We start from the raw sequence: 60,948 nt of genomic DNA, 5'->3' as shown, positions 1-60,948 counted from the left end.
ATCTATGGGAGTAGTTCTTACAGCATCTTATTAACCTGAACATTTCAGAAAGGTGCTTGTTATTGATACGTTATTATTATAAACTTATCTTTTAAAACATTATTAAATGATTAAAGATACATCTGTGGTTATGAACTACTGTAGAATACAGATGCTTTTGTTTTCTCAAAGTAACATCTATAAATATAACAAAGATTTCATGACTCAAAATAAGATAATCACATACGTAGCTTTAATCAAAACCAATGTTTATATCACCAGAAATTTGGAGGGTGACTATGTAACCATTGACGTTTAGCACATTATCTAGCAAGAATATAGAAAACATGTTAGAGAATATGGAAGGCTGTAGAAAATATAGAAGGATTGAGCAAACCACATTATAAGTTGCTCTCCATATCAGATATTTTAAGTATTTAGTGTTATAATATGCCTAGTAAAGCTAACAGATTAAAATGTAATAATAGAAAATTAAAAGATAATAATCAAGGAATCTAGATGAGTATATTGAGAGCATCAGTGACACTAAGTGAGATAACACTTTAGTAGGAAAGAAAACACAGGAGAGAGGGAATAGCATGTCATAAATGCAACTTGCTCATTTCACCAGGTCACTACAGAGTTTTTAGAACCTTAGGGCAATTACTGTAGCATCAGCATAAATCAATGGAAAGCCTGAAGATATACAGGGCTATATTTCCTTCAATGTCCATATATTTTTTCAAAACTTGAAAATTCTTTTGGTGACTCATAAATGCTGCCTTTCCTATGATCCTCAATTTGAATATCGTAACTCTAGAAGTATGATCACTTCTAATGCTTTACTACTCCTGATCCTTCCTTTATAAATTTTAGTGCTTAAATTATATTCATTGTTATATTAGCGCTATTTCAAAAAAAACACAGGTCCTCAGAACGATGGAACTGTGAAAGACAGATGTTTTTCTACAACAATGTAGAATACTTTTCTGTCTAATCATAAACTTAATTCAAATTCTGGCACTTAGATCGACTTCAAAACCCAACTCATCACTAACAAGCTGTGTAACCTCTAACAAGTTCCTTAACTTACATATGCCTCAGTTTCCTTATGTAAAATATGGGGCTACCTGTTTTACAATTCATAGTGGTATTTGAAGATTGAAATTAATATATTTGAATCTTTTAGCACAATGCCTGCCACATGGTAAATGTTATAAAAATTTACTATCATCATTAATATTTTTATTATCATTATTTCAGATATTCTTCAACAACAATCATGTTGTTAGCTGAAGGAAATCAGAGTACTGGAGCCACGTTAACCCTCTTGGGCTTCTCAGAATATCCAGACGTTCAGATGCCCTGTTCCTGGCATTCTTGACCACCTACACAGTCACTTTGGTGGGGAACCTCAGCATGAACATGATCATCAGGATCAGTCCTAAACTCAACATCCCCATATATTTTTTTCTCAGCCACTTGTCCTTTGTTGATTTCTGTTATTCCATTATAGTTACACTCAAACTGTTAGAGAAGTTGGTTATGGAAGACAGAACCATTTCTTTCATAGGATGCATCATGCAATTCTTCTTGGCTTGTATATCTGCAGTGGCAGAAACATTCATCTTGGCAGTGATGGCCTGTGACCACTTTGTGGCCATCTGTAATCCTCTGCTTTATACAGTGGCCATGTCACAGAGGCTCTGTGCCCTCCTGGTGGCTGGGTCGTACCTCTGGGGTATGGCTGGCCCCTTGGTACTCCTTTGCTATGCTCTTCGGTTAAACTTTTCTGGACATAACATAATCAACCACTTTTTCTGTGAATATACTGCTCTCATTGCTATCTCAATCTCCAATATACAAATTCCCCACCTACTGCTCTTTGGTTTTGCCACCTTCAATGAGGTGAGTATACTATGCGTCATCCTTGCTAGATACGTATTTATTTTTAAGACTGTACTTAACATCTGTTCTGCTAGCGGGCATTGTGAGCCTTCTCCACCTGTGCCTCCTACCTTATCGCCATCACCATCTTTCACGGGACCATCGTTTCCTTCTACTCTGTGCCCAACTCCAAAAACTCTTGGCAAATTGTCAAAGTGGCCTCTGGATTTTACACAATGGTCAACCTCATGTTGAACGCTCCGATCTATAGCTTGAGGAATAAAGATGAGAAGGATGCCTTCCAGAAATTAATTGACACAAAAGTCCTGTTTTCTGAACCAATCTCAAAAGATGTTTTTAATCTTAAAAGCAGTGGAAACAGAGTCTTCTAAAACCTACAGCACATATTCGCATGAGGTTTTTTTGGTGACTGATGTCACCATATTTTGAATCGGTAAACTGAATTCCCTTGAAGTTATTTGTGTTGTATGTCACTGAAGCATTGTGTATTTTTTGGGAGATACAGATGGATACGCTATGTGATAAAAGGGGGGATGATACTCTTCTGATACTTTCATTCCTTGGGTTCTGCAAATTCTATGAATCCACAATCTTGGGCTTTCTAACAATCAGCTTATGCTGAGAAGTAGATTGGGCAAGGACAGTTACATCTATTGTGTAGATGATGACACAGAGATTCAAGAAACTAGCCTAGAATTGACTGAAATGATTAATTTAAGACAGGAACTCAACTCTGTTAACTCTAAATCTAGTGTCCTTTCACTCTAGTACCTTGGAGACTATTAAAGTCATCAAGTGAAAAGTTGGTGGGAAATGCTTAAAGGAAGTAATCAACCTGACACTGCCTGAATCCACAGATCAGACTTAGCAGCACTGAAAGTGGACAACTAGTTAACACGTATGTCACAATTTGATGCAACTGGCAATAGTCACAACCACCTATGAAGAATTCTTGCCTAAAGGAAACTAAAAGAGTGAATCTAAACTAATAAAGCTTCTTGATGTACCAGTTTAAAGGAATTGGTGCAGGAACAAGTCAAATGATGACAAATAAAGCAATAAGAAAAATACAGATGGTCCAATTTTTCCAAAAAATTACCTGAACGCACATACATGTACATGAACACACACTCAAAACTGTTACACACTACACAGAACATAATGCTACAGAATACATGGAACCGTCACATAATAAAAAAATTTAGTTATAACAACCAAATTTGTTTGATTCTTGATTCAAACTAACTGTACAAATATATCTTTGAGACAACTGGGGAAATTTAAAGTGAGTTTGGTATTAAATTATATAACAATATGTTATTTTGTTAGATGCAATTTTGGCATGAGTGTTTATTCTAATGCTTATTTTATCGATGGTTACATTTTTTATAAACTCCTGTTAATGACTTAGTACTGTTAGCAAGTGGATGGGAAGTCAGGGACTCACTGTCCCTAAAATGTCTTTACTTTTCAGGACAAAGAACACTACACATAGTCTTGCTTTCCAGGCTGCACACAGGACTTTTGGCCAAAAATGCATTTGGGACAGGAAAGAGAAGCAGTGTAGCAATGTAGTTCTTATAGTTGATTGTTTTGACGCTTGTACCATTGGTGGAAGTACTTTTTATTTCCTTGAATGTCTTTAAAAGACTTAAAGTTTTAAAACTACATTGATAAACCTCTTTTGGTTTTATCATCCCAGATTATTTCAGTAGAGCTGAAATTATTTAAGGGCAATTTCTTAAAGAAAATGTACTACAAAAGTACTCAACTAGTGCCATCTCATATTTTGTTGTTGTTCTAAAAAGTACCAACACAGTGGCACAAATACAGCTTTAAAGGACCACCAATTGATATACCCAGATAAGCTTCCTTTTTTCTTTCTGCCATAAATAATATCATGCTGAAATATCCAAGTTACATTTGTTGCAAAAGGGGTTTAGAAAACATAGGACACTACTGCAAACTGCAGAATTATTGAGATGCATGAAAAAAGCTGACTGTCGATTTGAAAATCAATTGTATTTGCTATTCCCTTTGTCTCAAATTCAACGCTCTTCCCTCAGTTATTTGCATAATTTGCTTTCTCACTTGGAAATGGTCCACACTCAAATACCACCTCACTATAGTCTTGGCTGACCTCCCTATTTAAAATGAAACCTTCAATTATATATTTTTTTGCATTTATAATTACTGGAAAATCATTGCATATTTATTTTTTATTCCCCATTAAATTAAATTTGTTGAAAAATGGACATTCTTGCTCTTCTTCTCCAATACCTAAGATAGCACCTAGCTTAGGGTAAACCTCTAATAAACATTTATTGAAAGAATGAATGAATGAGTAATTACATATCCTCATTATGTACTCAACCTTATTTCCCTGGTTTCTGACTAGAGATAGAAAATTCAGCAAAGTGGACACTTGTTTTGGTTTGTCTTATTTTGTTTTATTTTGACCGCCAAGTTTCAATAATCACTTCTAAAACATCCTTATTGTTCTTTGTGAACTATCTCCTGTCTGATCTTAAATTCCTCATAGTTCTGGAAAGTTTGGCTCTATTCCAAGTTCCTTGGAAGGTCATGTTTATTATTCAGTAAGATTCTTGGTACACTTACTTTATGTTAATCAATTGATGTAGGAGTTTAGAATATATAAGTGAACACATTCTCTGCTTTTCTTTTTCTCTGGAACTTTTATTCTAGCAGGGAGAAACAAACAATATATAATAACTGCAATAAATAAAGATTAAAAATATATTTGAAGCTTGTTAAGTACTTTAAACATTAAATTGGATAGTGGAGTAGCCCCTGCAGTACAATAGTATGTTCACGGAAGTTTCCACTGAAAGGTCCATTTGAACAAAAACTTAAGGGGCAGCATTCCAAGGAAGGGGGAAAAAAACTGGCAGAAAAGACCATAAGTAAGGAATGTACAATATTTTCTAGAAACAGAAGGCAAGGAACAGAAGGAAAGAGGTCAGACTAGCTGGGGCAAGAGTAATAGAACAGAACAAAGATTTAAAAGGGACTGGATAATTTTCCCAACTTAATATTAAATTTGTAAATATTTCTGTTTTAACTCTGAAGGCATCAAGATGACCTAGAAGATCTCCAATATGGTGAGAGTGGATGATATGGAAGCAGACAGTTATGCTTGCCATATAGTAGTCACTCAGTTAATACTTGATAATGATGACTTTTATAATTACATAATTTTGGTAGTTGTATGAGGTATGGGACTAATTAGGGGCCTGGGGGAAGTGACCTTATAAATTTTCATGTGAAATACCCCTTATGCTGCTCCAGGTTTTCTAGCATACAAGAATTATGTTAGAGAAAGGTGATTAATTTTAATTGTTTATTTAATGACCTCAAGAGAATGGGGCAATGGGTGGTCTCTAGGGTTCATGTCCCAAAGGTAGTGACTGTAGCTATAAGAACACATGCATCACTCCCAATCTGCAGAGGTCCTCCCTTTGCCTCCAGCAGGTTTGTTTTAAGATTCTAGAGACAGATTGATGCTAATTTCAATGTAGGGTATGTAGAAAACAACATGATGGGGGAACTTATCCTTTAGATCTAGACAGCTCTTGAAAAATATTTAGCCCCTGCAAAAGTTACACATGTGAACATGCAAAGAAGAAGATACATTTATTTATTTATTCTCAAGAGCTTTGTGTCAGAGGGCCTGGCTTGGCTGAACTCCTCGCTAACAGCCCATGAAGAACTGGTACTGGGGCTGGGAGGAGCCGAGGTACAGGAGTTGTGGGGAGAGAAGAACTCTGAGAATTTGAGGGAATGTGCATTATCTTGATTCTACAAATTTTTGGAAAGGGATCCAGGTAGAACAGACAAATATTTAAATAAATTGAAACAAGCAGAGATTGAATAGATCCTCTATTGAAAAACAATTAAAAGTGATCAGCTTTAATTAAGATTATAAAGCAGGATACACATGTCCCTTGTGGGCAAAAAGTTACAAAAAAATTGGGAAAAGAGGGGCTGGCCCCGTGGCCGAGTGGTTAAGTTCGTGCGCTCCGCTGCAGGCGGCCCAGTGTTTCGTTGGTTTGAATCCTGGGCGCTGACATGGCACTGCTCATCAGACCACGCTGAGGCAGCGTCCCACATGCCACAACTAGAAGGACCCACAACGAAATATACAACTATGTACCGGGGGGCTTTGGGGAGAAAAAGGAGAAAAATAAAATCTTTAAAAAAAAAAATTGGGAAAAGAATTACACGGAAGAAGATTTCAGCTGTTATATTTCCTATATAGTTTTCAGGACACAGGAGCCATTATATTAAATATAATATTAGTTTAAAATGAATTTTTAAATGCTTTAGCTAAATTAAATATTGTATTATGAAAAAAGTTTGATAATTAGAACATCTGACTTTGTGATGGATTGTCTTTTGAGGTTGTCGTTAATACTCAAATTTATGAATATAGGGACAGAGGGCTCTTGAGTGTCTCAGTTTTGCATATGATCTGACATTTTTATTGATGAGCCATCTGAAATCCATTTCTTGGGTTGTGGGACCAGAGGTAATCTTACCAGAAATGATAGAGAAAGAGTTTTCCAGAATGGTAAGATCTTAAAAGTGTTGGCAACCATTTAGAGAAATATAATTCTTTTGTATTACTATTTTCTCATGAAAAGTCTTTATAATGCAGTACTACCTCCAATTTAGAATCTCTCTCCCTCACAGGTAATATAGGACAGAAGGAATATCCTATATGTCTTGAAGGGAGAGTAGAAAGAGAGAAAGAGAGAGAGAGAGAGACCTTTGAAAGAGAAGTTTCTAAGTCAGAGTCTTTACTATACTTAGTTATTACTGGGAGAGAAAATGTCCCTAAATCCCCTTCTCATTTCATCTCGATGTTCCTTTCTAGTATAACTCTGTGGCGTGTATGCTGTCATTGGGCTATTTCTCATAGGTTTAGAGTCTCTAGTTTGTCAATTAAAAGTATGATGATTAGGGGTCAGCCTGGTTGCATAGTGGTTAAGTTCATGCACTCCACTTCGGCAGCCCGGGGTTCACAGGTTCGGATCCCCAGAGAAAACCCAGCACAGCTCATCAAGCTATGCTGTGGTAACATCCCACATAAAAATAGAGGAAGACCGGCACAGACATTAGCTCAGTGATAGTCTTCCTCAAGCAAAAAGAGGAAGATTGGCAACAGATCTTAGCCCAGAGCCAATCTTCCTCACATACACAGAAAAGGTATGATAATTCATAAAGGAAATATGTTAGTAGCTAGACAAGAATACGGATCAGGGTCTGGTGTAATAAAATGGATCTGGGGCTGGGAGTCTGGAGATGTAGGATCTGGTCACAGACATGTAGATTGGTACTTACTTGCATTTCGTTGGGAAAGCCAAGATTCTCCAGTTTCCCTTATGTCACCTCCAGAACAAGGAGGTAGACTAGATTACCTTTATCATCTGTTCCAATTCTATTATTCCTCAAGCAATGAGGAAGGATTGACATTTGGGATTCCCCGAGCTGAGGAGCACACTCTTTGAGAAAAATCAATTAAGCTTAACTTTGATAACAGATTTACTGAGTCAGAGTGAAAAGCAAAGATTAAAGTGCTATAAGGAATTAACAATAAAGGCACAAATGTAAAGTATTAGAGGTTTTCATTCTTAATGTCAAAGTATGAATATATGATGCAAAAATTAATTTGTTTAGAAATTTCTCATTTTTGTTACTGATTATAGTACTGACATAATCAGTCATTGCAGTATGCTAGGTTTATCTTTTATGAACTTATAATTTTCAAGGAGAGCTGAAAGTGTTATGGGAGGATTTGCTTTAAAATAACCATAAATCTCTTGATTTCATACTTTTTTGTAAATATTAAAAATTATAATTGAGTACAAACATAATGCAATAACTGTATTGTTTTTACATAAGGAAACATTTTAAATGGTCGTTATGTTTTACAATTTTATACATTTAGTGTATCTTGCATAGAAAATACAAAAAGAAATCCTGAAAGGCATATTTTGCTTCATTTTGCAGTCTTGGGAAGGGCAGTTAACCAAGCTTCTTATATCCTCACTCTCCTTAATATTTTTATTTTCAGGACTGATTCAGATTCTAACAAACAGAAACCATGTTACTGTCAGAGAGAAATAAAACTGGGGCCACGTTCACTCTCTTGGGCTTCTCAGATTTCCCAGAACTGCAAATCCCTCTCGTCTTGATTTTTCTGGCTATTTACACTGTCACTGTTGTAGGGAATATTGGGATGATTGTAATAATCAAAATTAACCCCAAGCTACACACCCCTATGTACTTTTTCCTCAGCCACCTCTCATTTGTGGATTTCTGCTATTCCTCCGTCATTACTCCCAAGACCCTGGTGAACCTAGTTGTGGAAGACAGAACCATTTCATTTATAGGATGTGTAGTACAATTCTTTTTCTCTTGTACCTTTGCGGTAACTGAATTCTTTTTATTAGCTGTGATGGCCTATGACCGTTTTGTGGCCATTTGTAACCCTCTGCTCTACACATTTGCCATGTCCCAGAAACTCTGTGCCGTGCTAGTGGTCGGATCATATGCATGGGGAGTAGCTTGTTCCTTGATATTCACATGTTCTGTTATCAAATTATCATTTCGAGGTTTCAACACAATTAATCATTTCTTCTGTGAATTCTCCTCGTTGCTGTCCCTCTCTTGCTCTGATACTTATGTCAACCAGTTGCTACTTTTCATTTTTGCCACCTTTAATGCGGTTAGCACACTACTCATCATTCTCATGTCTTATGGATTTATCATTGTCGCTATCCTCAAGATGCATTCAGCCAGTGGGCGCTGCAAAGCCTTCTCCACCTGTGCCTCACACCTGACAACCGTTACTATCTTCTATGGCACCATCCTCTTCCTCTACTGTGTGCCCAACTCCAAAAACTCCAGGCACACAGTCAAAGTGGCCTCTGTGTTTTACACAGTGGTGATCCCCATGTTGAATCCTCTGATCTACAGTTTGAGAAATAAGGATGTCAAGGATATTGTCAGCAAAATAATTCTTCTTAAGCATTCTTATTAACCATATTATTATTATTAAGCATATTCTTATTAAGCATATTATTTTAACAGAGTTTGTCCCTGATATGTAAATAAAGTGTGTCCATAAATGTTGATTTTAAATTAATTAATTTAAAATTATGAAGAGTTAATGTTGTACAATAGAAAAGTCATGGATTTTAGTTCAAAGAGACTAAACTTGGCTCTATCTCTTACTGGAAAATAAAATAGCCATCTCTCTCATCTTTAATTTTTAATCTATAAAATTGAGATAATGTAAACTAGCTCTTAATCTGATTGTGAAGAATAAAAAGACTATATTTTAAAAAGACTGTATAAATATCATATGTAAAACCTTGTGTAATCTCAATAAGCAGTTTTATCCCCTTCTTATAACATACCTGAAGTGCACTAGGCTCTCAATAAACATGTGAATTTCTCTTGTAAAAGTACAAATAGCAGTTAAAGTAAGACTAGTCTTCATCCTTCAAGGAATGTAAAATCTAGTGTTGACAGTAGGGCAGTGAAAAAAGTAGTCACTGTATAAGGTAGAAAATAATAAGTTATCATTGAGAATTTGAGAGAAAGGAAAGTTCAAATCCATTTAGGGACATTAGAGAGATGTCTTCATAAAACAGGTATTGTTTGAATTTGTCCTTGAATAACAGAATGGTCAGAATTTTAGGAGACACATTTCAACAAGGAGTTTTCTTTGGAAGATGGAAGCATGGCAAAGTCAAAATGCAATACTGAGTCAATGATGAACCGAATTTTTTATTGAGTGAATACTTTATGACATGCACGTGTGTGTGTATATTATTGTGTATACAGGTTACTTGACATGAATGGAAAGTTGATAAGACACGGCCTTTATTCTGAATGTGTTTCAAAGGAGCTCAAGTATGGTAGGATGATAAGCTGTGATAGACTCCACCAGAGGCATAGAAATAGTAGATTGGCTCTCAAGAAATCTTATAGGCAAAAAGTAAGCAGGGTATCAACCCAATCTGTACTTCATACTTTCATTCTGCCTATAAACACATCAAAACCATGATCAATTCCTTGATTCTTTTTCCTGAACATGAGGGTAATTTCTGAATCCTTCTCAATTGAACTCCCATCTTAAAAAAAAAAAAAAGTGTCTGGAGTCACCTCAAGTGTTGGAAACAAATCACCTATATAACTTTATTCAAAATAAAATGAAAAGCAGGCATTCATTACTATTAAGACCTATTTGATCTGGTAAATTAAAAATTCTAGATTTCTTTAACATTAATAACTCACTTTTGCTTGAATAAATTATACGTCCTTCTCCTTCTCTTTAATCAATATGTCTAGATAAAATTCCAAACTAATCATCAATATAATGGAAGAAATAAATTTCCAGGTATTTTAGTAAGGAAGAAAATCTAACGTGGGTAACAATTTTATATGGATTCAATAAAGTTATTTGGAATGTTCATGTTATTTTAACCTTATGTTCATTATTGAAATGTTCCATTCATATACATTATATAATAAGGAATCAATTAAATAACCATTCTATATGGAAAAATAAAATAGCGTTTTAGATATTGGATGTCTGATGAGGGAATGCTTTTCTCTTCTATTGACTTCTGTTTCTCTAGCTATTTACTAATTTATCTTTGTTATACATTTAGCAATTATGCAATTTCTAATTTTCTTTGAAATTAAGAAATTATTTATATTAATCTTAAACTGAATCCGTAATGGTTAATGCCTTTTTTTAGAGAAGTTTATTTTACTTCTGTCCTGCATGCACCAAGGATGACCACATTTTTTGATAGAATTACCACAAACCATTTGCCTTTACTTTGAAGAAACCAAGGCCTATGATGCTTAAGTGACCTCGCCAACATTGTAAAAGCAATTGTTGATAGAATTCATGAAATCATTCAAGACTCCAGACATATCAGAAGCACACTTTCCATTAAACACTGGCATACAATATGTTTTCCATTATCAGGTTGTGACAGTTCAGATTCTTTATAGTAGATTCTGTTGCTTCTATATACAACATGACTCAGTAGTCTTCACATCTTTTGGTCATATGCTTCTCAATTAGTTTTGAAAAGGTATATATTTGAAGAATTTAATTTTACATATACAATATTTCATCATAAACTTAAATAACAAAAACTGTAATTTCCATTGCATATCCATTTAGAATACATAAATAAATGACATCCAAAACAGTCATATTTGTGCCTTTCCTTCTCCTGAACTTACATTCAATCCTACTCCTCCCATTGATCACTACAATGTTATTAATCAGATTCATACTTTTTATTTCATGATGCTTTTAGCAAAATCAAAAGTTTTTCTTTCTGTATTAAGTTAACCTTGTAATAATTCAATAATAATTATACCACTAATTAAAATATAATTGCATTGCAAATTTGGATAAAATATAATCAATCAAAATTGAAAAAATATTTTTGGAAATATTTTATTTTGCTGAGGAAGAATAAGCCTGAGCTAACATCTGTGCCAATCTTCCTCCATTTTTTTTGTATGTGGGTTACCTCCACTGTGTGGTTGGGGACTGGAGTACATTTGCGCCCAGGATTTGGGCTGTGAACCTGGGCCGCTGAAGTGGAGTGCGCAGGACTTTAACCACTCAGCCATGGGGCTGAGCCCTGGAAATATTCTTTGTGTGAGAAATATTATGAATATATGTTTGGATTATTTATTCCAATTAATTAATGTATCCTTGGAAAGATATCACAATGTTAGAAAGCAAGAGGGTTCAGCATCATTTCTATTTCCACTTTTTAATAGATGAAAATACGGAGACTGCTTGGTCATATTAAATGGAAATGGGACTAGAAACTGTCAGAGATTGTGCTAAAATAGGAATATCACTCAACTCTTTCAACTCCATCCAAGTTACATGCCAATTTCTCACAATAATCTTTAGTTGTTGATTTTAATTAATATGTTTTGGAGTGGTTTGTTCTGCAATCATTAGAAACACTCACTTTCTTAATTTCTGAAAAGGTTACCAAAAGACCTTCCACATCTTATCATATAACAATTAAGTATATCTGTTATTCCACTTGGAGACACCCTGATTAAAACAATGGAATTAGGGGCAAGCTCAGCGGTGCAGCAGTTAAGTTCCCACATTCTGCTTTGCCAGCCATGGGTTCGACAGTTCGGATCCCGGGTGTGGACATGGCACCACTTGGCAAGCCACGCTGTGGTAGGCGTCCCACATATAAAGTAAAGGAAGATGGGCGCGGATGTTGGTTCAGGGCCGGTCTTCCTCAGCAAATAAAGGAGGATTGGCAGCAGTTAGCTCAGGATTAATCTTCCAAAAAAAAGATGGAATTAAAAAGTTTAGAAAATTTAACATACTGCTGATTGCATTGAACCTTGCCAATACAATATTTTACTAAAACAGCACTATCGTATGTGTTTTGAATACATTTCATCAAAACTCAGAGCTTCATATTGATGTTATTCAATTTAGGGATAATGACCATGAAATCAAATTCAATAAAATATTTATTTTTAAATTAGTTTTTAAAAAAACCTGCCATGTTTTTAAATCTAAGACAAATAGGTAAGCAAAGCAGCTCTCCTGTGAGTGGGTGGCCCAGATGACATGAAACTTCACTGACAATGGTACTCTTTATAGATAGTTTTTTAGTTTTTATGTCATGAGACTCTCTCCTTCAGGAAGATAGGTTTTGTGACAGTAGTTTCAGGATGCACTAAGAACAAAAAGAAGAGATGTTAAAAAATATTGTCATCAATCTACTAAATATCTGATTTCAAAACATCACTGTGTTGGCTAAAACACATGCCTAATGCCATCATTTTCTGTGGAAAGAAATATGTACTATATGCCAGAATTATGACAAGAAGTCATACCATGGGATTGAAGTGTCTTGATTAAAGAAAACTTCAAGATTCATGAAAAACAGTATTTCAAATTGTTCTTATGTTTTAGAAGTTTGCTTTTGTTTTCCTCATTGGGGTAATTCACATAGTAAATGAGAACGAATAAGAGGAATCATCACTTTTGAAAAATGAGAGAAATAGAAACATGAGAGTGCTAGGTGGAAAGAAGACCCAGAAACATTCTTCAAATTCAGAAAATTAACAGATGGATCAATTTTAGGAAAACATATATAGGTTGCTGAGAATTTGGAAACTGATTACCTGTAACTAAATACATCCATGGAATTCTTGAAATGTTTGGTATATCAAAGAGCACAAATCACAGACAGTGATTTGAACACTGTTGGTTTAGGGAGACAATACATGGTCAGAAAAGGGGCAGACCTGGGAGAGATCCCTGAGGCAATCCCTTTTAATAATCTCTGGCATTGAGTAAGGACTATGCCATCCCAGCATCATTCAGTAGCTCTGCTCTTCTTCACAGGGTCGTATGTGTGTCAGAACCCAAGAAGCAGCATGTAGTCTGATTCTGTCAGTGATTCTGTGTGTGACTTTTAGGAAGTTGGACCTGACTGTGCTTCAGTCACCTCATTCATAAAGTTATATAATTGTATCAATCTCACATATTTTTATAAAGATGAAATGTGTTTAATAGTTGTATTCATAACAGTAGCTAGCATATCAGAAGTGGCCAATAAATGTGAGGAATTATTATTATTTTCAGTTACAAAGTTCATTATCCCCACCTCTTTCAGATATTTGGTAGAACTCTGGTGTGGCTTCAGACCTTATGCCCTCCAGGAAGGAGCTTTTGAGTATAAGACAGGCAAAGTTTATAAGACCTATTTATATATTTCACAGTGGTGATAGGGGGGCGGGGGTGGACTGTCATGTGCATCATAGTGTTGAGCAGCATCCCTAGTCTCTACCCACTAGATGTCAGTAGCACTCCTCCGTATTGCGACAATGAAAAATGACTCCAGGCATTGCCAAATGTCTCATGAGGATCAAAACAACTCCTGGTTAAGAACCACTGCTCTATAAGTAATCAACAGCCTGATTTTTCATCCTTAGACTTGAAAACAGGAAAAGGTTTGAATTCAGAATAAGGCAACTCAGTTTTACTGGCTGTTGAAGAGAGAAACCATATCATCAGAATAATTATTTGTTTTCAAACTGAGATTTCTTAATTTCTTTTCTTTTGGTGAGGATAATTAGCCCTGAGCTAACATCTTTTACCAATCTTCCTCTTTTTGCTTGAGGAAGATTGTCCTTGAGCTAACATCTGTGCCAATATTCCTCTATTTTGTATGTGGGACACAACTGCAGCATGGCTTGATAAGCAGTGCCTAGGCCCCTGTCCAGGATCTGAACCTGAGAATCCCAGGTCGCTGAAGCAAAGCACATGAACTAAATTACTACACCACTGGGCTGGCCCCCAAACTGGCATTTCTTTATGCACATATCCTTCACCTCTTTGAAATAATTTGAAGAATGAGGAAAATACCTGGCTCTGTTGAGTTCTAGTCCAGATTCTCTTTCCTCCAGGAATAACCAACTAGTGCAACTACAGTCACGTATATGTCTACCAAGGGTCAGAGAATAAGTGAGAGTGGTCTCACCCTCTATTGGTATTTTCTATTTGTCAAAGGCCTTGAATGTATCTTTCTCTCATTAAAAAATAACAACCTTCCCTTTTTAAAACACATTGGAACAAATTAACACTTGTGGGTTAACAATTTTAAATAAACATATTTCTCCTCATTTCAGTGGAAAACAGAAAAGGGTACTATGTATTATAAAAAATTATTTCTTGGGATCCCAGTATCTCCAGTATTGATTAAAGAGAAAAAGAAATTTGAACTTCGTAAAATAATATGGCTAATTAAAGAATATGTGCTGTCCTTCTAACGATTCACTTTCAAGCTCTAAATTGTATAGGACTACTTTAAGGAATCATATAAACTCTTATGGATGGGAATGCTTTTGTGTGATCTGTGAGTGTGAGCTCTATGCCTTTGTAGGCCACAATGTCTGGACTTTTCCTAAACTTCCCAAAAGCAATGTCCTAAAACTGTTGGTGAAATTAGAACAATTTCCTCTGTAACAAATATTGATATGCATGAAATACAGAATAAACAAAATGATACTGTATGTGTCTCTCTCTCCTTCTCTTTCTGCCATTTTCCACACTGATTTTTGTCAAGGAATATAGAATTTATGACTGTAGAGGAGCTCCCTAATTGTCACCCTAATTCTGAGAGTTGAATTAATACGCCTCTGAGCTGGTTATGGGGAATCAGGCCACGTGGACCATCTCTGCTCAGTAGAGGAGGTGAATTCTTTGGGATTTGTTTTGGGTTTACCATCAATTAGTTTCTTATTGTCAGCCTGGAATATTAAGAAGAAAATTTTCCAAGTTGACTTTTCTGTTTTAACTTTGAAGTAGGCAAATGACAAATAACTCAGTTTTTTTTCTTTTTTTGGGGGGGGGTAATGAAAAAACCATGACTTTGGGAAACTGATGTTTCCACTTTAAAATTAGCTCAAGATGTGGAGAAAATATCAGATTATGTTTTCAGTCTGAAATCTCTTCTCTCAGTTTCATCGTATATGTGTATTTGAAGGCATGGGTGTATTCCTCCTGCTGTCTATGAAGGAGGGAAGAGAATAAAATTCCTCAACTTCCGTTTGCGTTTTCTTTCTTTTTTTGTTAATGTAAGCCAGCTACTTGACTTTTCTTTTCTTTTTCTTTTAAAGATCGGCACGTGAGCTAAGAACTGTTGCCAATCTGTTTTTTTTTCCTTCTTCTTCTCCCCAAAGTCCCCCAGTACATAGATGCATATTTTAGTTGTAGATCCTTCTGGTTGTGCTATGTGGGACAGCACCTCAACATGGCCTAATGAGTAGAGCTGGGCTGGCCCCTTTCCTTTTCTTTAGACAGACGTAAATGGTAGTTTCCACCTATGTGGAATGTACAGCATAACTACTTCCCCAACCAGCAATGTGAGAGAACTTGGGAAAGTTTTCACTTCCTTCCTTTTTAATGTGGATACAGGATTTATCTTTCTAGGATTGTAGCCAAATAAAAGTGATAATACATAATATATCCATCATACTTATTCATACCTCTCCATATGCATCTTCATTTACATCCACATGTATATACCAAGGGTACTATTCAATATCCTTTAAAAAAATTAGCCATCTCAAAAATGTAATTTCAGATAGCATAATAATTTGCTACTCTAGATATAATCCACTATGTTTTAAAAATTGCTCTAATTTAACAATTTTTCCCATTGTTAATATTACAAACAATGCTGAAATGTAGCTCTGGATACAGTTTTTCACAATTTTATCAATGTAATTAAATATTTATTGTAATCGCTTACCAAGAAGAAAATCTCAGGGCCAGCCCCGTGGCACAGTGTTTAAGCTCACTCACTCCATTTCAGTGGCCCAGGGTTTCGCTGATTCTGATGCTGGGCATGGATGTGGCACAGCTCATCAAGCCATGCTGATGTGGCGTCCCACAGAGCACAGCCAGAGCGACTTACAACTAGAATATACAACTATGTGCTGAGGGGCTATGGGGAGAAGAAGAAGGAGGAGGAGAAGAAGAAGAAAGAGAAGAAGAAGAGGAGGAGGAAAAGGGGGGGAGAAAAGAGATATTGGCAACAGATGTTATCTCAGGTGCCAATCTTTAAAAAAATAAAAAATAATAAAAAAAACTTAAGCTTAAATTCTGATTTAAAAAAAAGAAGAAAACCTCTCATAAAAAATATCATATAGCTTTTACTGTCGTCAGGGTTAAGATTTTGGACATACGTTGCCTAATGGCTTTCCAGAAAAGTGTATACAACAGTTACATCTTTCTGAGTCATTATTGACATAGATTATTATCATTATAATCAACTAAATTACTTTGCTAATTTGATAAGTAAAAATGATGATGGCTTTTAGAATATATTTTAATTCTCTATTTTTCATTCTGCATAATTCTAGAGTTCAAGAATCATTGTGAGCCACTAAGCTCAAAAAAATTGGTCACAGTCCCTGCATGGAAATTGTACAGGACCTCCTCACCCCCTGCAAAATTTATGCTACTGATAAACTAATCTAAAAAAATAGTGTACACTATTTAGGATCACAATAGCTGTCACCCTACATGGACAGAAATTGCTACATTTTTCAAAGAACAGTAGTTTATCTCCATGAGGCTGTAAAATCATTGAATCTGTTTCAGATTCCAACAAAACACCTAATTTAATTCATCAACCCAATTTATCATAGCAGATAACAGTTGGGAATCATATAGGTTTCTGCTGATACTTAAAGTTATTTTGCTCAGTGAGATCCACTGAGACATTGAAAATTTTGAATTATTTGACAATTGTATCTTAAATCACTGTCAATGCTATATTTTTCCAAAGTTAATATAAATGTGTTGTTTTCTCTCTTGTTCTCGTTTTAGAAGAAACGCAAAACATCGTTTGGTTTCCCATCCTGACATATGGTGGAAATGAGTGAGGAGAACGGTACCACCGTGACACAGTTCGTTCTTCCTGGAGTATCAGATGCCCCTGAGCTGAGAGTCTCTCTCTCCCTCTGTTCCTTCTCGTATATGGAGTCACAGTTTGGGCCAACCTGGGCATGATTGCACTGAATCAGGTCAGCTCTGGACTTCACACTTACAAGTACTTTTTCCTCACCCACTTGTCCTTTGTGGATTTTTGCAGTTCCATGATCATCGTGCCAAAGATGCTGTCCAATATCTTAAACAAGGAAAAATCAGTTTCCTTCCTGGGATGCATGGTGCAATTCTACTTGCTTTGCATGTGTGCAGTCACTGAGGTCTTCCTGCTGACTGTGATGGCTTGTGACTGCTTTTTGCCCATCTGTAGTTCACTGCTGTACATGCTCTCCATGTCCCAGAAATTTTGTATGGTCCTGGTCTCTAGCTTCTACATCTGTGGAACTGTGTGTTCTTTGGTTTACTTGTGTTTAGCCTTTGAAATCCCATCCTGTAGGTCAAATGTAGTCAACCACTTCTTTTGTGATTTACCCCCTCTCTTTACTCTTGCTTGCTATGTCATGTCCATTATTAATTGGGGCCACTTTCAGTGAAATTGTCACCATCGTGATCATCCTCACTTCCTACTGGTTTATTCTCATCGCCATCCTGAGTGTACGCTCTGCAAAGGGAAGGTGCGAAGGCTTTTCTACCTGTGCCTCCCACCACACAGTGATTGCTGTCTTGCAGGGAATCATACTTTTCATTTATTGCAGGCCCAGTTTTTGCAACAGTGTGGATACTGACAAAGCAGCCATGGTGTTTTACACTGCAGTGATTCCCAGGCTGAATCCCTTGATCTATGGCCTGAAGGACAAGGATGTGAAAGAAGCTCTCAAGAAAGTGTTGGGATCCAAATTGCCTTTTGAAAAGCTATTTTCTTAGCTAGACTCAGGGTTTCGTTAGAGATCTTTAGTGAGGGGCTTGTTTTGGGTGGCTGTGAATGAAAAGTAAAATAAGGAAGTATTATTTGAGCTAAAGGACAATGCATGCTTTTTTGTTTTCCAGTTGCCTATCTTATTTAGACAAATCTTATCCCTTTTATTGGAGAGTTCAAGTGCATCTGCTACCTTTGCTGCTCTTCTCCAATCTTTAATTGCCTTGAATGGGTTTTTAGAGTGATATTGTTAGACTCAATTTCCTGGTCTGAGATAACATCAATAGATTTCTAACAAAGTGCACATGAAAAGATATGTCTTCTCATCATCCTTAAAGTGTGCAACCATTCTTATTAAATTGACTTCATTTTTTTTACGTGGTATGAGTATACTTTTCTCTCATATTCTGTTTTTTTCATGAAAATTTGAACTAAATTTCCTATTTGTATTTCTGAGTATTTTTTAGTTTTTTTGTTTTTCTCTTTCTTATTAATTTTTTGATTGCAAGGTAATAATTTTAGAACTTTTAAAATCTTCTATTCCGCAAAATAGTGATGATAATACTCTACTTTTCTAACATTTTCATGAACATTAAATACTATATCTTAAGTTCTTTGCACTACATATGGTATATTATAACTGATCAATAAGTTATCTGCTGTTGTTGCTATTGTTTGTAATTTTATCTTTTGTTCTCTGTTTTGCTTTGTCTTGGTTAAATAAGTGGATCATATATTTGATGCTGTACCTTTTTAAGCTTTCGTGCTCTTGTTAACATTTTTTTCCTCTGCCTGGTATTATTCTAAGCATTCACTATATTTTCTAAATCTATTATATTCTAAACCTATTATAAATTAGATTCCCACAGCTTCTGAAAAATAATTAGCACACATCCTGTGGCTTAAAACAATAGACGTTTATTCTCTTACAATTCTGGAGATCATAAATTTGAAATCCACGTAACTGGGCCAAATTCAAGGTGTCAACAGGACCATACTCCCTCAAGAGGTTGTAGGGGACAATCTTTTCCTTATCTCTTCCAGCTTCTGGTGGCTGAAGGTATTCCTTGTCTTGTGGTTATATCACTTCTGTCTTCAAGGCTAGCATCTTCAAACCTCTCTCCTCTCCATCTTTTCTACATTTTCGTGTGTGTGTGTGTGTGTGTGTGTTTCAAATAATCTTCTGTCTCTCTCTTATAAGGACACTTAATGTGGTTTAGAGTACACCCTGATCATCCAGGATAATCTGCTCATCTGAAAATCATTAACCTAATCACAACTTCAAGCGATACTTTTCCAAATAAGATGACATTTATAGGTTCCACGGATTAGAGCCTGATACACATAAGGTCCATTTTCAAGCATAACACACCCATCTTTTAAAAGCCAAATCATAATTTAGCTTTCCCATGTTCTTACAATGCTGACACTTCATTTTTTTCTTTCTTTCTTAAGATTTAATTTCATATTTGTTATTTTCTATTTTTTTTGTTTAAAGATTTTATTTTTATTTTTTCTCCCCAAAGCCCCCGGTACATAGTTGTATATTCTTAGTTGTGGGTCCTTCCAGTTGTGGCATGTGGGACACCGCCTCAGAGTGGCTCTATGAACAGTGCCATGTTCGTGCCCAGGATTTGAACCGACGAAACACTGGGCCGCCTGCAGTGGAGCGCGCGAACTTAACCACTCGGCCACGGGGCCGGCCCCTATTTTCTATATTTTTGCTGAATTCACTAATGCAACTTAGGTCCTTGTTGCTTTAATGAAGTAGAAAGAACTCTGGACTCGAGATTACACACCTCACCCCAGGTTCATATCCAGATGAGTTATTTTGAGGAAGACACAAACTTGCTTAATCTCAAGTTTCTGAAATATAAACTGGGGATAAGCTGCTAGCCTTAGAGAGTTATCATTGGACTTAAACATAATGACAAAACTTCAAGGACCAGTCCCATAAAAAGTACCATTATTAATGTTTTTTAAAAAGGAATCTTTGAGGGTAAGGATAATTTGGAAATATTCCAGTATCCCTTGGTGAAGACAGCTACTCATTATTTCTTTAAATAGATAAATAAGCAATGACTAAATGAATGGAATTATATTGTGCTTATGATGAAACTATGGCTCTATATTGGTTTTCCAATGTTTAAGTGGGGTGAGATTTACCATACCACCCATGATACTTTGTATTTTAGGGTGAAGTTAAGAGAAACGTCTTTCACCTTTGGTCCTTCAACTAGAACAGGATTTCTCAACCTTAGCACTGTGGACATTTTGAGCCAGACAATTTAGTGCTGTGGATGTCTTTCCTGTGTACTATGGGATGTTTAGTAGCATTCCTGACCTTTACCCATTAGATATCAGGACCACCCCTCCCCACATTTGTGAGAAGCAAAAACGTCTCCAGACACTGTCAAAATTCTTATAGAAAGCAAACTCACCTGAGTGTGGAGTCACTGGACTAGAAAGCATCAATATACTGGAGCTCTAGTCTCCTCAGAGGAGCCTTCAGTATTAAATTTTCCTGTGTTTAAGAAGCATTTTCAGCTATCCAGGTGCTCACATTTTAGTCAGTTATCAGTTTGATCTCTCTCTAGAATCTACAATGTCCCTTTCACAGACCTTGGGTCTGAGGGCTTCAGCGACGCAAAATTCCCCCCACTTTAGCATGGATAACTAGGAGTACCCATGTTCTGCTGAGAGATAGACACACTTTTCATATCTAAAGACTGATTGTTTTGTTTTATTAGCATAAAGGATGGATGCTTTCCATTCAGCTTCACAAAAAACTTGACATAGCAGATCTGTCTTTCCCTCCAAATGTCACTTCATAGGTAATACCTCTAGTTGTCTGGGAGGAATCAAGGTGCACTGGGTGCTCCTCAAAGCAGGTCTGAAATCAGCCGCATAAAAGTTTCTTTGTGTTTCTTTAAGTGGTTTTGTTTTACGCATATAATCTGGTCACTCCCTTACTTTTAAAATATAGGGGTTGATATGTTTATCTCATTCTCTTACTATTAGCATCTCAATTTTCGGGTGAGGACCATGCCTTTCCTATACTTGATGGGTCTCTTTCTTTGCACTTAATGGGATTTGGGGAAGTGTTCATGGCCAGTCATCAAAAGACCCACTGATTGGTTTCTAGGTGGACAGTAGTGAGCTAGTGACTTAACTAGGGGATTTTGCTGGAATTATTGGAAAAGAAGTTTCTTTCTGCTGAGATTTATCCTATGGACAGATGGAATCTCAAAACTCCTCATATCTCTCTTTGCCAAGATAAATATATGTAAATATAAACACACACTCATATATATACATAACTGGAAATGCATATTTTTGTATAATATGTTTATATTTCCAGTATTACCTTTCTTCATTAGTCAACACATTCTCTATAAATCTCATTTCTGAGTCTCCAATCATACCAGGGACTTTCCAGTCTCCATGTAATTGCTTATTTTTTTTCCTCTACCATCTTTCGTTTACTGTTCTATACTTGATAAAATTCCTAATGTCGAGTTCAACTTATCTTCCTTTTCTCTGTTTTGTACTTAGAACACTGCCTAGCACAACATATTTACAGAGTAAATGCATTTAGTGAATGAAGATTCTCTGATCCATTTATGAACAGAATTCCATTTGAACATAAATGCACATGTAACACATACCAGAGTCATTAACTTCACTCATAATTGGTTTTCCATTTACATGTTGACTTTCAAGATCTTCTAATCCTCAATACCTAGATAAATACATTTTTTCTTCTTTCCAGTTTATTCCACCATTCTATCACATAGAATATCCTGATAGTTTGATAAATTGCTTTGAGTTGGTTAAATCTAACTAGATAGCAAATATCATAATCCAATTTTATATACAATAATCTAGTATGTTGAAAGCCCAAACATATTTTTCTTTGAGACATCCTGAGGAGGTAGAAAAATACATTATGTCATTTCATTTTTTGTTTAACTAACTCCTCAGTAGAACTGTTTAATTGCTCACATACATTTTCCCCCTGGGATTTGGACGTTAGTGTGTGTGTTCCTGGGATCTGATGTGAGATTGGAGAGCTGATCTCAAAAGACTCAAAGCAAAATATAAAAGATCTTGCATTATTCTAAGGAATGACGGCCTTTCTAAGGGAGGCACAAATTTATTCTATGAACACAAAAGGGCTGCCCAAATGGATTATAGAAAAGGTAGCAATGGGTCAATTTTTTAATCTTTAACTGTCAAAATAGATTTTTGCAGTGAACAATGAACCGATGCTGAGAACAGTGTAGTAAGAAGGTGAATGAAAGAAAGTGATCTGGTAAGTGTTCTTAACATAATCCTAGTATATTAGAGCTGGATAGGATTTTAAGTGTTCATCGTCTTATAGTCAATTATTTTACACATAAGAAACTGATGTTTTGAGAATAAACATGCCTAGAATGACACTTTTTGTCCTCAAGGTATTTTCAACAAAAACAAGAGCAACAAGATGGGCCTGGGCCCGTGGCACAGTGGTTAAGTGTGCATGTTCCACTTTGGCAGCCCAGGGTTAGCCAGTTCGGATCCCGGGTGCGGACATGGCACCGCTTGGCAAGCCATGCTGTTGTAGGCATCCCACATATAAACTAGAGGAAGATGGGCATGGATGTTAGCTCAGGGCCAGGCTTCCTCAGCAAAAAGAGGAGGATTGGCAGCAGATGTTAGCTCAGGGCTAATCTTCCTCAAAAAACAAAAACAAAAACAAGAGCAACAACAAAAAAAAAGCACATTTAACACATGATCTTCTTAAGACAATCCTCAGTATTATTGGATTCTGATTTGGAATCTAAACACAAACACAATTCTCATTATCTACTATTTCTTTTCAAAAGTTGGGTAGGTTTAAATATAAATTAAAGCTGACCCAATTTGTATATCATAATATTTATTTTATCTTATGGTAATGTTTTGGAGTGAACAGTTATCAACACAAATAGAAAGACTAGGGTGCGACTAGGGGGTTGGCTTTAAGGGAATAGAAAACAAGTTTCAAAAGCAGTGACTAGGGCTCAATATAGAGAACTTACTGCAGAAATATGTAAATTTGCTGAACTCTTTCAGAAATTTTCATTCTCACCTGAAAATTGCATAGAAGAACAGATTCTTTGGCTCCTCTTTGGACTCCACTTAATTTTTTGTTTCTTCTATTCTTTTCCCCTTCCATTGTTCCATTTGGCTTTCATATTTCATTTTTGAATCCTGAAGGTTTCTTTCAGTCTTGAAGTGTGTAACATCCTTGAAAGATTCTTACAGGTAAATATTCTTCATATAATTTGATTTCTTTATTACCTTTAATTCTGTGATTGGAAATAAGGGGTTTAGCAGAAAACAGCTTGCACAAAGAAGTGATTGTTCCCTAGGACTCAGATCCCAAGCTTATTTAAGCATAGTCCCTAAGATAAGATTTTCTTTGATGCCTACTTTTTAATAGTTATCTTCATAATTATCAAAAGAGATGATGGCACAGTAATCACTGGATATAATTTTATCTTTCCCTCACCTTCGCAGCAGTGGCCATTGCTCCACTCCCAGATCAACTGACAATCTTATGTCTCATATTTGTAGACATGTATAGGTGAACGGTCACTCAATGACAATTGATAGTTTCGAAGGAGGAAGCCACATATATTTCAGCAAAAGAGAACTCCAAAAGAGTTGGAGTAGCTCAATGATGCTTTCTTTTTTTAATTAACCCTTTTTTAGAGCAAAAAGGAAAACCTGGTTGATAATAAAATAATAAATACTAATGTCTAAGGAAGCTCAAACTTTTCTCAATGGTTGAATAATAATACTTAATATTTATTGAATGTTTGCTATGTGAAGAGCACTCTTCAAAATATTTTATGTGTAATTGCTCATTTAATCCTCATAATTACCTGCAGGCAATGTTCCTATAAAATGTAATTTACATATCAGAAAATGAAACCATAGAACTACTGAAATTTTGCTACAGTGCTACAAATATTAAGTGATAGATCCAAATTTAAACTCAGGCAGTCTGACTCTAGGGTCCATGCTTTTAATCATCACAACATACTGTCTCTATTACTGTGTCAAAAGAAGTAAACCTGCCTGTTCTAACTCATGCACTAAATGAAAATTGAAGTTAGTTTTAAACTGATATCCTTATATCAAATCTGGCACGTTGAGATTTTGGAAAATAATGATATTATTTACTCCAATCTTCTTCCTAAGTTTCACCATCTCTGACACATTTCCATCTCTTAGAAGGAATTTTTTATTGAAGAGTGCTCTAGCCCAGTGATGCAGAATTTCCAATCTCTGGCCCTCGCTCTTTGATTGCCGAGCTATGCAACCCTGGACTGGCTAAATGGCCTGAAATAATCAAGTTCTTTTCAATATAATTGAGAGATAGTGAATTATTAACATATTTGAAAAGGCTATGAGAATTAAATTAGATATGAAAGTCCATTGAAAATTACAAGATGAAAATATGCTAGTGCCAGATATTCACATTTACCCAGAATTCAGTTAATTTACCTAGAAACAGAAGGAAGGTAGAAAATAAACTTTGAGTAATAATGCAGAATCCACAATTTCTATGGTATTTATATTTCATTCTCTGTGTCTCTAAATGTATGCAAAGTTTTAGTAAAGACATTTCGTTTTATTGAAAACCTGGAACAAATTGAGGAAAGAGCAGGAGGGTAAGACTCTTGTAATGTTGTTAGATCAGGTTCTGAGATGGAGGATATGGATAGAAAATGGAAATACATGTCAAATCTGAAGGTATTTAAAAGCTGAGCTTGTACAGGACATGGAATCATTTAAGAGTTTAAGCAAGAAGGAAACAAAATACAAAATCTATTTTATATATATAACTCTTGCAGTGGTTTATGGATAGATTTTTTAGCATGTTTGAAAGTAGAGTGAGGATTGACTGGAGGGAAGGAGGCCAATTATGAGGTTCAACTGAGGAAAAAGAGGGATGAAATTAAGTAACGGAATGGCAGTGATGAAAAAGAGTAAACCTTGGATATCAGCCACATTTCCATATAGAATAAAATAGGTGACTGCATTGACTCACAACTGTTATATTTCCAACATCAGAACAGTGAAATAACAAGATGGCGATGATATTGAGGCTGTAAGAAAAAAGTCATTTAACAATTATAATTTGACGAGTAAGGTACTACATTATCCTATCATAGATGGTGAAAGTGAAACTCAGTGATTAATTAGCCTGCCCAAGGTTTCACAACTACTGAGTGACAGAGTTATGATTCAGTCACTTACATAACTAAATCAGAATCGTTCTTCTTTCTATTTTATTAGTGGATTTCAAAAAACTCTAAGGACTTCCTTTGTTCCTCAGAGGCAAAGCCACATTTCAAGATAAGAAATTCAGAACTTCTGCTCCTCTGTCTATACAAGGCTTCACTTGGAAGAGCAATGGTTTTATTTGTTTTGGAAATAGACGAAAACAACACAAATGGGAAAAAAGGCCATTTATTAAGACTTTGCTCTGTAGTAGTATGGTTGACCACCATCACTTGACATTGGTGGAAGATGAGAGAGTTGAAGAAAGTAAGAGTGAAACCCAGGCCTAGAATTCAGCAACTGGTTTGATGGTGGTACCATTTGATGTGAAAACAATAGCTTTAAGGCACAGACATAGCAAATTATCAAATTAACAAAATAAAAGTGAAACCTACGCATTATATTACTCTAACTCTGGATATGTCTAGGTGCTATCAGGATGCCCAAGTGGGTTTAGAATTACTGTTCTATTTATTTCGATCATTTTATTTTTATTTTTTGTTAATATTGAGATGATTATTAACATTGCCATGATTACTCTGCCACAATTTCAAAGTCTAGGAGTGCCACAGAGAATGGAGGTGGAGAACTACACAGCGAAGACTGAGTTCTTTCTCTTGGGATTTAGTGACCATCCAGAACTTCAGAGTGTTCTTTTTGCTGTGTTTTTCTTCATCTACTCTGTTACCCTCATGTGGAACCTTGGGATGATTTTATTAATCACAATCAGTTCCTACTTGCACGTCCCTATGTACTTTTTCCTCTGCATATTGTCCTTCATAGATGCATGTTCCTCCTCCGTCATTGCTCCCAAATTACTTGTGGACTTGCTTTCTGATAAGAAGACCACTTCTTACAATGGCTGTGCCGCACAGTTTTATTTTTGCTGCTCTTTCATTGACATGGAGTCTTTCCTCTTGGCTGCCATGGCTTATGACCACTACATAACAATCTGCTTTATACTGTTATTATGTCCAAGAGGATTTGCTGCCAGCTTGCAATTGGAGCATTTTTAGGGGGCACCATGAGCTCAATTATTCACACCACTAACACCTTCCATCTGTCTTTCTGCTCCAAAGAAATTAACCATTTCTTTTGTGATATCTCCCCACTCTTATCTCTGTCCTGCACTGACACTTACATACATGACATTGTTCTGGTGGTCTTTGCTAGTTTGGTGGAGACCATCTGCCTTCTAATGGTTCTTCTCTCTTATGTCTGCATCATAGCAGCTATTCTTAAAACAGGTTCTGCTGAGGGAAGAAGAAAGGGGTTCTCCACTTGTGCTTCCCACCTGACCGTGGTCACTATTTACCATGGTACCCTGATCTTCATTCATTTATTTGCGGCCTAGCACTGGTCATTCACTGGAAATGGACAAAGTGACCTCTGTGTTCTATACATTGATTATACCTATGCTGAACCCCCTAATTTACAGTCTAAGGAACAAAGATGTCAAAAATGCCTTTAGGAAATTGATTAGCCAACAATTGCTTTCTTAAAGTATGAAACGAAGCTTGACAACTTTACAACCTTTCTGTTCCTTGGCATTTGGTTCTAACTGATGAAAAAAACGAGTTTAATGTGAATGCTCCCCAATTCTGTGAGTAATGAGGTCTCAACCACAGATTAGGGTCAGAATCTAATGTTTGGACCAGGCCTGCTCACATCATCTGTATTATGTTTAATTCTTCATCATTTTAAAGTTGAAATTTTTATAACACACCTTCATTGTTGGTAGAAGTGTAAATTATTGTTGTCTATAGAGGATAACTTCTAACATTTTCTATGAGGATAATTTTTCTAACACATGAAAATTAAATATCTGTGCGCCATTTAAACTAGAGATTCTCTTCTAGGAATTTAATCTATAAAAATTCACTACTTTCAAAAGTATTTGTTACATCACAGTTTGCAGCAGCAAATTATTTCAAACAATCTAAACGTTTATTAATAGGGAACTGATTAAAAAATAAAGTTGATTTTTTAAATATTTATTCCATAAGTAGATTTACCGTGCACATAATGTTCTATATTTCAGATTCTTACTCCTTCTCTCTCCCTAGCCTAAATTTTACCACAATTACTCCCAATATTGACTAGACCATTGATATATCACAACTGTCTTTTTGTGAAAGGAAATAAATACAATTCACTGAGACTCATTTTCCATTAATTGTTTCCATGTGAACACATGCACACTGTACCTTAGCTGTTCAAACTCTACTCACTCTAAAAACCCTTCCTTAAATATCAACTCCTATGTGATTTTTTTCCTGACAGCTGATTCAATTATAGACAACATCTCAAATTATAAACCTCACTAGAATCTCTTGTGCTTCTTTTAAGACTCTCAGCATTTTCTGTCTAATCATGCAGTTAGTTGTGTCTGTTCTATTCCTTTACTATGCTTGCTATTTAACTATTATTCTTGATTTGATTCCTTGCCTCTTTATCATACTATCTTCCCCAGTGTAGATACTGAGTAAATTTTTATGAAATAAACATGAGTATGTTTACTATGGTTTGTGTATAATTTAGATTATATGCCAGTAATAGACAGGAACTATATTTTTCTCTTTTAGTATTTTTGGATCATCTCCAAAGGGGTACTATATATATACATGACTATTACAAGATATCTTCAATTATAGTGACTTTTTCAAAAACAATTTTCAGGGGCCAGCCTCATTGCATAGTAGTTAAGTTTGGCATGCTGTGCTTCCGGGGCCTGAGTTCATGGATTTGGATGCCGGGCACAAACCTACACCACTCATCAGCCAAGCTGTGTTGGCGACCCACACACAAAATAGAGGAAGATTGGCACAGATGTTAGCCTAGGGCCTTCCTCAAACAAAAAGAGGAAGATTGGCACAGATGTTAGCCTAGGGCCTTCCTCAAACAAAAAGAGGAAGATTGGCAATGGATGTTAGCCCAGAGTGAATCTTCCTCAACAACAACAACAAAAAACAATTTGCAAATATCAACTATATAAAAGTATAGCTCTTAGGATATTTTCTCAAGAATATATTCAGTCTGAAATCTCTTTATTTAGGCAAACAACTAAAATTTCAGAGGGAGGCTATCCTCTGAGAGGCAGAGATGGGAACTGAAACCAACAAATGGTGAAATGATAGTTTGGTCAGCTTCTAGGACATGACCCATAGAGAGGGTATGGCTGGAAAGTCTGAAGTTAAAGTCCTAACACAAAAAGGTGAGTTTGAGTAGTGAGAAAAAGAATGAACTAGAGATTAAAACCCTCTGGCAATAATAAGATATGCTGGGTTCTAACTCTAGGCCACAGTTCCATTTACCACAGTGGAACCAACTTGACCAGAAGAGTTTTGTCCATCCAGATCAGTGGTGAACTAAGGCTCTGGTGAGTGTGAGTTTTCAATAGGGAAGAACAGAATGGCAGCTTGAGGGTGATGAGAACCAAATACTTCTTCCTAAGTACTGAGCAGAAAATATTCTCTGAAGTAAACGGGATCATCACAATAGGAGGGCATTTGTTCCTTTGCAGCTAAGTGTACCATTTCAGCCATGGCCCTTGAGATAGGACCATACAGAATAACATAAAATGAATAACTCTGGGGTTGACTTTATAAGCTCATTTCATGGCAATGTGGGGTCCTAACCTTAGATCAGAACAGCATCTGGTCTGGAAGTTGGAATGGTGTGGCCAACATGGGTAACTGTGAAGAAACATGCTCAATTGTAACCAAGAGTGAAGGCATGGTCAGGAAAAAGAAATCCTAAAGTAAATTGGCTGAGAGCTCCAAACATGACTAGAGGCTAGGATCTGCACCTGGACTCTGACAGATCAGGTGAGCAGGCTCTAAAGTGGACAAAGATGGATCCTGGAGACTTCAGTTCATGACATGATGCCATGAATGATTCCTTCTTTTCTTTTAGCATCAGAGATTTTGTCCCTGATAGGGAATTAGTTGGCTATGGTCCCAGAGCTAACAGGTAAATGATATTATATAGATTTGAACTCAGGACTGTCTCACTTCAAAGTCTGGCTCCTACTGTAGACTCTTTCCCATCTTTATCATTTTCCTAAAATGAATAAAAAACAAAAACAAAACACTCTGCTTTCCTAACCATCTGTAAAGGCTATTAAGTCAAAGTTTTTAAGGGAAAAGGTAAAGGAAAAGAAGAATATATTTTCCTTACACATTTATGTGAAAGATGGCCAATGAGGTTAATTTTACATAAAATATGCTTAATTTTTATAGATATGAATATATTTAATGTATTTTTAATAAAGTACATTGAGTTGGAAAGAGGTTTGGACAGTGATTGATAGGTCCTGGTGTGTGACATATTCTATGAAAAACAAATAAATCATTTAAGGTTATAAAAGAAAATGTTTATGAGAAAACGAAATATTTTTGTCTAAAACTGTTCAATTTGTAATATAAGACAAATTACTTGCTAAAAATTGCATGTTCTAACATGTGTTTTTATTCCTATTATGTTTTGACTGCATAACACTCAGCACATTTTATACTCTAAAGAGATATATAAATTAGGGAAGATGACCTGAATGAAAAACCTGTATAACCCATTGATCTTTCCTCCCAGGAACCGGAAAGAGTGTTCCCATGTTCCTTTCATGACGACAACCTAAAATAAGGTGAATACTCTTGAGAAGCTAAAATTGTGTTATGTTTTTCACAACTGGATTAATTACCACTTGATTACAGCGTGAACAACATATTCAATTAACTTAATGAAGATTTTGGAATAGATTGCAGGATTACCAAGCATCCAACCACTCAGCAACGACCACTATTAAAATTTTGTTTGCAATATGATTTCAGTTTATTTCACAGATACACAGAAAGCCAATATAAATCATTACAAATGGAACTCTAAAAAAATACTTTTCATTCTTTTTCCTGGGAACATATATTTATGTCAATAACTCTTCCTTAACAACTTAAATATAATCAATTGGGCACTTTAAGTTTTCTTTTTTTATTTTAACTAGTATAATGCTATGAACACATAGGAGAAATGGAATGCTCTTCTCCAGTTCCCTTTGAGAAAGAAGGTCCAGATACATTACCACTAACTTCCATTCAAGCAGTTTCTGTAAAGTTGTCAATGGCACCAAATCTGTTCTCCTGAGTGAGGGCAAGAAGGGAAATCCACAGGCTGAAGTGAAGACTGTGGGGTGCAATACAAATCCAGAGCTGCTGATCCTGGGGATGTCTGTTGATGTAATTGAGGAAGAATGTTGCAGAGTACTCTGAGAAGATTTTTAAATTGAAGAATCTCTGTCCCAGATTCTTATTTCAGCCAAGGGCAAAAGATAACAAGTGCAGACGGATATAATCTAAAATGAACGTACTTGAATAAAATTAAAGAAAGTAGTTCTTTTCTTGGTAAATTTTAAAAAGTTCATTTTTCCATCAGTTTTTCAGGCTACTCCCATTCATTCATTCAATAAATATTTTTAAATGACATCTTAGAGCTGAGCATTGTAAATAGCAAAGCAGAAAAATGGTTAACAAGACAGCCAAGGGCCATGCCGTTATGGAACTTTTAGTCGAGGGAAGGAGATTTCTTTTTTATTCTTATTTATTCATTTACTAATTATAGATTTCTGAGTGTTATGATGATACACTTACAGAGCGACACTAGTGCATCGGAAGGAGGCACCCAAACCTAATTTAACCCACTAACGTTCCCTTCTGTCTCAACAAGTTTATTAAACTCATTGTTTAAAGACAAATTGGAATGTTGATGAGGGTAAGTTGACTAGAAATGGGGACATAGTTTCTACGCCCATTTTATATCACAGAGGCATACCCATGAACAAAGAAGAGAGGTATAAAACTATGCTTTTTGCAAAATCAAAGTGAACCTATTAGTACTCATCCTTGGTTTGGAGAGAAGAGTAAGATAAGTCATGACTTCTTTCTACATTCAATTTAAGCACAAAGGTAAGTAACAGGAAATATCCAGAAGATTGTACTGGTGAGACTACAGAAATCCATGTCAAAGTCCTTGGACTTTAGGTCTCAAAACCTTTAAATAAATACTTTTATGTGAACACCTGAAATCGCCCAGAACATAATTTAGTGTTAATTACTTTTTCAGAGCACCATTCACATCCTTATTCCTTAAGCTATAGATCAGTGGGTTTAACAGAGACAAAAACTGTGTAGAAAACGGAGGCCATTTTGTCTGTGCCCATGGAGTAACTTGAGCTAGGTCTCAAATACATCAACAGAAGTGTGCCATAAAATATAGCCACAGTGGCTAAGCGGGAGGTGTGTGTAGTGAAGGCTTTCCTTGGCTGAGTTGATTCTAAGATGGTAGTTATGATGTAGCTGTAGAATTATGCTCTACCTATTTGTGAATTTTCCTATTTTCTTCTTCTATGTGTTTTCTAGTTTCCTATCATTGTGTGCTTGGTATGATTTTAAACTTCTGTGGCATTTCTGAATGGAAGCTCTGTTGGCTATCAGAGCTGGGATTTTTGGGGGCATGTTCCTCAAGTAGCAGCCACAAAAGCTGAGGTGCAGATGCACGTACAAGCTCCTTCCAGGGATATACTTGCGACTTGGAGGGGGCAAGAGTGAGAAAGTGGCAGAGGTGTCCACATGTTTTTCTGGGCTCCAGAGAGGATCTCAGTCAGCCACAAGACGCATGCTAAATTAGCAGCCTGTCCCTCAGGCAGCAGCTTTTAATGTATGCATATAGAATCCATTCAGGGAAAGACTTAGAGATAGGCTTTTCTGCCCTCTATCTGTGCTCTGAACTCTGGTGTGATAGCTGCAACTATTTATGGCTTCTCTTAATAACTACTTTTTTATTTGCTACACTCTTGTGGGCCTTGTGGAAACAAGCCCCATTGGCTCTCAGGGCTAGAGGATTTGGAGATCTGCCCCTCTGTTGAGAGTCTTAGATGTTGGGACTCTAGTTGTGGGGTCCAAACCCTTTACCTCTGAGGGAGAAACTGAGAGTCAGAGGTTTCCTTCCAATTGTATGCCCCTGTGCTGCAGGTTGGATTTATTACAACAATTTATCTTAGTTTTGCCTAGCCAATTCAGTATGGATATTTTTTCATTCTTCTGATGTGTAGGAGTCACTTGCTAGTTTCTCGATTTCCTTCAGAGGAAATTGTACCATGTGTAGCTGTTCATTTGGTGTGTCCACAGGGAAAGGGCAGTTCAGGAGCTTCCTATTTCACCATCATTAAAGACTTCCCTTTAATCCCCCAAATGCTTTATTTGGACAATAATATTTTCCATCAGTCACTGGGGACATGTGAGAAGGATGTGATGTAGAGAGACTAAGAAGGGGGAGAGGATGATGAAAATTGAAGTAGACAGGCTAGAAAACATCAAAAGCTTTGGATGTGGTATTCCCTATTTATGTAGAACATCAGGATAAAAGAGTCATTATAGGATATCTGCCCAAGCATCTATTTCAGTCATGTATCTCCTAAAAATAGTCCCTATAATGTATTATTCAACCTAACAAATTCAGGGAGAGGAAGCCCACACTTAATTCAGTCAATTCTAAGTTTGGAATTTCAGTTTTGAGCTTAAAATTCTCTTGTCTTTAATTCAAACCCTCTCATTCTGATAAAACTGTTAATATGCAGATAAAATCAGTCTTCAGATTCTACAATATATATTTGCCATAAGGAAGGGAGGTAAGTTAATTAGATGACATATTTACATCCTCTAAATTAGCGGCCATCAACGGAAATCCCATTTTTCTTAGACAATAAATTTCAAACAATGTTTTCTACCATGCTGCTACTCATAAGTAACAATTCCAGAAGAGTATGTATTAATTGAGGAAATATAGTTCAGCTGAAAATCCTTAAAGCCTTTTGTCAAAAAAAAAAAAAAAGAAAGAAACAGTGTCCATAGGATGTTTTCCATCATAATACTATGTGATAGGTCACAATGTCCCTTAGAAAATCAGAGAATCTTTTTGGGCTTTACTTCCATTTTGAAATGTTTTCCCACAAAGGCATTTTACAATGGCAGCTAAAAAAATCCAAGACATTCAGTGGCCGTTGATTTCTATAGTTGTAATGGATAATAAAGACTGACCTTGAGTCTTCCAAGGTCTGTCAAATATATGACCATATCCGTGTTGTCTCAACATGCGGATTCAGTGCTTTAACCATCAGAAGCCATAACAGAGACAGATGAAATAGATAAATATCAAAAACACACATAGACAAATGCTCTTTACTTCAAGTGTAATTAACATATATGTCTTTACAGATCTATTACTTTAGTATCCACAATCACTTTATGTACTTTCCTAAAAGTTATAAAATATATATATATATATTCAAGCTGCATACCACAACTTAGTTAATTTTATGTTACTGACAACTAATAAAAGCAGTCAAAAATGTTATGCACAGTTTTACTTTATTGGATACATGTTTGTTTTGCCTTTTGATGTCCCAAACACTATGCAGGAGCTTTAGATAACAGGGATGGAATCCTCAGTCCTTGAGCAAAGATTGTTCACAATTTCATATTAGAGGCATTAATCTAATAAACAGGGTGATATTAAAAGAATGCTTAAAGGAGATAGTTGTCTGTGAACTGAAAAAAGGCATTTAACTAGAGCTGAGAAAGGTGAGGAATGGAAGAGAAGCTTCCTGGAGGAAGTGATGGAGGAGCTGATAGTAAATAATTACAGCACAAGTGCTGGCCCCATGGCCGAGTGGTTAAGTCCGCACACTCTGCTTCGGTGGCCCAGAGTTCAGATCCTGGGCACGGACATGGCACTGTTCAGTAGGCCATGTTGAGGCAGTGTCCCACATGCCACAACTAGAAGGAACCATAACTAAAATACACAACTATGTACTGAGGGAATATGGGGAGAAAATAAAAGCAGGGGGAAAAAAAGAAGATTGGCAACAGATTTTAGTTCAGGTGCCAATCTTTACAAAAATAAAATAAATAAAATAATTACAGCACAATGATGTAATTTACCAAGGCACTTTACATGGCTCTTTATAACCTATCCTTGGGATTCTTTAATGCTAAAATGTTACCAAACTGGCCACCTCAAGACTTCTGTAACTGTCAGACCCTCTTCCTAGAATCCTTTCTGTTCCCCAAACTGCACTTTTTTTTTTTTGAGATCTAAGACTATTCAAATATTCATCTCCATCCAGGGAAGCTTTTCTTCTACTGACTAGATTTTGATATTTTTTCTAGATTTTTAACCTCCAGTTTTTTACTTTATGAAAGTTTTGAGCCTTAATATGAATTATTTGAGTCTTTAGTTAATTAAAGTTTATTTATTTTTCTAGACTATAGGATTCATTTGTATAGAAACTACTGGATTCATCATGAACTCCAAAGCATCTAGATGCGCAAAGAGAACATACTGATATTTAATACATAAATACAGATACTCATTTATTTAAATGTGAGAAAATTACGTCTCTCTTGCATCATATTATATAATTTTATGAAAACAACAATCATTAAATGCATGTGAGTGTGTGTGTGTACACATAATATACGTACTTAAAACAATCTTTTATTTTTCAATTTTTCTAGGGCCTCTTTCACATCCTTGTTCCGTAGGCTATAAATCAGAGGATTTAACATGGGAATCACAAGGGTGTAAAACAATGAGGTTATTTTGTCTTGATCTAAGGAGTATAAAGAACTCGGTCTAAAATATGTAAAGAGCATAGTTCCCTGGAAAATTGCTACAGCAGTTAAGTGGGAGGAGCAGGTGGAGAAAGCTTTGAACCTCCCTTCAGCTGAGTGGATCTTCAAGACTGATATGATAATATAACAATAAGAGACAAGAACCCCTGAAATGGTGCTCAGTTCAATGAAGCCAAAAACAGTGAATAATACCAACAAATTGACTTGTGTATCAGTGCAGGAAAGGAGGAAAAGTGGTGGTAAATCACAGAAGAAATGATTAATCTCATTTGACCCACAGAAACATAAACGGAACGTTAATGTGGTGTGTATCAAAGCATCTGCCATTCCCACGAGATAAACCCCGGCCATGAGCAGAGAGCACACTCTATTGGACATGTTGACTGCATAGAGCAATGGGTTTCTAATGGCCTTGTATCTATCAAAGGCCATCACGGCCAATAATAGACACTCAGAATCTGCAAAGGTACACGAGATGAAGAATTGCAGAGCACAGCCAAGGAAGGGGATTGATTTGTTCTTGGCAAATATGTCCACCAACATCTTGGGACCAATTGCTGTGGAATAGCAGAGGTCACAGAATGAGAGGTGGCTGAGGAAAAAGTACATCGGTGTGTGCAGTTGGGAATCCATTCTAATTAAAATGATCATTCCAAGATTTCCCAAAAGATTAATGAGATAAACAACTAGAAACATAGTAAACAGGATCACTTTCATCCCAGCGTTATTGGAAATTCCCAAGAAAATGAATCCATTCAAGGAGGAGCAATTTTCGCCAACCATCCCTCTTTGTTCTTACCTAAATTTATGAAGAAATAATCCAAAAAATGATAGATACATTTTAACTTTTCTGGACATCCACATATATCTGAAAGGCAGAATACAGTTTCTTTCTATAATTGTTTTCTAATACTCAAAAAATTATCCAGTCATGTACCCAGTCTTTAAAGAAGGATTGCTATATATTTGATAATGGTAAAAAATAAATAGAGACAGATATTGGAAAATTTTTATCTGAGTTACATATCATTCATGATCTATGTGATTTTGTATAAGATTTATTTCTCCAGGCTTTAACTTTCTTATCTATGGCAGTAGATTTAGATGAATTAATATCACAATTCTGCATTCAATATAATATGGAAGAGACAACAATGTTAGTGGGACCAGGTTATGAGATGTAGGACTGAGCATTTTCTAAGCCTGAAAATAGTCAAATGGAAGCAAAAAATGATTACCATTGTTATGTTCCTCAAAAAATATGATTGGCTTAAAAGACTTGATGTTAATTCTAGAAACAATGAATACCATTACCTAATAATAATGAAATGATTACTTTACTGTTCCTGCTCTGTTACCTTTAGTTTTTGGTGAGACATGAAATAAGCATTAAACCTTTCCTCTAGAAATCTGTTATTACTCTGTCGCAATACTCATTCCCTGTTTGTGGGAGTTGTCTGGTGCCAACAGATGACCCTCTTGACCAAAGAAAAGTGCTAAAAAGAAGTGAGAATGATAGAATGTAACACATGCATTTGCATCTCTTTGGTTTTTCTATAGATGCTTAAATTTTAAAAATGTAAACAGGATGAGGGACAATAAACGTTCCTGAGACATATAGGCTTCTCTTCTTTATGGATGTGTATATTTATGTGTATGTCATGTGTTTGCATGTATATATGTCTTTGTTGATATATGAGAATAGGAATGTTGCTGATTTATTTTTTCTTAGAGTTAAGTAAATATAGCATGTGGTTCACATGGAGGTGAGTATGCATGTTGCTATTTGTAAGGTGCTATCTAAATTATTTCTGAAATAAAAAAACTTAAATTCATGTACATACTTCCCCAGTGATAAACAGTTCTCCTGTGACCCTGGATTAAAATAAAATCATTAAAATGTTATTTTGTGGGTCCTAATAATTTCAGTCAGTTCAGTTCTGAGAAAAAATATAATTTTTTGATGATAGGCTGCTCAGTTTATTGAACTGTGTAAGCAGATGTAAAGTCAATCATTTACAAATTTCTCTTTTTTCAAAAATATCCCCACTATTTCTTAAATTTGGAGACTCAGGAACCTACCTGAGAGGAGCAGTGCTTTCTGTACTCGCTACATGTAGCTGAAAAGTAGGCAGATGGCATTTTATTTTACCAGGTAGCATTTGGGACTTAAATCTCTGAAGCTTCCACCCTCAGGCTTCAGTGTATGCTAACATGGGATTAATTATATTCCTTGTTCTGTATTTTCCCCTGTGAGTACAGCAACAACTTTAGCACAAACGAAGCTTATTTCTTCACTATTGTCAACACGTTCATCTGACAGTAATAGAAGTGAAAATTACTTTTTTGTTGAGCTTGACATTGACACTGAATCTATACTCTCTGTCTCCAGTCAAAGCAGCAATTCAATAAAATACAAAATGATCCTCTACTTAGTAATTTCCATCGCCTTTCTATTTTTCATTTTGTTTCTCTCATTTTTGAAGCATTATCTTTCACCACCTCATTTAGGAATATTGCTATTCTTTGATGCTACTATTTTTATTGAGACATAATTTTATATACTATAAAATTTACCCTTTCTATGTATGCACTCCTTTAGTTTTTGTATTTTCACAAAATTGTGCAGCCATCACCACTATCTAATTCCAAAACATTTTTCCTCATCTTAGTAAGTAACTCATACTCATTACCATGCAACTCCCCTTCTTGCCTCCCCACTACTCCTGGCAACCACCAATCTGCTTCCTGACTATAGGAGATTGTCTATACTGGGTAACTCATATCTTGGCATTATATATTATATGGGGTGTTTTATTCTCATTAGTGGTCTTCTTTTACTTAGCATAGTGTTTTTAAGGTTCATCCATGTTTTAGCAGTTTCTGAATTTCTTTTTATATGGCTGAATTATATTTCAATTTTTGAATGTGGCACATTATCTATTCATCAGTTAATGGCCATTTAGGTCTTCTCTACTTTTTAGTTGGTATTAATAATGATGATTAAACATTCCTGTCAATGGAAACTATAAAGGTCACTTTCTTCAACAAGCATTGTCTCATTCCAATCCCCAAAATGCATCTCATCCATCCACACTTTGTTGATTTTATGACTCTATCACATTCTCTACATTTAGTAGACTATTTTTTTAATTATGTTTATTTTATTCATATAAAAATCTCTATTACATTTAAGAGTTTATAAATCCATTCAATTTTTAATTTTATATTCCCCAAAGTCCCTAGAACAAGGATTTGCAAAGGTAATTGTACCCTAAATATTTAATGTTAAATATTTTAAGTTTCTTGAAGTGGAGGCTGGAGTATGAATAGCAATACACTAGCTTTGGGAATTTTTATCTGCTAATATAGTTCCTATGTGTAGGGATGATTCAGTCAAAAATTTTTCCATGGATAATCATTTTTCTGGGATACATTTAGTTTGCTACTATCCATACTAGTTCTTTAAGTAATTGAGAATAGCAGTAAGTTTGAATTTCATATCCTCCCCAAATACTTCCCAAGAGATGACAATGGAATTCTCCATACTTCTTAAACCTTGATTATCCATCTTGGAATCTGTTGTGACTGGGCTACTTCCCAAGGTCCCAGAGCTAACTCTGCTTTCACAAACACAATAACGATTGAAACGCCTGTCACTCTTCCTTCTACGTGGTTGCTGTTCCAGTGCTGCTTCATTCAGTGGCTTTGTAAGTATGTGCAAAACAAAGAATAAAAAGGTTGCACATTTTCTCATGTATCTACTTAAAGTGTTAAAAACTCTTAATAAAAGAATCTGGAAGGGGAAACCTCAAAGTTCTGCAATGGACTATGATAGTTTGGGCAATTAAAGACGACTGCACACATCATTACACCGTTTTCCTTAGAGGCATAGTTCCTATATATCCTCCTGTTGAACTTGTGCTTTCCTTCAACCACTTTGACTAACAGAAGTAAGCAGAAATGCTATATGTCTCTGTTGAGAGCTTCCACATAGGAAGTCCAACTATCCTTCTGGATAAACCATATGACCGACTCTGAGCCTACATGGAAGGGTACCAGCTGAGTCGATCTTTCTAGGCATTCTCATCCTGGTGCCAGTTATGAAAGACCTTATAGCCCGTCTCAACTTTCAGTTGAATACTTCATTGTGACCTCAGTCAACATAAGGAAGATAGAATAATTGACCAATGATCACTGTTTTAAGCCATGCAATGTTCATACAGTAAAACGCAACCAGAATAGTATAGAGAGAATACAACCAGAGAGAAACTTTATTTCAGAAAGCATTTATTTTTACCATCATGTAGTTTTTCATGCACACACACAGATATATATATTCTACAAAAAAAGGAAGCTTGTTTCTAGACTCAATTCTTTAACTATCTTTGTGTCTTTGATTCATCAGAATACCATCCAAATTTTTTATCTCTAAGTTTCCTTAGCAGAACTAATGAGTCTAGAAAGTTCAAACTAAAATTTCCAGTACTAAATGGCTATGAAGAAATCCCAAAAGCAACGAATGAAAGCCTAACACATTCTGAGATGAGTACCTAAAATCAACCCTAAATTGCATTAATAGTGAGAATAGGTGTGGTTTGCAAGAATATCTGGATTCTATTAACAATTTTGGAAATGGGCAATAGGAAAAATGTACTGACCTTACACCTGCGGTATACACTCACTTTTACAATGATGGCTGATTCACAAATATTAAAGTTATCACTATTCATCATATAGTTTCCTCTCTGTTTAGTGAGTCAAAACAAGAATTTCTATAAATAAGAATGTATGATGCACTTAAGTTTCCTTAACAATTATTTTATTAACTCCTTACAAGAAATGAGTGATACTGCAATAGCAGTTCAGATACGTGTTATATTCAATGGTAAACCAGTAACATGAGGAACGTTGGCGATAGAGAAGTGTCCCCAGAACACTGATGTGTATATAGTATGGCAATTTTATCATGTGGCCTAAAAAGAAAAAATAATGTCAGTAAGCCACATTGTTTGCCCTCCAGGAACACGATGCAGTATGTGTATGTATGTATGCAGTCTTTGTAAGTGTGCGTGTGTTTCTATATGCATGGACACACATATTGAATTGAGGTGAAAGGAGATTGGTTGCATTAGATTTGGTATCCTGTTTCTGTAGCAACTGTTACAGTATTCGTTCAATTTTGCTTAATAATTGGTAGGGATAATATTTATAGTCAATTTTATAGCATGTACACACACACGTGCACAAACATACACAAACACACACACACCTATGGAACATTTTCTATATAGTGCTCCATGTATGTGTGCATGCTTGTGCAAACTAAAAATAAACTTTCTGCTAAAATATGGCAGAAAAAAACAGTAAGAAGATATATTAAGATTTCCTACGCAAATCAGACAGGTGCATCCTGAATTCAAATCAAACATCATTTATGGACATAATTTAACACCTAGCAATTGCTTTTAAAGTTTGTAAATATTCATAAGACATAATATCATCATCAAACTCCTATTCTGAGTTCAGATCTTTTTTATGAAATGTGTTACATACCTCCAGAGAAAAGTCTACTTGAATGGAAAATGACTAATACTGTATTATATTTATTACTACTGAACACTTGAACATTACTAACATTTGTGTGGAAAAAAAATGAGGTGGAGATGGCTGAATTGCCCAATTCCGGGGAGTAAATAGAAAATAAAAAAATGTAGTGGCTCCTGAAATTGTGCAACATGGCAACTCTCCAGGATACCCTCCATATTGGTCACATTCTGAGTGAATCAAGACAGACTACTTCAAAGAATAGATTGCCATGCTTCACATTATGTTCCCAATATTAAGATACCAAATGTACTCCTGTGAGAGATATTTTATTAAGAGCTCAAACAATATAACTAATTGCTAATAATTATATACCATTTAAACTTAAGATACTGATGCATTTGTGTATTCAAGATGCTTGCTATCACTGTTTAGTTCTCTGGTACACATTTTGAGGATGTAGAATTTTCCTTGGTCTTTTCAAATTAGTTTTACCCTCAGTTGCTTTCATGTCTTCAGGAATGTGAAAATCCCTCAGATTACATTTTGTTCAAATAGGATGTAACTGTAGCTTCTTATACAGGGCTGCTTTTCCAGACCCTGTAGACTAACTTCCCTTCAATCTACCCCCTCCCAATGATGTAAACTTGAGTCTGTGGAGCTACAATATTATTATAAACTGCATAACTTAATTTAACTCTCAAATGGATCTGTTTCACTAAGAATAGAATTCTTAAATAATTGAAAAAAGACAATCTGTAGGAGAAATTTTATACATCAGATACAAGCAAGTGAGAAAAATTCATATGTAAGGGTTTTCAGATGACACTAAAGCAATGCTATGTAGGCATATGACTACCTAGAAGATCACATTCTTCAGAAAATAGTTGTCTGTCCCTGAAACATTAAGCATTATGACACAGATTTTATTTCCTGATAGTGGCCCCAAAACACAGTTTCCCTGCCGCTGGAGGAAAGATTAGAAATGCCTGTGGGTGGATAAAAACATTGTTGTTCTGCAAGCAAGACAGCACTTTGAGTAAGATGAAGATTAATTATATACTGAGCTATTCAAGGAAATTAGGCACTATATTAATTTTACAAATATATTATGAACACATTGTGTACAAGGAACTGATAAATTAAAAAATATATATATCTTATCATTGCCTACAATCTGATAGTGAATAGACTTTGTTTTGTGGAAATTTGTTTATAGTGTAATATGCATATGGAAAACTTTCACTGAAGAAAGTATACTGCAACTAAATTTTCAGAGCTGAAAAGATCCCCCCACCCAACCAGGCCAAAAACACATTAGTAGCATCTTAGAAATCATCCCCACACCCATCACAAATTGATGTACAGCATGATAGGTTAGTTTTCATGTTTTTGAGGTATATAGTAGTACAATCATACAGTTTTATGCTTTTTTTGTCTTGCTCGTTTTACTCAACTCGTTTACTATGTTTGTGAGATTTTTCCACGTTGTTACATGTGGAAATAGTTAACTCATCCTCATTGCTGTGTAGTTTCCAATGTACAAACTTACCAAAGGTATTTATCTAATTTGGAACAGGAGTCAGCAAACTATGGTTCATAAAGTTTTATTGGAATTCAGACGCATCATTTTATTTATATATGGTTGAGGTTTTTTTGTGTGTCTGTGTGATACAAGAAAAATCCTGAGTGATTATGACAAAGAGTTTATGGCCTGCACACTCTAAAATATTTATGACTTAAAACTTTTAGGAGAAATTTGTCAATTCTTCATCTATTGTGTTGGTAAAAATTTGAGTTGCTTTCAGTTTTGTGTTATTGTCAATAAGGCAATGGTGAATATAACTGTACACGTCTTTGGGTGGACAGATTAACTCATTTCCCTTGGGTATAAATCTAGGAAAAGAATTTTGACATCAAGCACATTTATATGTCTAGATTTAGTAGATACTTTTGTACAGTTTTACAAAGTAAAGTGCTAATCCTCATTTTCTATTCTAAATGTGTAAGAGCAACAGTTACTCCACATCCTCACCAATATGCGATATTTCCATTCTCATTTTAACCAACCTGTAGTTGAGTCATAATACTACATTTAGGTATTTATTTTTGTTTCCTTGAATACAAATAAAGTTGGATATTTGCTTCTATGAAATGTCTATGAGTTTCTGAATTTGAATAACACGCCACTGAAAAGGGTCATTTTTAAGTGTTTGATCTTCTGAAATTCATACTATCTGGCTGGCTTTATTGTCACCACTATTTGAGGTTGAAACAGCCAAGAGATGCAGTACAATTCTTTGGTGTTAAAAAGAAGAGACATCTATTTTTCTTTTTCAAAACCTTTCCAGTACTGGGATGGGTTTACACAGTAGTAGATTCATATTTCATTGAGACAAATTGCATCAGATGGAAAGGATCTTAGAGCTAATCTAGATGAATTCCCTATTTTACATAAGGGTAACATGGGTATAGAAAAAAAGAGTGACATGTTAAATACCATAGTGATTTAGAGTTGCATTATTACCTGGTTCATAGAGTGTTTCTGGAAAGAGAGATGTCCAGGGAGGTTAAAAATTACCACCTCTGACTTTAAAACTGGACCACTTACTTATTGGCTTATTGAACATTCTTACTGCTCTATTTCTAAAAAATATAGTTACATACCCTATCCCCATAATGTATCTGTCTGTTCTCTGTATTAGACTTATACCCAATCCTACTTTTGATATGTCATACTTACATTTAAAGATTCAATGGCCAGGATGAAAGAAGGAGTCAAGATATAAAACTTGACTATAATATTAACCAACTACACACAGTCATTGATAACATTGTATTTGGACAAAGATATTTGCCATCAGTCATTGGTGGATGTGTGAGAAGGATGTGATGTGGAAAAACTAACAATGGAAGGGGATGATGATCATTGCATTTTGCAGGGAACACTCATTCATTTATTCAATAAATGAATAAATTTATTTTGAATGTCATCCTGTAGTTGAGTATCGTAAACTGCAAAGTAGAAATATTGGAGGACAAGACAGACAAGGGACTTACATTTATGGAACTTTGAGGGAGGGCAGGACTTTTTAATTTATTCTTAGTTATTAATTTATTACTTATAAACTTCTAAGTGCTACAATAGAACATTTATAGGGTGATAATAGAACAAAGGAAAGACACAAATAAATGTAATGTAACCCACTCACACTTACTCAGACTAAGCAACTTTATTAAACCATTGGTTTAAAAAAATATTGGAACCTTGGAAACTTAGAAGAGAAAGTTGAGTTGACATGAGGGGAGGGACTGCTCTGCCCATATTTCCCTGGATAACAACCATGAACACAGAAGGGAATTATAAACAGACCTTCTTTGCAAAACAGGAAAATTATTCTATTACAACTCTTCCTTAGCTTGGAGACAAGGATAAGATCAATACTGAAGGCTCTCTACACTCAATGTAGGCACAATGATAACCAATAACAAATATCTAGAAGGTGTATTGGTGAGACTACAGGAAGCTATGTCAAAGTACCTGAACTTTAGCTCTCAGAATCTTTACATAAATATTTTTTGGTGAAAAAGCAATTTTACCCAGAAGATAATTTAGTGATGATTGATTTTTTTCAGGGCACTTTTCACATCATTATTCCTTAAGCTGTAGATGAGTAGGTTTGATATAGGAATGGCAAGTTTATACAAAACAGAGGCCATTTTGTCTGTGTCCATGGAGTAAGATAACCTGAATCACAAATACATGAACCAGCGTGTAACATGAAATATAGGCACAGTGGTTACGTGGGAGGTGCATGTAGAGAAGCATTTTCATCTTCCTTCCGCTGAGTTCATTCTAAGGATGGTAGTTATGATGTAGCTGTGGGAGAGGAGGACAGTGATGATGCTGTATCCCAGAACACAACTACCAAAAGTGAACACCACAATCTCATTGACAGTTATGGCTGAAGTAGACAGAGCTAGTGAGGGTAGGATGTCCCAGAAAAAGTGATTGATGACATTAGAATTACAAAATGGCAAATGAAATGTGCAACACGTGGATTACTGAATCAACCAAACCTTCCATATACACGATGGCCACTAGCTGGGTACCGACTCTCCTGGACATGGCTATTGTATAAAGAAGAGGATGGCAAATGGCTACATAAAGGTCATATTCCATGATGGCCAATATGAGACATCCCGCATTTGCAAAGGCCCCTCAAAAATACATCTGAATGGCATGTAAATTATATGGAATCATTTTTTGCTCAGATAAGAAATCAGCCAGCATTTGGGGAGTGAAAGTAGAGGAGTAGCCAACATCACAGAATGACAGATTGCTCAGGAAATAATACATGCGCATGTGGAGTCTGGCACCCTTCTGGAGCACAGTATCATCCCTAGATTGGCAATCACAATTATGTCACAAGCCAGCAGAAATAGAACAAAGAGCCCCTGCTGCACATCCTGTCTGTCAGAAAGTCCTAGGAATAGGAAGTCAGTAAACACAGTGCAGTTCTCAACAGCCATCACTCAGGTCTGGAAATCCCTGGTTAAGAAAGAAATGGAAGTGGAGGGTAATATCATAATATTATCTAAACGGTTAAACTGCCATTCCTTTCTATTTTTCAGCAATTAGAAAAAAAGAGATTGCTAAATCCGTTGTTGGTAAACTTATCTCCCTGAAATGTACAATTGCATATAAATTGATAAAACAATAATAATAATACTGTTTCCATTTGTATAGCACTGTAAAGAGTTTGTAGGACACTTTCATCCAAATTAAACACGTTATTTCTACACCAACCTATGTAATATTTATGATAATTTTTGCTATTTCTATCTTACAGATTAAGAACTTGAAGTCCTGGGGCTGGCCCTGTGGCCTAGTGGTTAAGTTCACGCGCTCTGCTTCTGCGGCCCAGGGTTTCGCTGGTTCAAATCCTGGGCGTGGACATGGCACCATTTGTCAGGCCATGTTGAGGCGGTGTCCCACATGCCACAACTAGACGGACCCACAACCAAAAATAAATACATAACTATGTACTGGGGGCTTTGGGAGAAAAATAAAATCTTAAAAAAAAAAATGAACTTGAAGTCCTCAGAATCACGGCAATAGTTCTTACAATTACTTGGTCTAGACAATCTACATATGACGACATGATGGTTTTTGTTTTCAAATTTCTAGAAATGTTGTTGTATCCTGTAATAGAAAAGCATAGTTAAGTGACAGATGCAGGTAATGAGATATTTCTTTGTTTTTCCTACAAAATTGTGCAGCAGCAGAGCTATGGCAGGTTCCTCCATATAACACACTCCCACTTCCCCGTTAGGCCCTCAGGTCCTATCCCGCCTACTGAGTCGTATCCCGTCATTAACAAGGGATAGAGATCATCTGTGGTCCAGGACCCCCTGGAGCAGGGAGGGTGGTGTCTGCTAGAGAAGAGCGTGGATGAGTCTCCATGAGTGATGCACTAGAGTGCGCAGCCAGGAAACGCCAGGGGTAATCAGGCTCCCTCTGACAGCTGCTGTGGCTCAGGGGAGATTATGAAGAATTTTTGGGAGCTAATTGTAGAGATGCAAGTAGCACAAATGACAGAGAGGCAAGAAAGGGAGTTTGGTTACTGTGTGAGTCCCGCTGCCCTAATTGACCAGAATTTGCATGATCTATTCACCAGCAGGTCAGATGTGTAAGACACATGATAAAAGTGTTTCTGTGACCACTGTCCCATGATCTCAGAGAGAGTCTGAACTGTCCCCCATCCCAAGCCTAAAAATTGTAACAATGTTTTATTCCTTTCTTTGATCCCTGTTTCTCTTGAATATCTCTGAAATCTGTCTCCTTTGGTTTAAATGAGTTGGTTGTCCTTGGGAGGCTAATTGAATTCTATGCCCCACTGTTATATTTTATCCAAACCAATTATGTTATATATAATGTCATTTGTGACCTCCTCTGTTCTGTGAGAATATAAGGAAGGTGGATTTGAAGGGAGATGAAGGAGAGAAAAAGGACATCTGAATATTGATCTAGTGATCAATGTGCAGGTTTCTAAAAACTTGACCTGAACTCGCTAAAATATCTGTCCCTATAGACACATCTTTAAACAAATATTTTCCTTAAAAATAAAAAGATTTTATAGCAATAAAAGTGGAGGTAAGAAATACAAAACGATAAAAAATTTCCAATCACCTTCACAATCCATGATCGCAAATTATTGTAAGCCCTGCAATCTATGTACATAAGTTTTAAAAATAAATAGATCAATAGAAGTAGTTTAAATAAATGTTTGTGTTATATTTCATACCTTCCTTTGGTTTTATAACATGCTTTCAGTTGAAATAGGATAAAAGGACTAAAGAAATTTAAAACATGAATCAAAGAAACCACAAAAAATATTAGTGCCTGGCCCCGAACTACTGACTTCTTTGTTGCGCACAGGTCTATCTACAGCAGGGTTCAGTGTTGTCTCCCGACTGACCTGGCTTACATAACTCTCTCTGTGTCTGGTCTCTTGGTGTTGAACACTTGTTGTCTGAGGAATAAGTGACAGATGTAATAATGTGATTTATCATCTGATATTTTTTACAAGCAGTGTGACTCAGAAAAACACAGACCTTTTATAAAAAATTCCTTTCATTAATATCTTTCTGCCCAATATTGTACTTATTCACCCGTGGTAAATGAACCCAGTCAAAGAACATCCTTATTTCCAGTTCACCAATTCCTATATGTGCGTTTGGTTTCATTTCCGTAATTTATAAAATAAATACATGCCCACTCACACTCACACACTTACACAGATAAACATATACAAACATTCTCCCCTTAAACACATTTACAAATAATTTTTGTAAAAACAGGAGAAACTACTGATAATCACATTGCCTAGGGATAATTGTTTAGTTTTTAAACAAAAAAGATGTCAGAGTACATATACTTTATAAATATAAAACAGTATCATGATTAGAGGTAAAGTCCCTTTCTATTAATGTATTCTAATTGATTCAATCTATAACTTGCTAAGGGCCACTTAGCTTATATACCATTCTTTGTATCATATAAACCCTGATGTTAGTAAAATTTTACATACATAATTTACCACAGCCAGAGTCTTCTTTAAAATAAATTCTAAGAAATAGCCTTTAAGAGCAAAGAGATTTGACTTAAATAAAAGCAATTTGGCATTATCATAGTCAGAGTTTATATTATCTAATTATTACCACATATTATCATATATTTCATATATTATCACATACGTCCTGACTTTTGTCTAATAAACCCATAATATCATACAGATATTGAAAACTAGTGGTGATAAGTAAGCTTCTACAGTCCCATAGACACTGTTTCATTGAATCCATACAAATTACTCACAATAGATTCCTGAATATAGTGCAATGAAACAAATTTGTCTGAAAAGATAATTCTCTCAAATACCCTTACGGAATGTTGTGGTGAGTTCGTGTTAAAGTGACATTTACAAATTCACAAAACTAATGACACATAGACTCCTATATTTGTGAGAGACCATTCAAGTCCCACTTCTAAACCAAGGCAGGAGCTCAACAGTGATTGAGGGCAGATGGGAGCAAATATGAAGAGTTGCTACATTAGGAGGTAATCTGTTTTATTTATATTGGCTGGGCACGTGAACGTTTTAAGTTGGTGTGAAGTGAAAGTGTTGTACCATTCCAGGGATAAAATAGCTAATAAAGAAATTGGTGTCCCTTGACATTGTGTGACCTGGCAGCTTAGGGGGATAGTCTCTGCATTGCCCATTTATTGAGTAATATTTTATGGTGTGTGTGAGTCATTGCTGCACAAGCATAGGTTACTATGTGTACTTTAAATGCCTACCATTGATTGATGTTCTGAAAAAATATACAATAATCATGCACATTAGATGTACCTCTTGAGTCTTACTGCAGTTAATTGTCACAAATATGTAAACGAAAATTTATGCAAACAAAAAAAAGTAAGACATGGAAGGGATGTAGCAGATTATGTATCCTAATATGTCAGGTAGTTTTGCATTCGTTCTGAAACATCACCTGGAGTAAAAGGAAACATAGATTTGCAGTTACTTTTGTCTACTTGTTTATCTTGTTTGTTGTTACAGAGTTTCCCCTGCTTTTGATAAAGCTAAAATATTAGGCAAATTTCGTTTAAGTTAATATGTTTTCAATTTTTGGTAAAGTAGTTTAGTGATAATTTTTAATGTCTTTCATCATGTATTGTTATTCTTTGTGTGATGATCCCACTGCTAAAACACCAAATGTGCTCCTGTAGGAGATATTGTTGGTGCAAATCTGAAACCTCCTAAGTAATTGCTAGTAATTTTCCACTGGGTAAACTCAAGAAAATGATAAATTTGTGATGCCTAAGAGCTTTACTACGATTCTCTGCTTCTCTGGTGCACATTTGGAGGAGGAGGAATCTTCCTTGGTCACCTTCTTTTGATTCTTTTCCACACTCATTTTCCCTGAAGTGCTTCCCTTTCTCCAGGGATGCCAATTTCCTCAGGCTACACTCTTTAGGCAGGATCCAAACTTAATCTTCACCAACATGGCTTCCCCTCCAGACAATGTAGTCTTACTCCCACTCCCCATTAAAGCTGGTGCACAGGTAACAATATTTTGCTGAAAACTGGATAATCTAAATTATTTCCCAAAGCGTTGTGTTTTAATAGAATGGCTTTCTTTAACTAAGGGGAGAAAATACTTACGGTAGAGTTAAGACATCAGAGACAACAAGTGAGAAAAAAACCTGTGTGCACGTGGCTTTCCTGGTATCACTGGTGCACCTAACCATAATAGAACAGTGGCTGGCCTGGTGGTGCAGAGGTTAAGTGCGCACATTCTGCTTCTCCGCAGCCTGGGGTTCCCTGGTTTGGATCCTGGGTGAGGACATGGCACCGCTTGGCAAAAGCCAGGCCGTGGTAGGCATCCCATGTAGAAAGTAGAGGAAGATGAGCACAGATGTTAGCTCAGGGTCAGTCTTCCTCAGCAAAAAGAGGAGGATTGGAAGCAGTTAGCTCAGGGTTAATCTTCCTCAAAAAATAAAAAAATAGAAATAAACATAATACTACACAAGCAACTGTGTACTTATAAACTCCTTCTTCCAGAAGTTGATTGTCTGGCCCTGAGGCATGGGCCATATCAAATAAATTCAGAGCATGATAACGCTACCAAGAAAAACCAAGTTCACTAATCTCCTTCTTACAGATGTCAAAATTGACTTTAGTGAAGCTGTTTAAAAATGGAGTCAGAGCTGCCTTTCCAGAGACTTCATTGCTGTCTTCAACCTTGGACTCAGCCAAACCTTTGGACTGGGCCAAAACAGCAATTGTTTGAGAAGTCAGGAGGAGAACGAACATCCTGATCACAAAGATTGATGATTTTGGACTTTCTGAAGATAAAATCAGTAGTCAATCAATGTTTAGGCAATACTAGCTTCTTCCCCAAATTCCAATTAAAACTGAGTAATACAGCATCCCTTTTTTGTCTCTAAAAGCCGCTAACTTTTATTTCCTAGTGGGACACTATGTGAGTTTCCATCTGAATCTGTCCTCCCTGAACTGCAATTCTTTCATTGCAAATAAACGCTTTGCCTCTTAAACTGATTTCCATTTTGAAAGTTGACCAGGAAATGAGGAAAGCAGGGCTGGTGGATTTGTAACAACATCTCTTTTCTATAAGCAAGGTAGCGCTTTTTAGTAACATAAAGAATAATCATTTAATAAAATATTCTATAAAGTTGTATGTGTCATTAATTTTAAAAGAATATCTTGAAAACATAGCATATAAAAGAAGCTGATAGAAATTTAAAAAGTAGTAATGAAATCCTGCAATTGTTTACAATCTGAAAGTAAATAGTATCTGTTTTTAAAAAGCCTTTTTAAAGTCATATATATATATATAACAAAAAAGTAGGTGAAATTTTTTTTTAAAGGTTTTACTTTTTCCTTTTCTCCCCAAAGCCCCTGGTACATAGTTGTATATTCTTCATTGTGGGTCCTTCTAGTTGTGGTATGTGGGATGCTGCCTCAGCATGGCTTGAGGAGCAGTGCCATGTACGCGCTCAGGATTCGAACCACTGGGCCGCCTGCAGCGGAGCATGCGAACTTAACCACTTGGCCATGGGGCCAGTCCCCCAAAACAGGTGCATTTTTGAAAATTAAAATATCTCTGCATCCTATCTCTGACCAAAAGACAGAAGTCAATGAGCATTGCAGAGACTGTCTGTGGACCCCAACAAGAATTAATATCCAATATAGTAAGTGGTTCTGTATATTCTTTAAAAACTATATAGAAGCTAAATGATCCTTGTTCCTGATACCAATTCAGCCTGGCACATATGAATTTTGTCTAAGATGAACATACTAGAATTAAACAAAAGGAATTCTCTCTTTTTTTTTTTGTAAATTTACAAAGGCACCTATTTGCATCAATTTTCCAAGGGACACACATTCATTTATTCAATAAATGCTTTTGAATGAAATCCTGGAGTCAAGCATTTGTAAATAGCAAAGTAGAAATATTGGTGAACAGGACAGCAAAGAGGTTTGAATTTACAAAACTTTGAGCTAGGGCAGGATTTTTTAAATTTCTTCTTATTTATTTATTAACTACTTCTAAGTGTTATAATGGAATATTTGTAGGGTGATACTAGTGCCTAGGAGAGACACAAACAAATCTATTCTAATGCAGTAACACTACCTTCTGGATGATCATCTTAATTAAACTCATTTAAAAACAAATTGAAACCTTCGCAGGGTGAGTTGAATTAACGTGGGAGAAGGGGTTACTCTGATATGATATCTCACTGGATCATATTCATGAACAGAGAAGAGAGATATAAAGAGACACTTGTTGAAAAATAGCAAAATAAAATGATTACTACTCTTCCTTGGCTTGGAGAAAAAAATAAGTTCAGAAATGGCTCCTCTCTACACTCAATTTAAGCATAAAGATAAGTAGTGGAAAATATCTACAAGGTGCTTCCGTGAGACTAAAAGAATCTATATCAAAGTACCTGAAATTTAGCTCTCAGAATCCTGAAAGAAACACTTTTGAGTGAAAACATGTTTTCACTCAGAACATAACTTAGTGTCAATTGCTTTTTTCAGGGAATCTTTCACATCCTTATTCTTTAAGCTATAGATCACTGGATTCAACACAGGGATGACAACAACTATGTAGAAAACAGAGGCCATTTTGTCCAGGTCCACGGCGTAACTGGAGCTGCATCAAAACTACATGAATAGGACTGTGCCATAAAATATAGCCACAACAGTTAGTGGGAGGCACATGTAGGGATGGCTTGGAGCCTCCCCTCACTGAGTTCATTCTGAAGATGGTAATTATGATGTAGCTGTAGGAGAGAAAGAGTGTAATGATGTTGCACCCAAGAACATGGCTACTATAAATAAACATCACTATCTCATTGATGATTGTATCTGAGTTTGGACAATGTTAGCAAGAGTGAGAAGTCACAGAAAAAGTGATTGGTACTAGAAATGCAGAAGAACAACTGAATTGTGTAAAAGGTGAAGATTGCCAAATATAGCAAACTTCAAATGTACACAATGGCAACTCACTAGGTACAGACTCTCCTGGGCATGACAGTTGTATACAGAAGTGGATTGGAAATAGCTGAATAATGGTCAGACTCCATGACAGCCAACAAGAGACATCCCACATTTGCAAAGGCCCTAAAAAATACATCTGAATGAGATATAAACTATACAGAATTCTCTTTTGCTCAGAAAAGAAATCAGCCAGCATCTTGACAGAAACAATGATGGAGTACCAGGCATCACAGAAGGATTGCTCAGGAAATAACACATGGATGTGTGGAGCATGGCATCCATCTTGATCAGCGGGATCATCCCTAGATTGGCAATCACAGTTATGCCATAAACCAGCAGAAATAGCACAAAGAGCCCCTGCTGCACATCCTGTCTGTCAGAAAGTCCTAGCAAAATGAGGTCGGTAGACACGGTGCAGTTCCCAACAGCCGTCACTTAGATCGGGAAATCCCTGGTTGTGAAAGAAAGAAATGGAAGTGGAGGGTAACATCATCTTACTATCTTAATAGTTAAACTGCTGGTCTTTTCTATTTTTCAGTAAGATAGTGCTAGTATTGCATGAGGTAAACTGACTCCCTGGAAATCTATCCAGAAATCTACAAGTGATAATGATAATAATACCACTTACATTTGCATAGTACTCTATAGTGTTTGTAGCACACTTTCATCCAATTTAAACGAATGATATTTCCATACCAACCCATGTAGTATTTATGATCATTTTTACTACGACTAACTTACATTGAGAAATTGATGTTCTCAGAGTTAAGGCAACAGTTTTTAAGTTAATTGGTCCACATAACTCACATCTTCTGACATAACTGGGTTTCTTTCCAATATTGCAGAAAGGTTGTAATACCCTATAATAGAGAAGCGTAGTTAAGTAACAGGTGCAAGTAATGAATATATTCCTTTGTTTTTTTCTCATCATCCACAGTTGTTGAGCAGGCAGAGATACGGCAGATTCCTGGACATAACATGCCTCCCACTTCTTCATTAAGCCACTCAGGTCCTATCCAGTTTCAATTAACATGGGACAGAGATACTCTGTGATCCAGGACTCACTGGAGCAGGGAGAGTGTTTTTTGCTGGAGAAGAGAGTTGAAGGGTCTTCATGAAGAACACACTAGTGTGCACAGGCAGGAATAGGCCAGAGCTAACCAGGCTCCCTCTGACAGCTGCTGTCGTTTGGGGGAAATTATGGAGGATGTTCGGGACCTAATTGTAGGGATTCTTGTAGCACAGGCAGCAGAGAGGGAAGAAAAGGAGTATGACTACTGTGTGAGTCCCTCTGCTCTAATTGAATAGAATCCCCATGATCTATTCACCAGCAGATCAGACGTGTAAGTCACATGATAAAAGTCCTCATGCGTCCACAGTCCCGTGGCACCAGAGTCATGTCTGAGCGGTTTCTCCATCACAATCCTTAGATTTGTAATGTTGTCTTAGTGTTTATTTTGATGCCTATTTCTCTTGAATGTCTCTGAAATCTGCCTCCCTTTGGTTTAAATGAGTTGGTTGTCCTTGGAAAGCCAATTGGATCCTATGTCCCACTGTTATATTTTACCCAAGCCAATTATTTTATATATAATGTCATCCATGACCTCCTCTGTCCTGTGTAAATATAAGGAAAGTTGACTTGAAGGTAGATGAAGGACAGAAAAAGACCATCTGAATAATGATCTTGTGATCACTGTGCAGGTCCCCAAACCCTTCATCTGGACTCATCTAAATATCTGTCTCTGTAGACACATTTTTAAAAATATCCTTTCCTTAAAAATGAGAATATCTTTAAAAAATGTTAAAGTATAGGTAAGAGATTAAAAACAAATATCTGACCATTTCCACAATCCTTACTTGCATTTTGCCTGTCATTTATGTCTTTAAAATAAATATATTGATAAATTAATTAAAATAGAGTTTGTATAATATTTCATACCCTCCTTTGCCTTTATAACATGCTTTCAGTCAAAAAAGGATAAAAGTACTAAAAATATATATAAATTATAAATCAGAAACACAGCAATAAATGTTGTACCTCACTCAGATCTGCTGACTTCTTTGTTGCATGCAGTTCTGTCTGCAGGAGGGTTCAGCATTGTCTCCTGGCTGACCTCGATTATATATCTCTGTGTCTGGTCCCTGCATGATAAACAGTCAATCTCTGAGGAACAAGGGACAGATAAAATAATATTGCTTATCATCTGTTATTTATTATAGGCTGGGTAATAGAGAAAGAAATCAGGACATTGTTTAAAAATCTTACTTTTGTCCCTATCTACTTTATTGCTCAATGTTATACTTATTTAAAAACAGTAAAAGGACTATAGTAAATAAGAATCCTTTACTTGCAGCTCACCAATCCTTATACAGGTATTTCATGTTAATTCCAAAATGTTGGAAACAAATGCAAACCCATTCATGTTCACACACTTACACAGACACACATACACACACACTCTTCCATTAAACACATTCACAAAATAAAGATTTTTGTAAATATAGCAAAAAAATGACCATAATAACACTGCCTAGAAACAACTATATTTTGTTGTCTGTTAGGGAGTTTTTAATTTTTTTAAAAAAAATTGTCAGAAGAATATACTTTATATACATAAATGAACTTTATGAATGGAGGCAATGCCTTCCTTTCTATTGAAGTACATCAATTTATTCAGTCTATCTTCTGTCAATGGCCACTTGCTTTATATACAATCTTCATATCATAAAAACTCTGATACGAGTAAAACTATACTTATGTACTTTATCATAGACAGGTCTTTCTTTAAAATAAATTTTAAGAAATGGCTGATAAGGCCAGAGATTTGACTTAAATAGAATTAGGCCTTTTTATCATAGTCAGATATTTTATACTGTTTCATTATCACCACATATTATCATGTATGTTATATTATCACATATGTTCTCAGTTGTCTCTAACAAACTCATTACATGATACAGAAATTAAAACCGAGAGATGATAGGTCAACTTCTAGGGTCTATTAGATATTAAATTTTGTTGAATCCATAGAAATTGTTTATAGCAGATTCCTGAAAACAATCAATGAAACAAATTTCTCTTAAAAGATAACCCCTTTAAATAGTGGAATAGAATGGTGTAGTGTGTTTATGTTAAAGTGACACTTGAAAATTTCCAAAATGAATGATCCGTAGATGCCAAGATTTCTGAAAGAACTTAGAGACTGTTCAAGTCCCACTTCTAAACCAAGGTAGGATCTCAATAGTATTGAGGGCAGAAGGGTTGTCACATTGGGAAGTAATCTGTTTTATGAATGACAGCTATGCACTGGAACATAATTAATATTGGTATGAAGAGAAAATGAGTAGGAGGGTGGTCACATTGCACAATTTCAGGAAGCAAATAGAAAATAAAGAAATTGGTGTCCTTTGATGTTGTGCAATCTGACCGCTTTGGGGGATAATATCTGTGTTGTTCATTCATTGAGTAAAATGTTTTCATGTCTGTGAATCATTGCTGCACGTTCACAAGCATAGGCTGCTGTGTATTCTTTAAATGTCTACAGTTGATTAATTATCAAAAAATATACAATAATTACATACATTATCTTTACATAATGAAGCTAATTATTTGCTACAAACCCCTAGATGAAAAATTTTTGTAAATAAACAACAAAAAAAGTAAAATGTGCAAGATGTACCAGTTTATGCATTCCGATACTTCAGGTAGTTTCATAGTCTGAAAAATCACCTTGATTAAACAGAAACATAGGTTTTACAGTTATTTTTGTTTACCTGTTTGTCTTTGTTGTGATGCAGTTTCTCCTTGTTTTCTATAAAGCTAGAATACTCTTCAGGCAAATTCATTTAAATTAGTATCTAAACTTTTAGCAAAGTGATTTTTCTGACACTTTTTAATGCCTTTTCATAATGTACTGCTATTCTTTGTATGATGATCCTGAGAGTAAAATATCAAATGGTCTCCTGTGGGAGATATTGCTGATGCAAATCTCAAAGCACATAAGTAATTGCTAGTAATTTTCCATCAAGTAAACGTAAGAAAATGATGTACTTGTGGTACCTAAGAGCTTCACTAACATTCTGTATTTCTCTGGTGCATATTTGAATGAAGCAGAGTGGTCCTTGGCCACCTTCTTCTGATTGCTTTTCATAATCATTTTCCTTCAGGTCTTCCCTGTCTCCAAGGATGCATATTTCTTCAGTCTAGATTTTGTTTAGACAGGACGTAGAGTTTATCTTCATAAATATGGTTTCCCCTCCAGACCATGAATTATAACACACACCCCATTAAATCTGGAGCATGATTAGCAATATCTTGCTGAAAATTTCATAATCTAAATTACTTCCCAAAGCGTTTGTGTGTTAATAGAGAATGGCTTTCTTTAATTGGGTGAAGGGACTTAAGAGACAAGTTAAGACATCGAAACAAACAAGTAAGAAAAAAATATGTATCTACAGATTTTATGGTATCTTTGATGCCCCTAAACATAATAGTATATAGGCAACTGACTACTTATAAACTCCTTCTTCCTGAAAATTGTTGTCCAGCCCTGAGGCATGCCATTATCATATAAGTTCATGAATGATAATGCTACAAAGGAAAACCAGGTTCACTAAGTCTCCCCATTTCAGGAAACAAGATAAGTGGTGCCTGTGGATTATTAACATCTTTGTCCTATAAGCAAGTCAGCATTTTTTAGTAATATAAAGGATAATAATTTAAAGAAATACTCTATGAAAGTTGTATGCTTTATTAATTTTACAAGAATATCTTAAAAATGTATTGTATACAAGAAACTACTAAAGATTGAAAATTAATAATAAAATCCTGCAGCTGCCTATAATCTCAGATAAATAGTCTTTATGTTTGGAAAAAAACTTTTTAAATTTTATATATATACAATTTTTTTAAAGCAAGTGAATTTTTGAAAATTAAAACATTCTGCATCCAAACCCTGACCAAAAAACAGAACACAATGAGCATTGCAGTGACTATCTGTGGGCCTTAACACAAACTGGTGTCCAATATGACAGATGACCTGTATGTTTTAAAAAACAATATAGAAGTGGGGCTGCCCCACAGCCAAGTGGTGCTCCACTTAGGCGGCCCAGGGCTTCGCCTGTTGGGATCCTGGGTGCAGACATGGCATTGTTCATCAAGCCATGCTGAGGGAGCATCCCATGTAGCACAACCAGAGGGACCTACACCTAGAATATACAACTACGTACTGGGGGGCTTTAGGGAGAAGAAGAAAAATAAATAAAAAAGAAGAAGATAGGCAACAGATGTTAGCTCAGGTGCAAATCTTAAAGTAAAAAAAATACAAATGGATACTCACACGTTAGACGTATTTTTTTTCAAAAAAAACCTATATAGTAGTGAAATCATTCAGTTTTTGTCCTTTTTTTTTTTTTTCTTTTCAGTTTTTGTCCTTTTGATGGATAACTTGCAAGCAACGGATATATCGGAGTATATGTGGAAGCCATTTGGTTTAAAACTAATTTGGCCTGACCTTGTTTTTTCCACAAAGTGCTGACATGGCCTGCTGAGCATGCATTGTATATCTGCTTTAAATGTCTACAATGTCCCAAAGCAAAGAATGATGCCCTTAAAGAAAGGGATGTAGCTTCCCCCCAAATTGGCATGAGTCTGAGGATAAGCATCTCTTCCCATAAGCTAAAGATTAATTAATGAATTTCTTTAACTCACCTTGTGATCACTGACCTGCTGTGCTTGCAAAGCCTGTTGTGACGGTAGTAAAAGAGATATTTTTGAATATGTGATTTATGTTCTCTGTTCTAAGGTGGTATATAACCAGTCTGTATAAACTTCTTCTTCCTTAGTGGAAAAAATAAGCTCTCCTGGGCTATAGTCGTCAAATTGGCTCATAGTAAACTCACCCCAATTTTGATTTATAGATTGATTATGAATTATATTCATCAACACTTTTATGTCTGGACTCTTTTTTTTTTTAAAGATTTTATTTTTCCTCTTTCTCCCCAAAGGCCCCTGGTACATAGTTGTATATATTTTTAGTTGTGGATCCTTCTAGTTTTGGTGTGTGGGATGCCGCCTCAGCATGGCTTGATGAGCGGTGCCATGTCCACACCCAGGATCCGAACCGCAGAATCCTAGGCTGCTGCAGTGGAGTGCACAAACTTAATCCCTCAGCCATGGAGCCGGCCCAAATGTCTGGATGTTTTTACTTGTTATTATGCGTAAGAAATTCCTCCATGCTGTTGCATGTGGTGATAATTCATTCATTCTCTTTGCTGAGTAGTGTCCCCATTAACAAAGATACAATAATTTGCCAAATTCCAAATAATGATACATTTTTGTACAAGCTTTGGTGTACATACTCACTCATTTTTATTTGATATAAAACTAGAAATGAAATTTTAGGGCCAGCTATAATAGATACTGCCATACAATTTTACAAAGTTAAGTGTCATCAGTGTGTGAGAGCTGAATTTGTTCCACATTCACACAAGTACTTGACATTAATATTGTGAATCTTTTTCATTTTAGCTACTCTTTAGGTAAGTCATGGTACAGCATTGAGATTTTAATTTTTATTTACCTGAATGGTAATAACTGTATAAAGATTTCTCTGAAGTGTCTGTTAATGTCTTAATGCAGAAAGGGAGGCAAGTTAGAAGAGTTGTCTTAAAAGCATTTCATGTTCCACAGCTCACACCTATACCTGATATCACTATTGTGATTCAGATCAAATCAGTCTAGAGATACAATGCAATTCTTTTGCATGAAGATGAAGTCACTCTTAGTTTTGTTTGTTTGTTTGTTTTTAAATATCTCCAATAGTGGGGCTAGGTTTACAGAGCAGGAGAATCATAGATGTAGGGACAGATATTGGCAATGGGAAAGGACCTTAGAGATACTGTAGTGTGAGGCCCTCCTTTACAGAAGGGGGCTGAGGTCTAGCAAGGAAGAGTGATATGTGAAACACCACAGTTTTTAGAGTTGTGTAGGACACCTGGTTCATAGCGTATTTCTAGAGAGGATTTTCCAAAGAGGTTAAAAGTTATTGCCTCTGGCTTTAACATGCAGCATCCTATATACAAAGTCACTGAGCTTACTACTGCTACATTCTAACAAATGTAGTCATACAGCCTACCACCAGTATGCATCTATCTGTCCACAGTGTTACATGATGTTGTATTTGGATGTAGGACCCTAGTGTATCATCACTATGTCATTATTATCTTTAGAGACAGATTTCAGCGCCAAGTCTAAAGGAAAGGAGTCCAGATATAGAAACATGTGTATTATATCAACCCACTTCATACATTTATTGGCAATCTATTTGGACAATAACAGTTTCCTTCAGTCCCTGGTGGAAGTGTGAGAACACTGTGATGTAATAATGCAGAGAGTGGACAAAAATGGTGAGAATTGAAGTAGATGATCTAGAATAGACCAAAGGTTTTGACATTCTATTTTCCCTATTTCTGTAGAATCCCAACATGGAACAGTTTGTTCAGGCCATTGGCTCCAAGTTCCTGTTTAGCCATGAATAAGGGGGAGTAGAATACATGACCACAAAATATGCCACTTTGGAGTGTGGATTATTTCAAGTTGAAAACAAGCAAGACCCAATACACTAAGGAGTGTTGTTTACCTTTCCTGTACTGCCTAGAAGAATTTAGATAGAGGATCTGAACCGGGAGAGAGGTAATACCAAAGATAACTTTTGATCAGAAAGATTTCTCTGCATGGCATGGCAAACATTCGTGTACAAAACACTTGCTCTTCTCATCTACCTGTGAATTGTCTTCCCCTCTTTGAACCCCAAGTCCCCTACCACCTTCTCCTCAGCTCAGGATGGCATATAAATCTCAATTGCTTGACTGTCTTTGGGTTTTGTGTCTTTGGGGATTCCATAGGTATGAGATTTGTTTTTCTCCAGTTAACCTATCTTATGTCAATTTAATTATTACATCAGCCAAAGAACCTAGAAGGGAAAAAGGGGAGAGTTTTCTGCCACTCCATGAATCTACTATGCAATATTCCAGTAAATGACTTTTCAAACTCTAATTGCATAAATTCAGGAACATAGAGTCAACAATTAATCAAATTGTTTTTTCCTATTTTTAGACATACATTTACTGAGCTTTTGATACCTCATTTACTGGTTTTAAAATTCCCTTCTTGTTCATACTTATTAGATGTGATTAAAGGGGAAAATAAGCAGATCACTTTGATCTTTACATGATATTACTATCAAATATCATATTAATCGGAGATGTCATGGATATAGCTTCTGAATCAGTGGCAATCCACTGAACTTTTGTTTAGACTTTAATATATTTTAAACAATGTTTTCTACCATGTTGCTGCTATTAAGAAAGATTCACAAAAGTGTATCAGTAAATTGAGAAAATATGGCATAGGTAGAAACCCTTACAACAATTTTTATATGATATCATTAACCATAGATTTTTTCAACGACTATGTTTTCCCCTAATTTGTCA

General features: G+C 35.8%; 2 protein-coding genes and 2 pseudogenes across 2 annotated transcripts; 3 read left to right on the top strand and 1 right to left on the bottom strand.

Moving 5' to 3' along the window:
* The first annotated feature begins 1,261 nt into the window (after positions 1 to 1,261).
* LOC139040915 (olfactory receptor 5D14-like) lies at positions 1,262 to 2,258 on the top strand (annotated as a pseudogene).
* Positions 2,259 to 8,014: 5,756 nt separating this feature from the next.
* Positions 8,015 to 8,953, top strand: LOC139040914 (olfactory receptor 5D18-like). Its single transcript, XM_070488622.1, has one exon. The coding sequence runs from the start codon at positions 8,015 to 8,017 to the stop codon at positions 8,951 to 8,953; it is 939 nt and encodes a 312-aa protein (XP_070344723.1).
* Positions 8,954 to 17,386: 8,433 nt separating this feature from the next.
* LOC139040913 (olfactory receptor 5L1-like) lies at positions 17,387 to 18,322 on the top strand (annotated as a pseudogene).
* A 16,814-nt stretch (positions 18,323 to 35,136) lies between these two features.
* Positions 35,137 to 36,097, bottom strand: LOC139040426 (olfactory receptor 5W2-like). The gene has a single exon (XM_070487195.1). The coding sequence runs from the start codon at positions 36,095 to 36,097 to the stop codon at positions 35,165 to 35,167; it is 933 nt and encodes a 310-aa protein (XP_070343296.1). The 3' UTR covers positions 35,137 to 35,164.
* Between the last annotated feature and the right edge of the window lie 24,851 nt (positions 36,098 to 60,948).

The sequence above is a fragment of the Equus asinus genome, chromosome 17 (assembly GCF_041296235.1).
Source record: "Equus asinus isolate D_3611 breed Donkey chromosome 17, EquAss-T2T_v2, whole genome shotgun sequence".
Lineage (NCBI taxonomy): Eukaryota > Metazoa > Chordata > Mammalia > Perissodactyla > Equidae > Equus > Equus asinus.
The sequence above is the reverse complement of the archived record's forward strand: the minus strand, read 5'-3'. Positions and strand labels throughout refer to the sequence as shown.

Coding starts and splice junctions, on each gene's coding strand:
- LOC139040914 (XM_070488622.1), top strand. CDS start 8,015: ATGTTACTGTCAGAGAGAAATAAAACTGGGGCCACGTTCACTCTCTTG.
- LOC139040426 (XM_070487195.1), bottom strand. CDS start 36,097: ATGGTTGGCGAAAATTGCTCCTCCTTGAATGGATTCATTTTCTTGGGA.